Here is a 71,325-nt window from a genome sequence, read left to right on the forward strand (position 1 = left end):
AATATCACAAACACACAGTATGTCAAAGAGAGAAAGAGAGCGAGAGAGAGAGAGACTACAACAACAAGCATACTCAAAGGAAATGGATTTAGCCACCGTGCAAGTGAAAATGTATCACATGTGGCTCAGTCCAAACACACTTTATCTTTTCCATTTCATCAATCCCATCGTTTCTTCTGCCATTGTGCATTCTAACTAATTTCTCCTCCTCCCACCCATCCTTCCCTCCCTCTCTCCCTAATCCTTCATCCTCTTCCTCTTCTTCACATTTCTGCGTGTAATCCTATAGATTCTCTGATGTTATGCTACACTCTCACTCCTCTCTGGCTCTCCTCCTCCTCCTCCTCCTCCCCTCTCTCTCTCCCTCTCTGTCTCTCCCTCCCCCTCCTCTTCTCTCTCTCTCTCTCTCTCACTCTCTCTCTCTTTCCCTTCCTCTATCTCTTTCTCTTGCACCACCTGTTAGTGCAGACCCCTGTGCTTTGGAATTCACTTGTTTATGTGGGAGTCTTTCACACTCACACAATCAAAGGTAAGAGAAAATCCTGTTTATTTATATGTAACTTCCTAATACCTATTTTGTCATTGAATCTCCTGGCATTCCCTTGTTTATTTCTTTATTTGTTTGTCCCTCTCTCTTGACAAACCCCTCCCTCCGTTTCTGTCTCTCCGGTAATTAGTCAGTTCATTGTTAACCCCTTCTTGCTGTGTTAATGTGTTTAGTAATTTTAAATGAAATTACCATAAAGTTCCCTCTACCTGTTTACCACCGGTCCCTTTAACCTCTCCTTTTCTCCGTGTGCGTGAGCCTCCACAATCTGCACTCATTGTGTGTTAAGTATTAATATACTCATGTTTGCATGCATGGTAACCTTTTCGCACTCTCTTCCTGTTTCTCTCTCACCTCCCCTCCACCCCTCAACTCTCGTTTGCGGTTTTGTTTTTGCATAATCTTAACTTTGGATGTGGAGAATATATTTCATTCTGGCACAGAGCAAGAAAATATGTGAATAATCTGACACTTGGTGACACTGTGATAGGAGAAATTGTGCATGCATTGGTTTTTTTGAAGCTCTTGTGGAAAGCGTGTGATGTGAACCGTGCTCTCTCTTATGCTCACTCTAGTAATCCATCAGTGTCTGAGTGAAGTCTGAGTGCTTCTCATCAGGACCACTGATCTCGTGTGAATAAAAGAGAACATGATACCTCTGATGAGACACAAGTGAGAGTTTAGAGATAGATGGACAGACAGACAGACAGACAGACAGACAGATAAATAGATAGATAGCGAGTGAGCGAGCGAGCATATTGACAGCAGTCCAAATCCCATCTAGCCATTGTGTTTCATAATGTGAATTTAGCTTCAAGTGCCAACAATGTCATAATGTGCTGTGAAAACACACTTCCAAACATGTCAGTAGTTTACAGTACTGGAATATTTCTCTTCTTTACTTCCTTTCACACCCACATCCCACCCCCCACTCCGAGGCGTCTTCTCAACAGCCTCTTCATGTCTTGCTGTGATCTAATCTCAAGAGCTGACATTCATTCATTTTGTGACTGCACTCACAGAGTTAGCGTGCTAGTGCGCAATGCGCACAGTTTATAATGCAAGCAGTAGGCAAGAGGCAGCGTCCTTTCACAACACAGTGTTGTGCATGCAACTTACTGCAAGTTTGCTTTTCTTTTTTTACTGATGACATAAAACAACAGTGCTAACATGATAGCTAACTTATATATAATAATATTTAAGAATAGATTTCTTTAATGATTGTGCTAGGAATGAGGTCTATAGTTGCCTGCCAAGCAAAGCACATATAAAGTCTATGTAAATTGGATTACATTCTAATTCGCCGCTGGCTTTGTAGTTTCTGAAAGACATAAAATCACTTTTGAACTGAAATGAGCCCACACAGTGTCTCACCAGATGGAGAAAAAAATGATAATATACAATCACATTCAGTTGATAAGAATTATATTATTATTCAGATTTGTTCTAGTGTGCACATATAATTTCTTCCGAAATCTTATTTCGTCAAATAATGATTTTTGATGCAAATTTACATTTCCCTGATTCTGAGGGCCGACAAACAATCCTTAGATTTCAGTCCTCGCCACTGAATTGCAAATCATTGAAAATGTTTAAACAAACCGGCTTCATAAACCATCATGGAGACATATTATTATGTACTGCAGGTGGTGGGAAGAGATTTGATTTGAAGGCTGAAAAAAATTGTTTGCTTGGCGTGAGGAACTGTGCTAATCGCTAATCTTGTTGGTGTCCATGTGTCATGATCTCATTAGCCGCTCTGCGCCAATGCCATTGTGACAACTTACCTGCCACCACCGTGGCGACAGTCATGATGCCTGTCAAAACGCCATGATGGATTGGCAAGAACAAACCCCTGCAATGGCATGCAATTATGTCCTTTTGGCCAAATGGGCAAGAATTACTGTACCTTAAAGGTCAGCTATGTATGAGTATATGTCCTATTCCCCGCATTCGTCCTTCTCTTGAAACTACGGCTACGAATGTCTCTCTGATCCTTTCTCCCTCTCTGTCCAAATGTAGAATGTTTATTGGACATTAAATAATGAGAATAAACAAAAACTAAAATACTGTTAAATATAAATATTATTCAAATATTAATATAAAAGATATTCCTGTTTTATTTACACAATCATTCAAATCTTTGAGGTCAGCGTGAGTAAGTCAGTAGTATTTTGAAATTTTCTTATAATTTGAAATAACTGTTTTATACTTTGTTTTGTATTTTTTAAAATGCAATTTATTCCTGTGATGTTGATGTTGAGTTTTCAGCAGCCATTCCAGTCTCATATGTCACACGATCCTTTAGAAATCACTCTAATATAAGAAATATTTCTTATCATCATCATTGATGAAAATGTTGCGCGGCTTAATATTTTTGTGGGAACCATGGTACATAATATCAGGATTCTTTGATGTATAGGAAGTTATAACATAAATTATTTGTAACATTACAAACATGTTTACTGTTGCTTTCAATCAATTTAATCCTTGCTGAATTAAAGTATTGATATTTATGCGATATGTGATTTTCTTTTCATTGCTGAATATAAAGTTTAAAAATAACATTAATTTGAAATAACACTGACTTCACTGTCACCTTTGACCAATTCAATGCATCCTTGTTGAATAAAAGAATGAAACTTAAAAATATAGGCCTATATCTTACTCTTAAACTTAGTAGTGTATAATAAATAGGCTACATAAATAATTATAAGTACTATATATACAGTACAGACCAAAAGTTTGGACACAACTTCTCATTCAAAGAGTTTTCTTTATCTTCATGACTATAAAAATTGTAGAGTCACACTGAAGGCAATAAGGGCTATTTGAGCAAGAAGGAGAGTGATGGGGTGCTGCGCCAGATGACCTGGCCTCCACAGTCACCGGACCTGAACCCAATCGTGATGGTTTAGGGGTGAGCTGGACCGCAGACGGAAGGCAAAAGGGCCAACAAGTGCTAAGCATCTCTCGGGGAACTCCTTCAAGACTGTTGGAAGACCATTTCAGGTGACGACCTCTTGAAGCTCATCAAGAGAACGCCAAGAGTGTGCAAAGCAGTAATCAAAGCAAAAGGTGGTGTGACGAGTCAGCTGCCTCCTCCCTGATTGTCACCGGCACCCCGTCCTAAATCGCCGCCCTTCACCAGGCTCCCGACTGGAGTGGGTGTGTGAGAGGAGGGGCGCTGGACGAGTCAGGGCTGGCGGCGTGTGATGGGGCACACCTGAAGGAAGTGGAGCCTCATTACCGCCGCTGTTTAAAAGCCCAACGCGCCTCTCCTCAGGAGACCGGTCTCTTCCCCGTGCATGCACACTGGTGTCCTCGTGGGTCCAGGAAGGGTGCGTTGAGGGACTCCCGCGCCACCAAGACGTGAGCTGCCGGACCCGCGATCCGGAAGGGAACCGCACCCGTATACACGGCCGACGGGCCAGGATGCCGGGCCGTCCATCCCCTACCAGCGCCGCGGCCGACGAGAGAGATGTGGCCGCTAGATGAAGCCGCCGCCCCTCGCGCCCCGGACCAAGGAGGGGAGCGCGTGCGGCCGCCGGACTCCGCCCCTTACCTGGACCCTTCCTCGGTGAACACTGCCCGACCCACACAAACCCCGCAGCACAACGAGGACACCAGATTCCCTGTTATTTTGGACACTTTCCCCCTTTGGCCACTTTTATTCCCTTTGTTTTATGATTTCTGTTAATAAAAGCCTCTCTGAGGCCTGACGCCACGCCCACTGTGTCTGTCTTGTGCTCCTCCCGTGACACTGGTGAAGAATGCGGGCAGGCGGAGCCTAGACAGCGCAGTTGGGAAACGTCTGGTGACGTCACTCCCTCTCGCTTGCAAACGTTCGTGAGAACCCAGACTGGGACGGAGGAAAACTGGGGACAGCCTCCCAGCCACACAAGGGGTAAGTGACTTTTCCATTGTCATTTTGCCCGGTGGTTGGTTGAGGCTGTCACTAAAACCCGGTTTCTCTGTCCCTGTTCTGGTGCGCTGCGAGAGGGAGGACCGCCCGGAGAGGAAGCCCCGCCCACTCCGACCGTTTGGAGCCTGGTTGAGGATGGTAGCACTCCCGTGTGGGTGGCGCCCTGGGGACGGGGATGTCGCTTGGGAGGGGGAATGTGACGAGTCAGCTGCCTCCTCCCTGATTGTCACCGGCACCCCGTCCTAAATCGCCGCCCTTCACCAGGCTCCCGACTGGAGTGGGTGTGTGAGAGGAGGGGCGCTGGACGAGTCAGGGCTGGCGGCGTGTGATGGGGCACACCTGAAGGAAGTGGAGCCTCATTACCGCCGCTGTTTAAAAGCCCAACGCGCCTCTCCTCAGGAGACCGGTCTCTTCCCCGTGCATGCACACTGGTGTCCTCGTGGGTCCAGGAAGGGTGCGTTGAGGGACTCCCGCGCCACCAAGACGTGAGCTGCCGGACCCGCGATCCGGAAGGGAACCGCACCCGTATACACGGCCGACGGGCCAGGATGCCGGGCCGTCCATCCCCTACCAGCGCCGCGGCCGACGAGAGAGATGTGGCCGCTAGATGAAGCCGCCGCCCCTCGCGCCCCGGACCAAGGAGGGGAGCGCGTGCGGCCGCCGGACTCCGCCCCTTACCTGGACCCTTCCTCGGTGAACACTGCCCGACCCACACAAACCCCGCAGCACAACGAGGACACCAGATTCCCTGTTATTTTGGACACTTTCCCCCTTTGGCCACTTTTATTCCCTTTGTTTTATGATTTCTGTTAATAAAAGCCTCTCTGAGGCCTGACGCCACGCCCACTGTGTCTGTCTTGTGCTCCTCCCGTGACAGTGGCTACTTTGAAGAACCTACAATATGACATATTTTCAGTTGTTTCACACTTTTTTGTTATGTATATAATTCCACATGTGTTAATTCATAGTTTTGATGCCTTCAGTGTGAATATACAATTTTCACAGTCATGAAAATAAAGAAAACTCTTTGAATGAGAAGATGTGTCCAATCTTTTGGTCCGTACTGTATATATATATATATGAACAGTAATATAATTATGAAAATATTAATACACCAATATATTTTTATAAAGAAAACAATTAGACATGATAATATATATCTGCCCTTGTGTTTTAAGAAGCGGACCATCAAAATGTTTGAAATCCCCTTCAGTTGGGGACCCATCACAGGGTGCTGACTGTTCCCCAGTATCAGAACAGTACAAAATGATGCTCCCCGATTGAAATTCTTCATTATTTCTGCTGGGATTAATTGCAAACGCCCTGAAACGCAATTATACGAAATGTGCCCTCAGAAACAAGACCACTAATAAGTCAAACGTGCATCTGTATTTTTTCAGATTACACACTCATGTTCACCAGCCCTGCCATCCTCTCCTCGTTTTAGCTCAGCAACTCCTAAAAAGAATATTTTGTGGTTTACTCTGTGAAGCTGCTCCGTATGCGGTTCTCAGTGGTGCTTTAAACTTGACTAACCTTAACCGCCGCACTGTTTTGCAGCTCGCCTCACATTGGGGGCGTAAAGTGTTGGTCAGAATTGAAAGTGTGCTGTGGCACGCAGCTCCGACATCTCAGAAACAGTTTTGACAAGCCAGGTCAATTCATCTCAGTCTCTGGAGGTATTACAGATCAAATGCATATCTGACAGTCTGTCAAAACAAACAAGCCTGTTTAGAGCACAAGCCTCTTGAACAAGGTCTTTAATTTAGAAAGGACAGCACAAAGGCTTAACAGCAGTTCCAATTTACATGCAGGGAAGAGGAAATCGGCCAAGCACTGCTTCTGGCTTTATGGATAGATTTTTGCTCACGACTTCTAGATAAATCAGAGCAGGGCTTAGATGGCGAGTTCTTTAAGCTAGAGCTCAGCACAAACTTCTGAAGCCGCAGCATCCAAACGCCCACTCTCCTCCATCTCTGAAGCTCCAGACGCACTCGTTCCTCACTGCTCTGTACCTACTCATGCTCACAGCCTCTAGCCTATTGCCCTTATGCTGTAGTTTGCAGTTCCACTCTGCAACTAAGTAGCAATTCTTATGTTTATTTGTGTCTACTTATAAATAAAACATACAGCATATAAAGAAAAGAGCTCAACAAAGAGAACTTTGGTTCTGGTTTCTAACATAGGGCTCTAGATCCTGTAAAATGCCTTTATGATCTGTTTCCTTGATCTCTCAAGAAAAAATCACAATGGCCTTAAAGCTGCAGTAGGTAACTTTTGTAAATATATATTTTTTTTACATATTTGTTAAACCTGTCATTATGTCCTGACAGTAGAATATGAGACAGATAATCTGTGAAAAAATCAAGCTCCTCTGGTTCCTCCCAGTGGTCCTATTGCCATTTGCAGTTACAGCCCGCTCCCGGTAAAAAACAACCAATCAGAGCTGCGGTCCGTAACTTTGTTTGTGTTCAAAATGTAGAAAAATGAACATAATAAGCGAGTACACCATGAATCCATTTTCCAAACTGTGTTTTTAGCTTGTCCTGAATCACTAGGGTGCACCTATAATAAGTGTTTATATTCTGACTATTTTAGATTGCTTCGGGCGAACCGCGGCGGAGTAACCCAGTACCTTTGTGATTCTTCATAGACATAAACAGAGAGAAGTAGTTCCGGCTACGATGTTCTTCCGCAAGACGCAAGCAGTTCTGTTTATTAACCGCTAGAGCGTCAAAAGTTCCCTACCGCAGCTTTAACACACAATGGAGAATGTATGACTTAATGTATTTCTGTGATTGCAAGTGGCCTAATGATCTGCATAGTGAATTTGCTTGGGTGATCTATGTGAACGCCTGTGAAACTATGTTGAATTTGCTTTTGAACTATATATTAAGTGTGGGAAGTTTCATGGTCATGCCTTATATACAAACTGGGTTGAACAATGCCTAGTTGCAAAGAAAAGCATTTTCAGACATAGATATATACTTTTATTAGGTTTTGCATTTGCAAAGACTACTTTTTTTCCTCAAGGTTTTTAAGTCTTCTGGCTCAGCTTGTAAACAGTCTCAAAAACAACAAATTCTGTGCTTACTGGAGTCACTCCAAAGATTTGACACATTGGCAGTTCTCCAGTCACTTGGTTAACATGGAAGAAAGCTGCAAAGGTAGTCAATGGAGATACAGCCAGGTGTATTACGGAGACAGCTGTGTACAAGCAAAACCTGAGGGAAACTATAGTAGGAAAATGTCCTCCCTTTTGTCTGTGCAAAAATTCGATGGCTTCCACGGTTCATCATCTTAGAAATGAAGGTATAAAGACGGACTTCAGGAGCCTCCATGTTCACTTTCAAATGATATAGGGGTCAGTTAATTTAGACACCGTCATATCATTCCAGACCTGCATGACTTTCTTTCTTCTGTAGAACACAAAAGAAAATATTTTTTAAAAATGTGTGCGTTCAATGGAAGTCTTTGGGATCCAATGTTGTTTTGGACCCCACTGACTTTTAATTGTATGAAGATAAAAACAGTGTTCTTTTGAAGATTATTGGGTTTGGAACGTTCTGGCAGAATTGTCTGCGTACTGGAAGTAGTTTTGGATTATATGCTAGCTAATAAGTGTCAAAATAACACTCTTTTCTCTTCTTTAGCTCTATGACGGTGCGTAAGGGAAAAAAGCTCACCATCTCCATCCAGGAACACATGGCCATAGACGTCTGTCCCGGCCCCATACGACCAATTAGACAGATCTCTGCCTATTTCCCCCGACTCTCCCCGACTGCTGAGCCTATCTCTCCTAACCCTGCCTCTCTATTGGCTCTCAGCCCGGGGGTCGGGGCCTCTGGAGGAACGAGCAGAGGTCTCCTGTCCCCTCTGCAGGCAGAGGTCAGAGGAGGGGGTGGGACTCTGTCAGCAGCAAGCAGCATTGAGACATCGGTGGACATCTGCAGTTCAGACAGCGATGACAGTAGTAAGTTATGACATTGTGTGCTTAGCTCCCTACAGGATCACACACACACCATCCAAGGGAAACTCTTTAGTCATACATCAATACATAACTGTAACTGTAAGGTATATCATGAAAGTATAATCAGGTTACATAAGCTACAGTGCCCTCTTAGCTAGTGAGTCACATTTGAGTGCATAATGGTAGTTTTGAGAGACCATGCATTTTAGCGATGCCTAAAGTGGCAGTCCAACTGAACTTTGGACACTGTGACAGGGTGATATGACGTCAAGCCCTGCAGCGTCTTAAAAAAAATAAACATTCATTCATTCAAAAAAATTATGATAAAGAAAAAGGTAAAATATTCAATACTAAAAACATTATCAAACATTACATGCTTTTTGACGCTATTTAATTTGAGATTACAGAGTAATCTCTCTTTGTCTTCACTTTTATTTACATGACGATAAAACCATGACTGAACGTCCAAAGGTATGCTGAAACATACGATGAAACTTAATTTAATGTATAATTTTTCTAATAATTTCTGTGGAATTAAACCGTGGAAAGATTTTAATTACGGAGTCCCGCACATGATGTGTAAGAAAAAATAAATAAATTGTGCGCACGATTTACTCATCCGTTCCCTCAATGTACTAAAAGTGCACACGATTACTATTGCGTTCCCTCGATTTACTAATGCAAATTTACTAATGCGAATTAGAAAATTGTGCACACAATTTATAAATCGAGTGAACGAAATAGTAAATCAAGAATGCAATAGTAATCGTGTGCACGTTTTAGTACACTGAGGGAACGAATTAGTAAATCGTGCACACGATTTAGCCAACTAATTTTTCCTGCATGTCATGTGCGGGGCTCCGTAGTTAATAAAACGATCTCCTGATACATTTACATCAGGGAATGTCCATAGCTGCTTGTTAGTTAAGAATTTAGATAAAAACAAATAAATATAAATAAATATATATTATATAACTAGGCTATATTTACTATAGTAATTATATTACATTATATTATATTAATGAACTATATATAAACTATATTTTAAATGGTAATATTACTTAACCTGTTATCTGTAGTGTTTAAAATAAATCTCCAAGTTATGTAAGAATCTCAGAAAATGAATCTCCTGTCAAAAATGCCTGAAAAGGAATCTTAAGAGATCATTTTCTCACAAAAATAAAAAGGAACATTTTGGAAGTTATATGTATAGAATAGAATAGAATTAGGTATTTTATTGTTTTAAATATATTATCCATATGGTAACGTCAGTCCACAAATGAACACCCTACCTGGTCTAAGCCTTGCAGGAATACATAGCTATTGCGAGTATTTTGCTTGTCATATTACCTTATTTAAACTGTTGTTGGTTGCCAGTGCCTGGCAAAAATTAAATGTGAATAATGACGTTAATTGTGCAATATTAAGCCTGTACTTTGCATTGGCAATATAAATAGTACAGGCTTAATATTGCAATTTGCAATGTTGCAATCCATCTTACCATCTGTCAGAAATGCATGCCTTATAATTTTACTCCATAATGGATTGTTCAATCTGCTTTCTGTCAGGTTGTATGGTATAGATGTTATTAACATTTATACTATCATTCCTCTTCTTGTGTAGCTGCACTGGGGACATTAGAGTTTGAACTGAGGTATGAGACAGCAACCAGTTCACTCCACTGTACCATCATCAGAGCCAAGGTAACGTCAGTCTCACACCTATTCGTGACTCACACTACAAAACCTGCAGGTGATTTACTCTTTAGCAGTTTGCTCTAATTCAACAGGTCTCAATACCGTTGTTTCTCAAATTGTTTTGTTTTCGGTGTAGGGTCTGAAACCTATGGATTTTAATGGTCTGGCAGACCCTTATGTCAAACTTCATCTTCTACCAGGAGCATGTAAGGTGGGCAAGTTTAGACCCTGTTTGGAGCAATTAAACCTTCAATGCATGATGTTTACAGATTTTTTCATGATGTTTACACTTTATACACTATATGGCCAAAAATACATTGACACCCAAACATCAAGCACATATGTGCTTACTGAACATTTATCTCAAAACTATGGGAATTAATAGAGAGATGATATTGGGATGGGATGCTGGGATTTGCTCTCATTCAGACACAAGAGAATCAGGGAGGCATTGATGTTGGGAGATGGGCCTGACTGATCCAATTCATCCCAATAGTGTTCATTGGGAGCCGGGTCTGGGCTTTGTGCCTGTCACGTTTTTCTACACCATTTCATCATAGATCTTGCTTTGTGCACAGTATCATCATTCTGGAACAGAAAAGCACGCTCCCCAAACTCTCCCAAAAATCACCTTCTGTGACATTAAAGGGTCAAGCCAAAAATATACATTAAAAGCGAATTTCCACACATTTTTGGCCACATTGTGTTTTTTATTTATGAAAATATAATCAAAATGATGAATCATGACAAAGTGTTGACACAGTAAGCACCTCTGAAATAATACTCAAAATGTTTTATAGAATTTATATTATACTACCATTCAAAATTTTGGGGCTGGTAAAATTTGTAAATGTTTTTGACAGTCTTTTATCCTAAACAAGGTTGCATTTATTTGATTTAATATACTGTAATAACTGCATATTAAAATATTAAAATAACTGCATTACTTTTTTTTTTTTTTTTTTTTTTTTTTTTTTTACATATATTAAAATGTCATTTTATTTATTCCTGTGATGCAAAGCTGAATTTTCAGCATAATTACTCCAATCTTCAGTGATATCCTGATATGATGATCCTCCAGAAATCAGTCTAATATGCTGATTTGCTGCTCAAGGAAAAAAAAATCTTCGTTTTGATCTATTTAATATGTCCTTGCTGAAAATTATTATTTTTTTAATTCTGAAATCCTTCCGACCTCATATTTTTAACGAGGCTTGAGTATATTAGAGGATTAAGATATTAAGATATAACCTTTATCTTTATCCATTCATTTATTCAAACTGTTTTATACCAACAGGCTAATAAACTGAAAACCAGAACGATACGTAACTCTCTAAATCCTGTTTGGAATGAGACTCTTACTTACATTGGCATCACAGAGGAGGACATGCACAGAAAGACTCTGAGGTTAGTGAAGACATCTGTGCATTCTTTAATCTCTCTTTATGGGTGACTCCAAGTGGGCTGTGAATCTATTTTGGAGATTTCTTTCAAATTCTCCTCTCGGAGAGCAGTGATATGACAGTAGCCTGCACATCTTGCTTCGACAGTAGGTGTGTAGGTGTGAAACAGAGAGTGCATCTGCTAAGCAGACCTTCCCGTCGCTTATGAACCTTCAGGAATGATCAAGTTTCTGGGTACATTAACTATTGTGTGTATCTTGGAAAGTCTGAATATTTTTGCAATGCTGAAAAGCCCCAACACCTCAAAGGTTCCTCACAAGAGGTGAAGTGACTGTAGCACTCAGGTTTATGCTGCGATTATCCACAGAAAATGACCTCTGTGCTTGTGGTATAAATGAACAGTATCCCCTGGCAACCTGGGACTGGGACTGCTGGGGTTTTCAAACTTGCCCTTTTTTCAATGGCGGGGTGACAGCAGTCACACTGTTAAAAATCGCTGTAAAAAAACGGCCAAATTTCGACAGTAAAATACTGTTTTTCATTTAAACAGTGCATTCTGGGTAATATTAATCGTTTTCGAGAAGTAGCCTGCTGCTATATATCGTAAAATAACAAAGTTCAAATTCGACACTCAGCGGCTGTGTTTCAAATCACACCCTACACCCTCATTCACTATTCCCTACATGAGTTTACTAATATAGTCCACCTGACAGAGAGAATGAACACTAATGAGTGAATTCAGACACTGATCAACAGCTGCTGTTAATGAGTAGAATCACTGAAGAAAAAAAAAAACATAACAAGACAAACACATGAAATACAACTGACTTCAGCCACAGCCTTAGATGAAATCAACTGAAGATTTAAACAATCAACAAACAGCTTCACCAACTTCACACATTACTAACCGGACTGACTTTATTTCTATCAGATCAGAGATCAGAGATCAAAAAATCTTATTGAGAATTACAGAGATTTAGATGATAATGTTACTGTTTCGTCTGACGTCACCATTGTGGAGATCAGTGTTTGCTTTAGTTGGGCTCCTGACCCTTGACTTTTGTACTTCAACTTTTGTTTCATTGTTATATTTGTATCTTTATGATACATCTGTTACAGCAATATTAATCTTCATGGTCAAGTGACTATGACGGTTTCTGTCAGGCATGATCTACTAGACTGACTTATTGCTATAATAGTCAATTCATAATTTGGTGTTGAAATATATGAGTGAATAACACTTTTCTTTTGTTTGTTTTTTCAATTTTATAAGATTGAACGGTAATGTGATTATCTGGATATGGATTTAATGAAATTTTGAGCTTTAAATATTTTGGGCAGCAGTCCTCACAACACTGAAAGAGAGACATCAACAATCAGCATATTAATCTCAACAATGGTGACAATCAAAATGTTTATGATGCAATGCATGCTGGGTACCAGCACAGGATAAAACTCATCCATGACTCCCAGCATGCATTGGGGCATGAATAAATTATGCCCCTGAATTGTTCACTTATTTTCTTGAATTCTTATGTGCTTATAATTTTGCATTTGTTTTAAGTTTTAGTAGCATGTGTTGTGATGTTCAGAACTGATCTGTTCATTTATTTTGTGGATTGTCACCATTGTTGTGATTCATACGCTGATTCTTGATGTTTCTGTCTAAATTTCAGCAAAGGTTTTTTTTTTTTTTTTTATTATGAGTGAAATTTTCTTAACAGTCTTTTATAACTTATGGTTTAGAAGTGTTCATTCTTATGCTGTAATATCAATATTCGATAAGAGAAGAGACACGGGATTAGATCAGAAATAATAGTGTTTGTTCTTGTCAATATATAAACAACAATATCAGATTTTTTTTTCTTCTGTGTACTTTGTTTTGCTATAACAAGTTCCAAAGACGCATTGTTAAAGCATGTTAAAAAAAAACTTAGTTGTTGAAAAGTCATGTTCAAGAGCCCAACTAAAGTAAACACTGATCTCCATCATGGTAGTGAAAAAAACACCTAAACCTATTTAACTCTCCATAAGTTCTTCTGTAGACATCTGACAGAAATAAAGTCAGTCTGGTTAGTAATGTGAATCTGGTGAAGCTGTTTTAATAGTTGTTTAATCAGATCTTGAGAGATTTGATGTATTCTTTTATTCAGTTGATTTCATCTAAGCCTGTGGCTGAAGTCATTTGTAGATCTTGTGTTTCTCTTTCCTTCAGTGATTCTGCAGGTGTTTATACTAATGCTCAATCATCAATTAATCACCGAATTATCTCATTAACTTCACTGATTCAGTGTTACTCTAACACTCTGTAGTGTGCACACATTATAAGTGTTCATTTAAAACTGAGGATTTTCTTGTGGGGTTTAAAGGGTTAAAGATTTAAGATGAAGAAAAAACAGCATGAAACATAATTTAACAGTAATAAACTGTAATTAATTTACAGGAAACAAACTGTAGAAAAACAGTTATTTACTGGCGCCCCTGCTGCCAGTAAAAAACTGTTTTTCAACTGTTTCTTGCCGTAAATTAATGGTTGCCAGCAAAAAAAGTGTTTTTCTACAGTTTGTTGCCGTTAAGTCAAGGAAAAACAGTAATATACTGTAAAATGTAAACGTCAGATTTACCAAATGAAAAAAAAGTTAATTTAACTAAAATATTTGTGAACATCCATAGAAAAAAAACTAGGCAAAGTCATACACTGATAATGAGAGTAGATACTGAACTTGGCTGTATTAATGTGTGTTTGCGCAAGAGAAATCGTTTAATGTAGTTTTGTTGTTCACCATTGTGCTGGAGAGTAGAGCCTTTGCTTCAGTCAATGATGAGCCACAATTTCTGATTTTCTGCTGCTTTATGTAAAGGCAGTAAATGTGGAGTCGCTGATACAGTGGTGATCTCTGTGTTAAGTACTTCAGCATATACATGTGTGCTATAGCTGACAATGAGCTGCAGTGATTTGAGTAAAAGTCATGTATTTAGTTACTTTATTACTGCACATTAAGTGTTTGCATCGTTATATTAAGAAATATTCCTTCTCAGTGGACTCAAATGAAATAAGTTCATAGTACTAACATCGTAGGAATGCTAGTTTTAAAAACTCGAACTGTTTGAAGCAGTGGGAGTGGAGTTAATTTCTATGGTAGAACTTACGGTAAAATACTGTTAAAAAATAAAAGTGGTAAATTAATGGTTAAGAGCTGTAAATTAACAGTACTTTACTGGCGCCCCTGCTGCCAGAAAATTACTGTTATTTAACGGCAATTTTTTTTACAGTGCAGAGAAAAGTCATTTAGCTGTTTATCTCCGAGGGACAGCACAGGAGCAGAGGAGAGAGTCAGTTCCGCAAACACACAAGCAAACCATTGAAAAAAAGAGCAGGCGCTTACTTCCGACCAAACTGTCAGAGCCGGAAATATCATCCTAATCCCATTCATAAATATACATTTCTGTCTGAGCCATCTCCAGCTCTTACTGCTCTGCGAAAGGCATTTTTCTTGCACTTAAAAAAAAAAAATCAATTTCACCTATACTACATTTCCAGCTTTCGTGTTTATCTTTGCTCTCCTATCAGTATAATTGAATAACTCTCTCACTTTCTTTTTAATGCTGTTGTTGGTGTTTTTCTCAGGTTATCGGTGTGCGATGAGGATAAACTGACTCATAATGAGTTTATTGGAGAGTCTCGTGTGGCCCTGCGACGTGTGAAACCAGACCAGACGAAACGTTTCTACACCTGTTTAGAACATCCTCCACCTGTAAGAGACACATACACACATAATCTGTTTGAGTCTGTGAGAACAGAGCCTGACGGTAATGCTACACCATTGTGATCAATGAATCATATGAAGCTAATTCATATAAGATTGTTGTTCTAGCTAATCTCCACCAATTAGTGCTATAGATAGATAGATAGATAGCGTATTGCGAGTTGATGAAAGATTATTTTCTAAAATGCATTACCTGTATTGCTTTTCTTTCATTTAAATTCAAATGAAATGAATTCAAATGGAACCAATTCTTCACTCTTGAATTTCGCTAAGCCCTGCTGAAAAGATAAAGAAAGGGAAATGTTTAATTTGACTATTTTTTAGCTTTGTGATATGTAATTTAAAAGACACAACTTAACATACTTTTATGATTAAGGTAAATATAAAAGTCATAAAATAAATCGTGTTTAAAAGCTGGACGAGAGGGATTTTCCTTGAGCCTAAAGTTTGGGGGTGTGTTAGAGGGAAAACATGGCAGAGACAATGAATAAACTGTTTGTATTGATTATAAATTTGCTGAAATGTAAGACATTATTTATTTATTTTTTCTTTCATTTAAAATAAAACTAAGTTGCGTGGACAAATACAATAATATAAGTTGCGTGCATTGCACAATCTTATCCATCAACATTTGTCTTTCAAGAGAGCTGCTTTTATACATTTTGTAGTTTGGGTATGGTAATATAGCTAAAAATAAAATGCATTCCAAGTTGCTGTTGGTTCATTTAGAACTGATTGATGAACTTGCACCTCGACTGGACATGTTTATTAAGTAACAAGGCAATTGTGACAAGACCTTCTCCAGGTATGAATGCTGCCATCTTTATTGTTTACTTTAATCAAAGGAAATCACAGCTTTTGTGAGATCAGAAAAGGAGCTTGATTTTGGTTATTCACTTATCTTAGGGGTAGTGCCCTCAAAAAAATGGATGAGAAAATAATCCACAGTACAAAAATAAAACAACACAAATATTATGATTTTCTTTTGAAGTGACACTGAAAATCAGTGCCTCCATCGTGCTGTGTTTGGCCTATTGTGCTGTTCACATGATAACCCCCCTCCTAATTTTTACGTACCTTCCCCATCTGCAAAAACATGAATTAAAATAAAATGTTGTCAAATGAAGTATTAATTGAACAATAAGTAAACTAAGTAATTCACTCACTGTTTAAATTAAAATAAAATGGTGTTAACAAAAATATTAATTGAGAAATACTACCTATTTAACTACTTGTGGTGTGTCAAAATTAAACCTGAAATTACTTGATTACTAGTGAGCAATCTGTTGAAATTAATGGTACATCTTCTTTTCTGTCATGATAAATATCAGAGTTATTTGCATGGTAATGTACATGACAATGTTAATGTATTTGGTCTTGGCGGAATAGATCTGCTACACTGCTGCTGCTGCTGCTGTGGCAGAGCAAGTAAAGTGGCTTGCTACTGTCAATACATCCACAACATGCTGCTGTGAGCATGTAAGAAATATTGCTGCTGCAAATATAACATACATGAAATAACCCCATAGGATTAAATGAATCACATTATAGCAGATCTAGACAGGTGGAGCTGGGGAAGGTGGAGGGTTTCTGAAGCAAGCTGCAACTTCTAAGGCAAGCACTAGTCATATTTGAATGCTGAGCAGCGAGCTTATTGGCTACCAATACAGGAGAGAACCAATCAGCTGTGCCATGTGATAATGATGCCATTAAGTCAGATTGAGTTAGACCTATTGGGCTGCGCCATTTAAAGTTTCATGCCATGAACTCTGCATATGTCTGTGACCATCATGACACCCGCAGTGTTTGATGACTGATGGTCCAAAAATGAACAGCTGAAGATTTGTTAACAAATAAAATATACATAAAATATGAAATCTTTTACTGTTCTTATAGTAATTACCTAGGAATAAATAAAAAAAATGCTTAAAAAGCACTAACTTGTTGATAAATGTACTTTGTTTTATTAAACAGGACATTTGTTAACTGAAGTAATGTTTATTTATTTAACCTGAAAAATGTGAAATTTAAGTGTAACATGAATTGACATCATAAAAGCAGACTTTTCCTCCTCATTTCAGAACAGCCTGGTTCTTACAGGCATTCAGTCAGCTCTTATCTGCTGTTGTATGAACAAGGCAATTTGAGAGTCACATCTGTTATTATTGCAAACCACTGACTGTGTGAATGTCGCCAGTGACATACAGAGACTCCGCTAACTTCATCTCTGTCTTCTTTCTCTGTATCTGCCAGCTTCCTTCTCCTACAGCCATGGGAGCAGCACTGCGAGGGATTTCCTGTTACCTACGAGAGGTACTCTACTGTCTCACAGCAAAACAGACAATTAACAAAGCACTGACTTTACCGGATGCAAGTAAGCAGTGACGTTTTAAATATATCAAACTGATAACTGCCTGCTGATTAATGATCTCTCACTAAAATGTTTTCACATTGGGAGCTAAACTCATTTGCATTTCAATAAGAACATTGAGCATATTATGATAAGTGGGATGGAATAAAATCGATTAGCATTTTCATTTCAATACAAAATTGTTCTCAACATGCTAGGCGCCCCCTGATGAGAAATACTGGAAAGTAAAAAGGACATGAGGAGGATTAAAAGTTGAGGATGGAGTCGGCTAAGCAAAGGGCAGGCGTGTGAATGTACTATTTGCGCATTTCCACATTTAAAGCAAATCCCTGCTCTGTCTGTCAGCAAGAATGAATGTGGCATCCATAAAAGACGGATAAGATTAGCTGAACAGCACTGTGGCCTCCAGAGAGATGAGATACAATTTGTTCTATTTAACATAGTGTTGTACAGCGCTTACGCTGCCAATGCCCAGTGTTGACAATTTCATTAGAGAAGCTGCTGAACAGTGAGCCAGAGAGAGAGAGAGAATTCAGATCCATTTCTTCTGAGACATAGAAAGAATCTGGAAACTGGGGGGAAACACATTATAGAGCTTATCAGCCTGGCTCATGAATATTAATTAGGTGACATAACAGTATTGAAAAGCACATAAATGGACATTAGACACATTAGGATTACCACTTACAGACTGTGGTTGCAGGTTCATTCCTTTGATTATTGGTCGAAATGCATGTTTTATATTCCCTTCTCATTTCTTTCATTAATAAACCGATAAATGGTAAATTCGAAAGGACAGAGGCGGCAGAACACTTTGCCACCCACCTGAAAGCAACAAAGATTTCTGGAGACTGAAGACAGAATAATAACATTTTCAAAGGAAGTGGAGAGATTATGGGGGGGGGGGGGGGGGGGGTTGGACAAGGAGAAGGCCACAGACAGATGAAGATGGAGAAAAATGGAGTGAGAGGTTACAGGGTTATGAATGGACAGAGGGTACCGGGTGAGTGACAGACAACACACTGGAGGAAGAGAACGAGAACTGACAGGGGAAAACTGCTGAACTGCTTCGAGGGATCACAGAGACAGTGATGGTTCAGACAGTGGTTTGAAATGAAATTATGTTAAAGGGACACCTCACCCAAAAATGTAATCATTTTATAGCAAATAAATGACAAAATTTATGGCAACCTCATGCCATTCCAAATCAAACTCGTTTTCTTCTGGAAAGAATAAAAAGGGATGTTAGTCAAGATTTTAATGCAGGTGAAGTCGTCTGAAACCATTGAATAACTTTGAGGAACAGACTGAAACTCAAGCCATTATTTCTGAAAATCTTCAGTGTGACAAGCCTTGAGAAAGAAGTACACTTTAGCATAATTGTATAAAAATTACTTACTGTGAAATTGATCAACTTAGAATATACTTAAGTGTGACCTGAATGTAATGTTTTCAGGCACTTGATTGCATGTTAATTGCAATGCAATTAGTTGAGTTTTAGAGTGCTTTTTCATCTAATAATCTCATAATTAGTTATGTTGTTGCTGAAGTATGGTTAAAGTGCACTGCAAAATGTAAACTTTCAATCTAAAATGTACTTTAATGTAACTTCTATTGAAACCTGTGTGCTTTGATATATAGTCGTAATTCCTTATTTGTAATGATGAAGTTTCAGTTTAGAAACATTTAAAATATGTTTACTTCAAATTTAGTTTTGAATGAACACACACCAGTTAAAATGACAATCAAAGACTTTGCATTTCATTTAGCATGCTAATTAACATATGAAAATAAGTGTATTTTTTTAAATTATGACAACGTTTATTAAAACATAATTATTTAAAATGTACTTTAAAACTTGTAATTTGACACTATTACAAAACACACTTTTTTTTTTTAAGTATACTCCCTTTAAGCGCCTAAGTGGCCTTTTATGTTAAATTTAATAAACCTATACGACAAAGTACACTACAAGCACATTCAATACAATATTACTGAGAAGAACAGCTTGGACATTCTGCTAAATATTTTCCTCTTGTGCTCTATAGAAACAAGATACAGGTTTGTAAAGTCATGAGGAAAAGTATGACAAACGTCTTTTATTTTTCAAAAGGACTAGTTTTCTAAAAATGTAATCTTGAATACAACTGAGAGTTGGAAATGTAATAAAAGTAAAAAGGTGGAGGAAGAATATGGAAAGCATGCCCCAGAGACGAAGTAAGGATCACAAAGTCACAGACGGTGTTTATGGTGCAATAGTCACTGTGTTTATTTAAAGCTTTTGATTTGGTGTCATGACTGGCATACATACAGATTCTGGTGGAGGCTGATGACTGGTGCCATGCCATCTGCCTGCTAATCACGCAAATCTGAATATGAAAGCTGTGCTAGCGCTGACATGTGTGTGTGTGTGTGTGTGTGTGTTCCCAGCCTCACTGTGCACCTGGTTACCTGCTGGATACACCCCTCATTATCATTAGTGAGTCTGCATGATGGGGGTCATTAGTTTGAAACCTCGCGGAGCACAGCAGCCAAAAGCCAGAGAAATTCAAGCTACAACATTTAAACCACGCTAAATTAATTCATCCCATTCAGAAATGCCACTGGCATTTTAATTAGCTGCAGAAACTTGCACTGTCAGAAGGAAAGCCACTGCTAGGCCACCATCTGTTTATTTTCTAGCAAAAACCTCTAATTTTATTGCATGATATTTGCATATTATTGGAGTTATTGAGCCACTATAGATTTGATTAAACGTAAGGGGTGTAGATTCAGTAGGGATTCGACATGTCCCTTCCGACATCCCTAGCAATAATTTTGATCAAGTAACTAAAATATACTTATACGTGAGCACTTTTGTAATTTTGGCTGCATCTAAAATGGGTCACACCATTGACATTACTTGAGAGCATAAATGTACCTTCTTCAACTTTAAATGAATGTTGTTAAAATTAGTGTACAGAGCGAACTGAAATATTACGTTAATATTAAAAACCTTAATGTCGGTACCTGAATAACATTTGTTTTTGTGAATGTATGTCTATCATGAAGTATATAAAACGTATTTGAAATTTTATGGATTTCCATAAAATTGTGTAATTTTGAACATACTGACATAAAAACTCTGTTTATCACTTATGAGTGTTTTGGCTATAAATAAATGCTTTACATGACATGAAATTGTTTTCAAAAGTCAACCATAAATTCAAAAATGGGAGGGGGCTGCTATTACGTCCCCAACAATGTCCAAATCAAACCTACGCCTTTGATTATACAGAAAAATCTTTATCAGACCTAACATTTAGTTTTTATGCAAATACTGGAAACAAAATCCATTCTCCTCCCCTGAAGTATGCATTTTTCTCTTAACATTGCATATTTATGTGCCCTCCTGCAAATGTACAAGTACATGAGTGGGAAACCTCAACAAGTGGCGGTTCTTAGAGTAGTTGACCTCATGCGGAAGGGAATTATATTTGTGGCTATTTCGTCTGTCTCCTGAGCATTAGACAGCTGGGCTGCTCTCCTCGCTGTTTGCATTTTGAGTTGTCTGTTTATAACGCAGGGGTCACTCCTCTGTCTGCCCACTATCTGTGTGTGTCTCCTCACTGTTAAATTAATGAAGGTCTGTCAATGCAACTTTCACTCACTCCAGTTCTGTTTCAATCTCTCACACACACACACACACACACACACTCTCTCTCTCTCTGTATCTGTCCCCAAACAATTACGTTAATGAAACATCACACTTGCCAGCAAACAGGTTTGGCTTGGCATGCTTCTCACTAATGGGCAAACACACTCACAACCCCGGCACAAACACAAACCCGTGCACACACACAATGTGGCAGACGTGGCTGTAAGGGGAATTTCAAAGTGCAAGGTAAATAACTAGAAATAACAAGGCTCTTTTTAGAAAAACAAGAGGGAAAGAGACACTGTGATGATTACACTATTGATCCTGTCTTTTTGCTGGTTACTGAGGGTGCGGCTGGGAGAGAGAGAGAGAGAGAGAGAGAGAGAGACAGAGACGGCTTAAAATGAAGGAAGGCAGGAAAAGAGTATGAAAGATACAGCTGACTGATCTTTGAATTCTCATATTACACTTTCCTCATAAATGCCCGAGAAATAATTTCCAATGTTATCAATTAAAATGTTAAATGTGAAATCCTGTTAGATTAAACATATATATATATATATATATATATATATATATATATATATATATATATATATATATATATATATATATATATATATATATATATATATATATATATATATATATATATATATATATATGTATGCCTTTTGGCGTTACATTTTAAGCTCTTTTAAGCAACTTTTATAAAAATGTATATAACTATATTTAAAGAATTATTTCTGTGAAAGGATATAACTTTATTGATTTCACCAACAGTAGCAAAGAAACAAATCTTACTTAACTGGAAAGACAAAACAGATTTTTCAATAAACATCTGACTTAAATTATTATAAGTACTTTTAAACTTGCAATGAACAGCATTCGCACAAAAAACATTGATCCCTCCAAACAAACTTATTACAAAAATATACTTTTTTCTTCTTCTTCTTCTCATTCTTTCTTTTCCTTTTCCAGTGTGATAAGTTACTCTTTAAAGGATATAATTCAAGCCTTTATTTTCTCTTTCTTTTCTTTAACATTTAATTTACATTAATTAATAAAATGTGTTTTAATTTCTACACCTCCATTGTTGCTATGGCTGTTATCATAGCCGTTATAATTTTTCCCAATATGTTATTAATTTACCATTTCATCTCTAGTTAATTCAAAGGAAAAAAAAATCTTTATTTCTTGTTCCTTCTTTTTTTCCTTTCTCTTGTCCCATCTCTCCTCCCTTGCTCTTTCACTGCTCTCTCTCTCTCTCTCTCTCTCATCCTTCTGGATTAAAGTAATAATTATATATTTTTTTTACTTGAAAAGAAGAAAGACTTGTACAAAGAACTGCGACTGGGTCAACCGACTGAGGCACAGACGTCAGGATCATTGTGAACATCCTGTACTAGGGTCTATTAAGTAGAGACCGTGACTAGGTCATACGCAGATGCCCTAGAAGAGGCTTCCCTAAAACCTATGATTCAAAGGAAATGGGTTCACATTTTATCTCGCTGTCTTCTCACATCATCACTTTGAAATAAATCAATCTCCCTCAGTTTCTCTTTTCCTCTCTTCCTCTTCCTTTCTCTCCTCATTTTCCTGTCTATCTTTCGTTTTTCATTTTCTCTCCCTCCTCATTTTTTCCCCTATTAAAGATAGGAAATTTCATTTGTATTATTATTATTAATATATAATTTTTTTGGATGAGCTATGTTCTCCAAACAGCGGTGGGGATAGCAATGCTAACAGAAGTGTGTGTGTGTGAATATACATATATTCAAATTGGGAAAAATGTATTTCTCTCTCCTTTTTCTTTACATATATTTTCATTTTTATTATCATCAGTAATAGCAATGTGTACATGGATCTTCATAATATATTATTAATATCACTACTATACTATACTATACTACTACTACTACTACTACTACTACTATTATCATTATTATTACCACTTCTACTACTGTTATTATTATTATTTGTTTATACAAACTTTTTATTCCCTCATGTTTTAGAAGGCTTGGGAGTGTTGCTGCTTATTTCTGTCCAAATATTTGTCTCTGGTTTTGGTGTAATTCTTTTGTTTTTCTACTGTCATCTGTTATGTTTAAGAAACTCACTTAAAGTGTATAATTATACATTGATGACTTAGAAAAGAAAAACAATAGGATGGAACCTGGCAGATTGCATATGTGTAAATTAATAAGGGGTTAGTTCTTATTAGTGAGGGATTGAGTTGTATTGTTGGTAATTTCAATATTTTGATTGGTGATATTAGGCTGGTTAGTGCCATTTTATCTGACAATATTGAATATTCCTGTGTTAGATAAAGCAACTACCTATTACAAACTATAAAAATAAAATTCCAGAAATCATCAAATCATTGTTAGTATTTACGTAACTTTGTGCTGTTGTCCCTGATGTCACATCCCGGAGATGATGTCATTAAGGATATGGCTGTAAGGGATAAGAGATTAAACTAACTGGAAAGTTAAACTGAGGATGCAAGAAAATCCAACATGATTTTAATTAGAAAAAAAAATATGGAGAAACACTTGAAATATGTCTTAATAAATTTCCAGTTTTTCTTTCATTAGTGCAAGACCACACAGGGACCTGACAAAAATAGCAGCATCTATACAAATCAAAGTGTATTTAAAAATGTATCTGTGTGTTCACTTAGTTGGGAAATTATGAGAAGATAAAGTTGTGAGTTTAATATTTTATCTAATATATAGACTTGCAGGCATGAACTGTATAAATAATACTTTATAAAAGAAATGGCACACGTGGCTATGCTCTTTATTGTCCTTCCTCTCTATCTGTGCATCAGTCTAAACTTTGATCTTGTCCATTACACTCTTTTATATCTCCAGACGGAGAAAACTAATAAAAACAAATGTTTGTTATCCGTACAGATGGATAATCGAATGTTCATGTAAATATTGTTGCTCTCGCGGTGTAAGCATTGAATATTCACACTTGAGCATTCTCTGCATGCATTATTAATGTGCTTTCAAATAAGAGTCTCTCAAGCCTTACTAATGTGTGTTGTGTGTGTTTGTGTGTAAACATTGCACCAAATCAGACAATTATGTCTCTTTAAGCCTCCTATCCACACAAAATCCTGAAGAGGCTGTGCTCAGATCTGCCCGCTTCCCCCTTTGAAAGCCACTGAAGCTGATCTAAGCATGAACAGACCAGGAAGACAGAATGATAAATGACTGTCTGTGTGTTAGAAGATGAGTCTGAATCATACAAGTTATCATAGAGCATTTGCAGAAGACTACAAGAGTTTAAATAGAGACTTTCCATTTTAAGACTACGCTTCGGCTATGCTTATACTAGTGCAATTTCACTTTAAAACACATAGGTTCGACAGAATGATTTAGGCACATAAGGAATGCTGATTGGCTCACTGACTTTGATGAGATTAACTACCTTAGGTATCAAAATTTGGTACGGAATGACAAGACATTTTTTGATACTCGATGGTCAGTGTCTAAAAAGTACTCGGTAACCAGCACCACTGTTTATAATTATTCTATATGTATACAAATAATTTAACATGATTTACCCAGAGGGAGTCCTTGTCATTGGTTCAGCTGTATGCTGTGTACTGAGTCTCCTACACAGTCACTTTTAATAAAGATGATTTATCACAATGCTTGCAAGACAGGACTGTATTGATATTCTTTGTTAGGGTTTTTTCTAAACCTCTAACCTTAAACTTGATTTAGCATGAACCAATCTTAGGTGAGCTATTATTTTAGTTTAGTTTTTATTTCTGTTTTCACTTTATACTATAGGAAATTTGGGGTATGACTCAATCAGCTCCCTAATGTAGTAGTAAGTGCACTTCCACATGTAGTCTAGAGCTGTCCTATTCATCCCATACTGCAGTCGAAACATTCCAAAGCACCAAAATTCACAAAATTCTAAATTCCTACAAAATTAATTAGTGACAAAACACATCATGCCAAAAACATGTAAGTCCAGTACACATTTGTTGTCCATAAATATCTTTAACATTTGAAACCATGTTAACATACCCCCAATGTTGATCAAAGCCATTTTGTGCCCAAATTCGTTCATGATATTCTGATTCACAAATCACAAGTTTGCTAGTCCGCCTTTGAGCTCAAGATTAAAGTTTTCTGATTTCAAATGCAGTGCCCTCCATAAGTATTGGAACAGTAAAGACAAAATTGTTCTGTTTGCTGTGGAGTCAAGAAATCTGTAAATATGATTAAAGGATGAACATGAGACAAACTACAGAATGTCACATTTTATTATTGGGTGATTCAACACAAAGATGTTTTACCATCTAAGAAGATCAGCACTTTTAGAGTTTCATCTCCCTGTCTGATGTGAGCATAAGTATTTTAACAGTTGCCTCTAACTGGAACGGTCTTTCTACGTGTTCAGCTTTGTCCTGTTGCATTAATTTTTCAAATATTAAAAGCAGGGGATGTGTCTTATCAGTTATATTCATTGCGTCTGCATTCTTAGTCTTGCATTCGATGATGACACACACAAACCAGGATGAAGACGAGGAAGCTGACTCTGAAACAAAAGCAAGCAATTTGGATGCTAAAAGAAAAGAGGAAGTCAATTAGAACTATAGGAAAAACAAAGGGCATGGAGAAACTACCGTTTCGGCTGAGAAAAACAACAGTAGTTGATGACAGACAAATCATAAAAGCTGTGAAAATGAACCCTAAAATACATGACTCTAAAATCACATATTTATATAAGCTCATCTGTAAAGCTTGGTGGAGGTGGAGTCATGGCATGGGCATGCACGGCTGTCTCTAGAACAGGACCTCTTCATTTTAATGATGACTTCATGTATGATGAAGTGTAAAAATCATCTTGGCTACCAATATTCAAGAAAATGCCACCAAACTCATTAGAGAGCACTTCATATTGGATCAGGACAATGACCCAAAACACCCTGCCAGTTCAGTCAAGGACTTTATCAGGGCAAAGAAATGTCAATCTCCAGATTTAAATCCGATTGAACATTAAATTCACCAGCTGAAGAGGAGACTAAAGACAGAAACTCCCCAAAACAAACAACAGTTGGAATTGGGTGCATTAAATGCTGGAGAAAAGCATTTCAAAGCATAAGAGCAAGAGTCTGGTGATGTCTATGGGATGCAAACATACTGCTCTGATTGCATGTAAGGGATCTGCAAATAAATAGCTTTTTATCTTTTAAATCTGCCTTAAATTCAACTGTTCCAATACTTATCCTCACATCAAATAGTGGGATGAACTCTAAAAGTGCGGCCCTTTTTATTTGGTAAAACATGTGTCAGAAAAGTATGTGTCAAAAGATAATAAAATGTGACATTCTGTAGTTTTGTCGCATATTCATCTTTTAATCATATTTGCAAATGTCTTGAATCCACAGCAGAGAAAGCTATTTTGTCTTTACTGTTCCAATACTTATGGAGGGCACTGTATAGCTGCCTTCCTGCCACACAGTGTTATTGTGTGTGTGTTGATTCTTGTGTAACTGACTGTAAACAAGGAGTGATTCAGCATTTCACATACGCATCATTTAAGCCTTGAACCTAAGCCTACCAAAACCTCAACATTATTCTTTTGCTACCTTGCAACAGCTGGTATTTTCTTCTATAAAACACTTTATATTTTAAGAAATTAAAGGGTGTCTCTCAATCTGCTCTCTAGCCCAGTAGTAAGTGCACTACCCCAGGCAGTCTCACTGTTAAAATCACTCCAAGGCAAATAATAATAATAATAATAATAATAATAATAATACAAATGTATAATAATAATCATAATTTGAATTTTAAGAACATTAGAGTTATTCTGTCCCTAAATATCTTTACATCTGAAACCCTATAAACATGTTCCAAATTTGTGTTCTTGATATTCTGATTCATAATGAGCAAGATGAGACACAGCTCAAGACTAAAGTTTGAAAATTTTCCATTGACTTACAGTACACTGATAGAATGTTAAAATGTAACCAACAGCGATGGTGTCATCAAAATATTTGCATATCGAGATGTGATTCCTCTTCTTTCTTACAACTATTTGCATGCAAAATTCTGATTGGGTTCGTGTTCCATCTATATATGCATCCATAAATAGCTGCCTTTTTTCTACCACACAGTGACTGTGTTGATTCTTGTGTAACCGATTGTAAACAAGGCATGATTCGGCATTTCATATGCGCATAATTTTTCCTTGAACCTAAGCCTACCTAAAACCTCAACATTATTCCATGCAACCACTGGTACTTCCTTCAGGGAAACGCCTAATCTAGTTGCATTTTTGGACCTAACATTCATTTGTTCTTTCTTGCAGTGGGAAAACGAACAGTTGACCAGTTTGGAAGAGAGGGGCCGCCTGTTGCTCTCGCTGCAGCTCCTGCCACCTCCTGCAGAGGGCGAAGCAGAGGGCCGGCGAGGGGGCTTGTACGTCGGAGTGCACCGCTGTGCCCATCTGGCAGCCATGGATGTCAACGGCTTCTCAGATCCCTATGTGAAAATGTGAGGTTGCTGCAACAATACTGAGAAAGCACAGACATGCAAAAAAATACAAATACAAATAAACAAAGAGCAAAGGAAAAAGAACACTGGTTTTGAAGGGTGGTGCCATACGCAGTTCTCAAAGGTGGAGAGTGAGTAGGAGAAACTGTAAAACGAGAGAGAAAAGAAAGATGGATAGTATAATAAGGCTAAAAAAAAACATGGAATGTCCTACGTCTTTCCTCTGATGTGTCTCTGCTTCTCTCATTTGTGCCCCCCTCTAATCTCTCATTATTTTTCTCACATCATGTATTAAAATAAACGCTCCCAAACAGTTCTTCCTCCCCAGGCAAAATGGCATAAGAACAGACAGGACCCCCACCCACGCTCACGTCCTTTCCAGTTACTCTCTCTCTCTTTCTCTTCCATTCCTTTCACAAACGCACACATACACATTCTCTCTTTTCCTCAGGATCAAAGCCATATTCTATCCGTGTGTCTTGAGGGAGGGTGGGTGAGAGTTAACAGCAGTACACAAAGCAAATCAAATTTTTATGGAAGCCTATGGGACGTCATTGCATAAGCTGAAAAGCAAACAGCTTGGTACGAATGTGTCTGGAGTCTGTTTCGTATGCTTGCGACAGCGCTGCCGCTTGTTTTAATCTCCTGCTCTCCCACTGTCCTGCTCTTCCTACAGCCCTCACTTTGTTCTTCCATCTGCCTTTCTCTTTTCCAGATATCTGAAGCCAGATGTGAAGAAGAAATCCAAACACAAAACGGCAGTGATTAAAAAGACCCTTAACCCAGAATTCAATGAGGTATGGATGTATTTGACAAACTGCCGGTGCCGGGGAGTGTGACACACTCATTTCATTACACATGCGCATGTGTGTCATGCACCTCACGAGCGTTTTGAGTGTTAATGAGATGTCTGGTGCAATATTTCTTTGCGCTGCGTCCTTGCTCACTTCACATTCCCAGAAGACCTCCACCTAAACGCACTTTTGTCTTGCATCACCACGTTGCACATTTATCATTTCAGGCATGTCCTCCGTTTCTCTTTCTTCTCCCTCTCCTCCTCCCCGTCTGTCTCACACTCTCTCTGTCATGTGGGTGGCGGGCGATCGCCAGTAAGGCTAAGTGTTTCCATTCACACCCAGATTGGCCATATAATTACTCCTTGGCTCAGACTGAAGGCTGCTCGCTCCAATCTCACACGCCACTATCTGCTTAAAAGCAGGTCTGCCCCCTTATCAACAGGAGCCACGCTAAGCAAAAACCGTGCTATCATATCATATCAAAACCGTTCATGAAGGTGCATGAAGGAATAAGGAGACAGGAGCAACAGCGCTCCTCAATGTATTATATTTAGAACATGCTCCAGTTTCTTTTTTATGAACTGTTTGAACATGTGTGGCTGTCTTTGGCTCTGGGGAGAGGTCAGAAGTGGAAGGTCCAATGGTTTGATACCTGCGATGCCAGCATGATTTAACTCGGATATCCCAAAAAGCAGCGTCTGTTTAAAATGTATTGCCTTCTACTGCATAAATGTTTCTCCCCTTTATTCAGGAACATGCCAAGCTTCAGTCAGTGGGTGTGAAAGTCTCAGATGGGAACATCTGTTTGACTGAACTACCAAATGCCATTTGTTTCTGGAAGTTTGTTTTTGAAGCAACTTTTCATGGGGTTTAGTATTTTGATCATTCCCCAGGTAGCTCCGGAGCTGTCAGGATGATGCACATGAGATATTTCTATGTTTAATTTTGTCCTTTGAAATGAATAATGGGGAAATCAAATGTGACGTTGAATAAATTACATTTTGGGCTTTGGCCAAAGGGTTGATCACTTGAGAACCTGAGGCATCGTCCTTCAAACTCTGAAAATTTAATTAAACTATTGCTAACTGCTGCAATAATCCATGTCATATTTTACCACCCACAGGAGTTCTTCTATGAGATCTCTCTATCTGAACTGGTCCATAAGACACTGGAGGTCACAGTATGGGACTATGATCTGGGAAGATCTAACGATTTCATAGGTGAGAGCATGCGAGTATGATCTGTTATAATGAGCTGTTTTTTGCAACCAACTGGGGCTGTTTACACACAACATGTTTTTGTGTTCCATTGCGTTGCGTTTCCATTGTTTACCTTTACACAGGCACTAGACAGTCGTCTATTAATTTGTAGTGTGCATCAGCATATTGTGCTGCTCAAGTTAAAATAACATCTCAAGACCTAGTGTTTTTCTATTCTCCTAACCTCAGTCTCACACTTTAAACGCAAAATGTGAGACAGATGTGAGACATGTTTGACCCTTGCGCTGAAGTCTCGTTTCCCTTTCTGTGTCTTGCCCATGAATGCTGTGTTTTTTGAATTCAGTGTTGTCACGTTCGACTTAAAAAACAAACTGAAAAACTAAAAAAACTGTGCATTATTCCATGAATTGCATGGTTATTCACCAAATAAATAAGTATTTGGGCATATAATACTGATCCGAAATTATTTGATCTGTGTTAAACAATCTAATACAATGTACAAATAAATTGGTCTAGCAAAGTGACCGTTAATTTTAAGCAGCAGTCTGACACACAACACTATCGTGTACAATAAGGATAATGGTAAATATTTGAATGCGGCAACTGAAACAGAATCAAAAATTCCAAAGAGTTGTGTAATAATAGAAATTTCCTTGATTGGTGGCAATAAATGAAAATGTGATTAATCATGCTTAAAAATTAGGCATGATAAAAATTCTTCATTGGCATACATCTAGAAATAGTTTAGATTACCCTACCAAACTAAATTTATTATCTTTATTATATGTGTTTTTGAGGAATAAGGACTGTGCCAACATGGGCTGTGTTTGTGATAGCATACTATTATATCATACATATCAGGACATGTACTTACACAACTCAAAATATACTCTTGAATGGCAGGTGGTGTGTGCCTGAGCTGTCACGTCCAAGGAGATGCACTTCGTCACTGGATGGACTGCTTGAGGAACAAGGGTCAAAGGGTGGAGCGCTGGCACATTCTGACCAATGAGCTGCCTCAGACCACCTGCCATGATTGAGGAAGAATCCTACCAGGAACCAGGAAATCGGTCATGATAGGTTAATGAATATGATTGATATGAGGTGGTAATTATATGAGCTAACTAGGGGCCAATATATTGGAAGTAAATTACACACTTAGTGCTGTTTAAAAGGAAAGTGGAGGACGGCCCACCAATTGCCTTCTGACTTGGTGTCACTCAAAGTGAGTCCCCGCCCCTTTCACCCACTTCTCTCTCTCTCACGCTCATTGCTGCACGTTTTCTACACATTTTGTAACGTTGAAGTGTATTTTACTCTTATGGAATCTTGTGTAGCACAACTCTCTTTTTTGACTAACTGACTACAATGTATTTCAATGTTCAGTGCTTTCGTAATGCTTGCAGACAGGGCATCTTTAACAAAATACAGGGGTGCATGCAAACTGCCTGCCATGGACGCATCAAAATGATATACATATGGTATCGCCATAACAACATGGGAAGGTCCTTAAGCAATGTTGTCGGTCATATTTAAAACGAATACAATTTCATCAGGAGCAGGTTTATATGTGCTGCTAACAAATAGACTATCCATTTTGTAGCATGATGCAATGTTTACATTTTTTACTTTGCACCAACTGTGTTTTCCAAGTTCTCAAATTTGGCGGTTTTCAATTTCCAGTTGTTACTTTTCTTTAAAAAGGGGTTTTATGGACATGCTACAGTTTGATATCGCATATGTTAATTACTTGATATATTTTTGGAATCAAATGTTTATATGTGCCATATACTTGGACTAACTGGAGTGCGTCTGCATGCGTACGCATGTGTGTCGTCTGGTTGTTTTGTACCAAAAAAGTGCTGTATTCTTGAGAGTTTGTGGTTTACATTTATATGAAGTGATTATGTACAAATTGGAAATACATTTGAAATGCATTGCTCTTTAAGATGTGTGTCATTTCTTTGCATCCTCTTAAAGTAAGCTTAGAAACCTCTTAAGAAATACGATTTGTAATCGTTCCGGCAAGCAGAGTGTCTTTCATGGCACACCACCAACATATAAGCACACTTCATCTAATGATCTCATTCGCAAAGGCTTTATTCTGGGAGTTATGGTGGCATTGTTCTAGCAATTGTGGATTTAGGTATCTTTATAACAATAAGCAATAATATATTCTCTAAATGGAATTCCAAACCAAGACAATATCAGCCTTTTCTTCTGTGAAAAACCACTGCACTGATTCTGTGGTTCTTCAAGATGCATCAAGTTGATCATGTGTTCAATGAGTAAATGGTAATTAGACGGCCACTTAACAGCACACCACAGTGAGGTAAATGTGTCTATGTCACTGTATCTAGCCCGGGGCATTGCCACTATCATCATGCATCCCAGCAGTAAACTTTTAAAGAGTTAGTTCACATAATCGTCAGCATTCCTAAATTCTTAAATCATTTACTCAGCCACAAACCTGTATGAAGTTCTTTCTGATATTTAGCAGAATGTCTAAGCTGCTCTCATCCATACAGTGAAAGTGGATGGGTGTCAGGCAATGTCAGGCTCCAAAAAAGATGAACGTGATAAAAGGATCATATACATCTCAGTTGCTATATTGCGAGCCTTTCTGTGCCATATGATTGTTTTGAGTAAAGAACAGTCCAAAACATTCACTGGAAATTTTACCTTACCGCAGAAGAAAGTCAGTCACACAGATTTGGAACAACATAAGTGATGTGAATGATGACAGAATTTATATTTATAAGCATATTGAGTGAAACAAGCCCTTCAAGCAGTGGTACTCAACCAGTGTTTTCTATAAACTATTTAGCCATTGTTCTAGACAGTGGGGGGCCTTAGAGTAAAAAGTTTGAGAAACACTGCCTTAAACTTTCGTCATGGATACAACTTTATTCATATCATCTCTTATGTGAAAATTTTCAGCAAAAAATACAAATAAAAACTAAGGGTGAACATAAGCCTCCGGCTCAGTTCAATAAATCAGATGACACAGTTTGGAAGCAACTACACTAAACTTGAAATGGTTTGTCTCATTCTAAAAGTGCTCAAAATCGCCACCTAGTGGGATCTAGTAGAAACCATTAGAACTTACATTTTTAAACATTACACAGTATATAAACTTTAAGCATGTATACTGATCATCCCCCTCCTTTAGGGTTTAGTTAAACACTGCCTTGATTCACTTGTTCAGATGTTGAAATTGAAAAATTAACATTATTTCACATCAAACTTATGACTTTCTTTTGTTGAATGTAAAGGAAGATATTGTGGAGAATGTTGGTAAACAAGCAGCTTCAGTTAACATTGACTTTCATTTTATGTGTAAAAAAAAAACATGGAAGTCATTGGGAGTGGAAACTGTTTGATTACCAAAAATCTTCAAAATTCTTGTTCTTCCTGTTGCACAAAAGAAAGAACATCATACAGATTTGGAACACCATGATGATGTGTAAATGATGACAACATTCTAATTCTCTGGGGGGGGGGGGGGGGACTAGAGTTGGAACAACTTTTTTAGAAGGTTGGACTTCATTCAAATATGATGTTTTTGGACATTGTTTAAAAGCTCTTATAGACTTTTATAGAGAGGAAGCCAAAAGAGTAAACACTTTGTCTCTAATCAAACAATTTCATTGAGCATTCTAAAAGCAGCAGTAAACAGCTGGCGGTACTGGCACTCGTTTGTTGCATCCTACTGGTGTGATGGCAGGGGACACGACAGGAACGCGAAAGGAATTTCAACAACATCATCAAACACTATACTCAAAATGTGTGGAAGATCAACATGTGACTTCTTATATTGTTCGGTGTCTCTCATTCCTTCTCACGGGGGTCTCTCAACATGGCACATTTTAAATGTCTCCATTATCTAGCACTGCTGATAGCAATCAGGAGCAGGAAAACAGCGACTGCACGTGTCACGGTCACCAGAGAAGCTTTCCCATGAGTATTTCCTCTATCTTAAGTTCTGTTTAATTTGGCCGCTGAGGCAGAAACACCATTGCCTCACCTATTATGAACACGCATGTGATTTCGACAGGTGTAGGCATCCTTAAAGCTGCGTGCACACACAGGACAGTCAAACAGACGAAGCTGCAGATGCACGCGGCTGTGGTTCCTCAGAGTGCCGTCGTTGTTGAAGCGTTTCCCACACTGAGCACAAGCGTATGGCTTCTCTCCTGTATGAATGAGCATGTGCACCTTTAGCCGTGAATGATGCGGGAATAGTTTTCCACACTGTGGGCATATGTGCGTCCCAGGACCTTTGACTCCTCCTCCTCCTCCTCCTCCTCCTCCTCCTCCTCCTCCTCCTCCTCCCCGTCCCCTTCCCCTACCCCTACCCTGCCTGACCTCTCTGCTGAACGCCGTGTGACGTAGAGGGTTGACCACAACATTAGCTATACGGAGATGACTGTTGCCGCTATTAGTGTCATTCCTGACTGATCTTGAGTCTGTGTTTTGATGAGCGGTGTTGTAGTTGACATGAGCTACGCCTGATTCAGGGCAAGTGGTCTTTAACACAGTTTGGCTTATTTTACTGTGGGATAATCGAAAGGATTTAGGCTTTGGCTTCGTACATTTAGCTGATTCTAGATCAGTGTAATTCGATAAACTGAACACTTTAGGATCAGGCATGTGGTTAATATCAGTAGTAGCTGGTAACTGAGCAGTGCAATGAGGTACTGGACCATAGATGGATATGTTAGCATCGGTAGACTGTGAATCAAGGCTTTCATCAGGCTCTGTTTTTACACCACAAGGAAATTCATTTAAAGTGGATGGTTCAAAGTCCGTATCTGTGAGAACCAGTGTGTTTGGTAACTGGGGACAAGGTATATCGATGTCTGATTCAGTCACCAGTAGAGCATGGTTGGAGAACTCTTCTGCTTTCGTTGAGGTGAGCTGTTCATTTTGTACCTGGTTCTGATTCTGATAGATCTCTGTAGCCATTGTTTCAGTTTCAATGCTAGAAGTCCATTTTAGATGTGGTGGTGGTGGTGGTGATGGTGCAAGGTTTGAAATGGCCGGACCTGAAAAAGACGAAAGGTGTGATGAGATCAGCTGAAAAAAAAAAGACTGGAATACACTACACAAGTTTTGGCAAGATTTTTGTTGCCGAATGTCAGACTTCACAGAAAATTGTATAAAGTATTTTGTTCACAGACTCCCTTTTTTTTCCAATTCAGACTTTGATTACATACAGCCAGAGGATTTTAAGGCTGGAATACACTAAATGACTTTTCAAATCTGAATAGATTTAAAAGCCCTAGTCATTATACACTTAACGACTTTGTAAATATTCATAAAGGAAAAATTGGCCTTCATACACTAAACTTCCAGACTTTCAAGTTCTTCCAATCACAACAAACTCAGGCAGAAACGTGTGCCTTGTTGCTAGGAGGTGCGTGAAAAATTAAAACAACGTGTTCTTAAATCGGCTGAAAATATCAAACATGTTTGATATCCTCCAACTGGATGGAATCACAGTCTGAAGCGAAAAGAATCGTATGTGACCATCATACATTACGCAGTTTTCTGTGGAATCGGTCAACTCTAAACTCTATACTGTAAATCGGGGGGAAAGTCATGTCGTGTATTCCAGCGTTTAGGCTCATTTTACAACACATAGTTTTCATTTCTTAAAGTTTCTCTGTGAGTTTATTCTGTTCGAAAAGACCTGAAAGTAGTTTAAGTGTATTATGCCTACTTTTAAATCATCAATCTGTTTCTAACCAATTGTAAAAGTTAGTGTAGTGTATTCCAGCCTTACAGCCAATGGTTTAGGGTTCAAATATTTTCATAACTGGCCCTTTAAGTAAAACATTTATGGACATGGGTTGGCTTGGGGTCTTAATTACACCCAGATAAAAAAGTATTCCATTATAAGCAGTGAGTGTCTTATTTTATAGGAGATTGCTATCAAATTCCGGTATTGCTGTAATTAAAAATGTAAAGCATGGCCTAAAATTAACATTAACATATTGGCTACCCAGGAGAATCCTGAAAAGTGGCTTATGAAAAGTGACTTATCATTTTTAAAGGATAAGTTGGACCAGACAGTGAAGGAAAACAGTCAACAATTGGCCGACATTCATGGAAACCTGGTACTGTTTAAGTAAGGTTTTTTTTCTCTCATTCTTATCAGTACATAATTTTCATATTTTCCTTTGTGTTCATTCATAGTTTTGAACACTTCACTGTTATTCTGACAAAGGAAAGAATGAGAAGTTGTGTCTAATTTGACCATTTATACTGACTGTGTGTCAAATTGATTTATACATAGGTGATTAATTTAACAAGTTATTGATTTAGACATATAACTTTATAAAAATTACAAAATATAGTAAACATGACTTATATTAAAGATTTGTTTATTGTTTAGAACATGTAGAACTTCCCTTACCTATTAAATACCTGCCCTAGAAATTGCCCTAACTAACGTAAGTTACATCGTTACCACTACTGTAAAACCATTATACATTTATCGCCTTCAAAAAGCGTTTATAATTTTTCTGCCATTGTGTTTGACTTTTTCGTAACAGAAGAGCTGTATTTTTAATGTTTAAACTATGTTAATTCGTGGTTTCCATAGTAATAATCGTAAATCAAGTAAATAAGGGCTCATTGAACACATTATTTTCTATTAAGGGCCGGTGTACCGTTCGACTCGACGATTTTCTCGATCTCCTTCAGTCTCTTCTTCAGATACTCGTTGTCCTTCTGCACGCTGTCCAGCTCTTTCTCGTACTGCAGGACCGTTCCGCCGATCATGTCCATGATTTCATTGAGCGTCGCCATTAAGCGCTCCGTCAGAAACGTGTTGATGACCTGCAGCTTCGTCATTGTGCTGTTAGCTCACAGTAAATTCAGTTATTTTATTTTCCTCATACAGTAAGGCGGAATGTAAACACTCGTCCCTGTGGTCATATGACCATTTGTATGTTCCTCTTTAACGGGGTTGCCAGGTTTTTACAACAAACCCCTCCCAACTGCTACTCAAAACTAGCACAATCGCTTTCCTAGGGGTAGAATACTCGTTGTTGTTGTTGATATTGTTTTTTGACCGGGTTTCACTGGTAAAATGCGAATTCAGGGGCTAAATATCACGTTTTGGGTCACTTCAAACCGCGGACATGTAAAAAAAAAAATGCAACAGTAGCCAAATTATTCCGCGGTAAAACCAGGGACCTGGCAACACTGCTCTTTCACCACATTAATAAACCGATTCAGCGCCTACCAACGGAGAGGAGTAGATTAGAAGCTACGGAAAGAACTGTTCTCACTTCTTCTTCTGCTCCTCCTGGCCGGTTACAAACTAACTAACTTGAACAGAAATAGTATTTATGACTATGCATAACACCAAAGTCATTATCGCCATTATTGTTCTACCAGTTTCTGGCCCAATATTTACAAATACAGCACAAAGTGAATTCTGTAATTCCCAAAGCTTATAATTCTTTTATGAGATTAATTCCTTCCTTGTCCATATTTGGCACATCTAATTAAGTAATTTATTTTTCTAATAAATATTAAATAGACCTGTATTGTGTTTGCCTATAATGTGAAGTCTGGCTTTTACTTATACTTACTTAATCTTGTAAATATAATAAAGCGTTATTTCTTGCTATTTACTTTATGCCTCATTTTAATTAGCTTATTATGTATTCTTTGGAAATGTCTACCTGTCTGACACATGTCCCAGTACTTCTGCCATTTATTACAACATGCTTGTTGACTCATACACTTTCCTTATACCTTGCTTAAACTATCTGTAAAAGGGATAGTTCACGTTTTGTTTATATTATGGAAGTCAATGGGGACAAGCACCTGAATGTGAATTGTACCTTTACGTTAACATTATTCAATTAGGGGCTTCCTTAGCCATTTTGTCTGCTTTTTCATTTCCTTTTCCTACTGAAAGTTTACTTGAACTCGCTTAGTCTGTAAAAAAAAAATATATATATATATATCTGACAATATATCAATACTACATGATTGAAATTTTTTAAAGCTTTAAGGTGATGCAACTGAATCTAAGCAAATGAAACTACGATGGCTATGGCAATTATTTTTATTATCATTTGTAAGTTTGATTTGACTGCCTAAAGGTAGAATCCTTGACAATAATGTAGAGAATCATTTCCATCTCAGTTGATTCTATGATTTGGTAAGTCATAATAATGAGAAACATGATGTATAATAATGTATGTACACATTCATAATTAACATATTATTATTAGTCATTATTATAAGGTTTATTTTTTTATTTAATATTTTTGCCTGTTTTTTCAGTTGTGTGAAAACAACATTATTTTGTTAGTCATAATGAGAATTTTGACTTAACGTCATATTGAGAGAAATTCTCATAAAAATGATTTAGCATATCATAATGGGAAACTTCTCATAATAATTGCCTAGTATAATTATGAATTATGATGACTGTCTCATACTTAAGTAATTGTTGTAAGATTTAGAAAAAAAAAGTATAATTATGACCTAGTATAATCTCATAACAAGAAACTTTCTCATAACAACTTCACATTTCATAATAAGAAACTAAATCTTTATAACGACAAAGTGTCTCATTACTATAACTTACAGATTTTTTTTTCTAAACTCAACTCTGGGTAGAACGGGGCACAAATACAATGCATGAGCTTTGTTTACACATACATAAACCTCCTTTATTCATGTTCCAATGTCTATAAATACAAGATTTGTAAGCTGAAAAAACTTTTCGGTGGCTCACACTAAAACGATGACAACAAACAAAATTCTCAACACGCTGTTCAACCAGGATTCATTTATTGCAAAAATGATTATAAAAGACAAATCAAGTGAAAAACCTCAAACATTTTAGATTTCAGTGGGGTGGTAAAATATTCTGTAAATGTCTGTAAAATGATTAAATCTCTTTTTTTATTAGTTTTCTTAGATATTATTCATGCCCTAGCTAGTTTTTACATCCTGTTATTTTTTTAAGACAATACGATGATGAAATGTGCTCCTCAGTTACTTACAAATTAAAGATTGTGACTTTTTTTCCAAGCAAAGCGATTCTACTCTTTGTCTGTAAACATAATCAAAAAGCTTGGATGGATATTGTATGCATGAATTTCTGACTGCCCTATCTCATCCCACTCTATATGATGTAGGTATTTCAATTCATTTGAAAACACTCAAAGGTTGGCCATGATGTACACACCGGCTGAGAGTGGTTTAGTGGTTTTCACACAGTCTTTCTCGTTATCTCTTTCATTCGTCTCTTCTTAGCACTGCCAAAGATTAGTGCATTTCCTGCAGGAATAACACAAAGATAATATCTGGCTTTCCTCATATGTATCCTATTATTTAAGCATCATAAAAGTACCTGAATAGAAAATACCGTACAACAGTACATATATATATATATATATATATATATAAAATCAGAGAACAAATAACATCAACATTTACCATGTTTCATCCGTAGGTGCTTTAGAAGGGCAGACGTTGTGTATTCTTTGCGACCACGAGATATGACGGCCCTACACATAAGGCACACTGCTTTGCTACAGTCTCCCTCTTTTAGAGAGAAATACTTCCACACAGGGCTTGATTTTGCTATTGTTCTCTTTTGCATTTCACAGCATTTACTGCTACAGTAAGCTCTGTTTGTACACAATATGTTGTGATATGAAACGTGATTGGCATCATGAGATGAACTGTTATGCTGTGATACTGTGAATGTTGGCTGGTTTGGGTGCTGTGCTCTGTAGATGTCCGATGTCCCTAAAGGCAAATCTGGGCTGTGTGGCGACCAGCTCTGATATGCATCTTCAGTGCTTCCCAATGCATCGCCTGAACACAAGCTGGAGTTGATGAATTCAACTTTGATTTTAGATGAGAAACGACAGTTTGTCATTTCATCCTCAATAGGATCTGGGTTGGTGTGATCAGCGCACATGTGTGAGCCCTCGTCATTGGTGGCTTGTGATGGGAAAGCTATGGATTCCCTGTAAGCATCGACAGTGTACTCAGGCTTTTCCGGTTTTATGAATGGGTGTTGTTCACCGAGTCTATGGCTTTGGTCCTGCTGGATCTCTTCAACGGGTTCTAGCTCCTCATTCTGGCTGCAGATCCATCCGGACTGCCCAGGAGAGATGGGTTGATAAGACTGCACAGGAACTGAAACCCCCCCCAAAAAAACATGATTACATGTTCTTCATGCAGATAAAAAGATATAGTAGAATTGACAATTCATGTGAATCTGTAATGTTCCCTATGCTACAATATGGATATAGTATTGAACATTCCTTGATGACATTAGACCTGAAGATGCATAGTTTTTTGTTTCTTTGTGTATTAATAAAATACAAAAGGTACAACAGAATATATTAAAAGGGCTCCTCTTCACTTTTTTAATATAAGAACCAATAGTCTTAGATGTGATGAAACCGTTCAGTGTTGACAAGTCCAATTGGGTTACTTTAACACTGTTGCTGTATATTGGACTAGTTTTGAGTAGCGATTGGGTGGGTTTTGTTGTGAAAACCTGGCAACACTGAAACAGAGGTAGTGACAGATCTTTTTTTCTGTAATTTAATGTACATTCAAGATAAACATAAACAAAATTCTGAGGCAGGGACTGAATTCTATTCATTGTCTGTTGATTGGGGCATTGCACTGTATAATGCAAGCAGGTGAATTCTAGCATGCAGTGGCATGGTTTAAGGGACTAAATGACCGGGGAAGACGTGTATTAGTCTCCAGAGAAAAGTAATTTCACCAGAAGAACGATTTAAGATATTTTGATTATTATGAAGTCAAAAAACAAAACAAAAAACATATGCATAGATTAATGGCTCACAGTAGTAATGCATTAAATAGATGTTAAAATATAGATGGGGCGGATTTTCATTTCAAGTCAAGTTTTAATTATCACAGCAGTGAGCCATCATTTGCTACTATTTGTTGTGAAAATTAGATTCTGGAAAGCATTTTGTTTGGACAAAAATTGGACATGCCCATATGAAAGCCACCTCCTGCCATAGTTGAGAAATAACATGATTCTGTAAATCATAATAATGAGAAACTTTCTCATAATTATGACTTAGTATCTCGTTATATTGAAAAACTTTAGCATAATAATGAGTCCGTTTCTCGTAATAATGACTTGGTTTCTCATAATGAGAAACTTTCTCTTAATAATGAAAGTTTCACTTTATTTCGAGAAAATTTGTCATCATTTAGAGAAAGTCACTCATTATCATGAGAAAATAAGTCATTATTTTGAGAAAGTTTCTCATTATTAAGAGGTGTTAAGTCATTATTATGAGAAAGTTTCTCATTATCATGAGAAAATAAGTCATTATTTTGAAAGTTTCTCATTATTTTGAGAAAGTTTCTCATTATTTTTAGAAGGTTTCTCATTATTATGAGATGTTAAGTCATTATCATGAGAAAATAAGTCATTATTTTGAGAAAGTTTCTCATTGTTTTGAGGTTTCTCAATATTACGAGATGTTAAGTCATTATCATGAGAAAGTAAATATTTTCAGAAAATAAGCCATTATTTAGAGAACGTTTCTCATTATTTCAAGAAAGTTTCTCGTTACTACGACATGTTAAGTCATTATTATGAGAAAGTTTTTCATTATAATAAGAAACTAAGTCATAATTATGAGAAAGTATATCAGAATATCAGAATTATTTTTTTTTTCTTAAAGTGGCGCGAACGGGCTTCCATACGCCCACAAGTGCATGATGAGTCAATCATGTTTTTGGTCCTTTTCCTGAGAACGTAAAAATGAGTAACGTATATTTAATAAAAGTTCTGTCAACTTTTAAGAGTAGGCTACATTAGATAAAACTGGATAACACTGAATTAAAAGCCACACAACTCCTTTTTTATTGCTTAAATCGTGCAATATATATTTTTTTCTGCATAATATATATATAATCTCTGATGTTTTCCCACATAAACATCATGCAATAAAAAAATACATTTATTAATTACACGCGAAAAAAACTGACATTTTATATATATATATAAAATTCCAGATTAAAATGTTATGCCTTACAAACATGGTATAACAGAAACATTTACCCTGATATTTTATAGAGTTTATCATTTAATAGTCTTACCAGCATTTGCTTGTTCAATGAAGCACCTGGAGTCTCGTAACATGTCTTTCAGTCGCTTGTTTTCGCTCCGGATTCGCTCCGATTCCTCCTCATACATCCGAACCGTTCTACCGACCGTGACGATGATCTCCTTCACAGCAGCCATCAAGCGCTCGGTCATGAAATTGTTCAAACGATCCAGTTCAGTCATTTTACTACTCTATTTCAGGTCTCTGTATTTAAACAATAAATACATACAGTACAGGTACCGATAACAACACAGAGACGAGCGACAGACACAAGCGCGTCAAAGTTCCCCCTTTAAAATCAAACCCCAGCACATTAGATCTCTGTGCTAGCTGAAGTGACTCTAGCACCCTCCACAAGACAGGAGGAACTACAGCTTTTACTGTAAACCTTTTGGCCAAATGACTTTATCATTCATATGAGCTATGTTCAGTCATAGCTTCACACTCATGCGCATCACTTGTGATGATAAACACAGAATCTAGTAAACATACTTTTATGAGAGGTCATAATGACTCTCAGTGAGACTGGAGCCAGATATCTACTTTATCAAGAACACTTTTCTCCTGGTACCCGAATTAGAATAAAAATAAAATCTGAAACAAGAAAAGCAGTTCCCTGTGGGGCAATCTGGCAGCTGAAATGCAATTCATAGATAAATGAAACACCATCAGCGCTTCAGCGGTGTAAAATTTATATTTAAATCATTTTGATTTTCAAGTATGGATTCTGAGAAAAAGGTCAAACTATCTAGCCAAATGCATACACAAATGAAAGTAAAAATGCTACCAATGTACTTAAATATTTAAAGTAAAAAAAAGGTTTGACAAATGAAATCATGGCAGGAGATTTAGTCATTAAGTCACAAACTCCATAAACCTATTTTATCACCCAGATGTTTTACAGAAATCAGTATCCTGAAACTTGTTACCAGCAATTAAAACTTTTGTTTATACTCAATTATCAAAAGCAAAGACATTTATGATTTTACATTTGTGTATGTATTTTTTGTGGAATGAGTAACTGAAAGCTGCCTTAACTTAAGTCACATAACAGATACCAAAAAAGACCAATATACTTTTAGATTCCTCTAAAGATTTTTATTCTCAGTCTGGAGTTGATAGAAAAAAAAAAAACATATGCTATGGTCTGTACAGTACAGCAAGATGAAATTAATTATTCTGTAAAAGTATTGAACCCATTAAGACTGAGACAATATTATAAAACATATTTAAAAAACAAATGTGAGATGTAAGCAATGTCTTCTCGCAATCCTTCTCATAGTCTTTGCTGTCCTGCTTCTTCAAATTGGATCTCTCTCACCTCTGTGTCTAAAACAAAAGCATATTCAGTCCCAAAAAAAGTTACAAGCTTTAAAACTATGGATAAGAAATACTTATCATGTCTTTTGATGCTTTTTAGGGTTGCATGACCAGCAGTAACTTTACCTTGCTTAATGGCTACAACTTGTCCCCCTGTGCCATCTGTAACAGCATTTGGTAAATCCTCAGGACTCTTTGTTGATGGCTGTCAATAAAAGAAGAATGTTAATTCCCGTTCTCTTATAACAAAGCATTTTTGAGGCAAAAACTCTTTTTACCTCTATACTAGCTTCATCCATCATTGAAGTTTCTACATCTTGAATTAATCTCTTTGCCCTTTTCAGTTTTTCCTGGTCTGCACTAGATGATGTGTCCCCTTGAAGACAACAAAAAACACGATCATGATCCTGGCCCCTGTCACTGTGACTATTTTACTTTGACTTGCAATATGTGATCAACGTGTGTATTAAAAACGGGTTTTGCACACACTGACCTGTGTGAGTGTGTTCATGTCTGTGCAGCATGTATGGACTGCCGAAAGTTGCCTTGCAGTGCTGGCAGACATGTAGTTTTGAGATGGACATCTCTCCTTCACCCACCAAGTCATCATCCTTGATCAGTGGCTACAAATGAAAAGAGAAAACACCACCAGTTTATCCTTTGCTAATTGAAAATACTGGCTGTACACTGGATACTGGAACAATTCTGCTCATGCGTTAATATAATAATAATATATATATATAGAGAGAGAGAGAGAGAGAGGTTCAAAAGATCTTTAAATGTAAAGAACCTTCTAATAGAGAGTGAAGAACAAAGTTCAGAATGTGTAGTTTAACAATGATATTTACCTGATTATCGACATGTGAGCACCTCTTCCTCCTCTTCTTCCCTGTTTCACAAGTTTGGGCTTTCACACTACTCTTTTGTGTGTCATAAGACACAGTTGGGGCATTTTTAGGTGGACTGAAATCATCATATGGATTTCTGAGAACATCATATTCTGGATGAGGACTGGTGTCTGATGTTGGTGTCATTGCCCTTTCTTGATCAACATCACACTTTGGCAGACTTACTCCTTCGTTCTTACAGTCTGTTGATTCTTGACCCGTGCTTGGATTGGGAGAATTATCAGACTTCAATTCGTAACCTACTTCATTTTCAGGAGAATGCCTGAATTGTAAAAAGTCACCCTCTGCCTGTCTACCATTTCTAACTTCATCATTTGGACTTGAGATGTCTGGTTGCTCTACATTGCAGCTGAGGTCTGGATTGGAAGAACTTCCTTGCTCATTTTCAAAATCTGTTTCATAGATGGTATTTAGGCAATGAAAACCTGATGGTTCTATTTTGGCATCAATCTCCTCTGGACTAGAGGGGGAAATAAGTGTAGGAGCTGGAGGAATGGGCCCAGCAATAGGAAGCATTTCACCACAGCTATCTTCAGCATTTTGAGTAGATTTGTCCTTCCCAAATGGTTCTAAATCTTGTTTACTACTTTGAACCACATTTGTGTTGTGTAGAACATTTCCCCTAGTTTGTAGAAGGTTCAAAAGTTGTTCCCTTTCTTGTGAGCTCTTGTCAAAGGTAAGGGCTTTTGCCACCTCTGGTTCATTAGGATGAACTGACTGAAGATGATCCATCATTCTGTTATGTGGCTGATTGCAGTAAAAGCAGTGATGTATCTTGAATTCGCTAGAGTTGTCATCAGTGGAATTGGTTTGGCATCCAGGACCCTGTTTTTTGCAAAGAAGTAACAATAACAAATAATAAATCCATCCACATTTTAAAAGAGTATAATAAATTACATAAATCAAATAATATAATAATTCAAAATTTTTTGTATGGTCAGTTTTTGCATATTAGCACTAAAAGATCAGCACTTTTCATTTTATGTAAAATACTACAGCAGAAGTCTATCAAATGTAAGCACTAAAAGCTTGCGTCACAAAAAAATAAAATAAATTAAAATAAAAATTAACCTGAGAATGAGAACTTGGACAACTTTTCTTTGACTCCTCTTTCATACGGCTGATCTGGTTGACTCTTTTTCTCTTTTGCTTGCTTGTCAATGTTATGCTTGTGTCATGTTGAACTTCAACAGCACAATCATTTCCATTCTCATCAGTGATTTTCTCAGGGTCTTCTTGAAAATCACACTCTTTAAATTTAAGGTAAGACATGTGTCCTACGGCTCTGGATTTGATTTCTTGAACAGAAGGAACTGACTTTAATTCTAGATCAGCTGTTGGCTGATTCCTACTCCTGTCAGAATCTGGATTTTCAAGACTTTCAGACTGCCGACACTGGCTTTGTTCAACATAATAGCTCTTAGGATCTGGAGTATGGTGACTTTCAGGTCCTAGATGCACATCAGAGCTGCCTGAGACTATGAAGATGTTCCTTTCTACATATAAATCTTGGGTTTGCTTTGTCTCATTAGTGCCCAAATATGTATCATCAAACACAGCTAGCTTAAGAGTACACTTTGAATCTGTATTGCATTCAGAAGAAGTCTTTAAGGGTGCGGGACTTGAAGGAACCTTTGGTTTTGAAGAAAGCTGAAGGCTGTCCCAACGCCCAGAATCAAAAGAAGAAGAATAATCAGCTTCTAAATCACAAGACACCTCTGGATATGAAGAAAATGTTTGATTCACAAGTTGGGGATGATATGTTTGTTTTATAAGGGATTGCTGAAGAACACTGCAACCAGTGTTGGAAATGGGAATGGTTGGAACTGTAGATTCTAGGACTAGTATTGTTTGACAGGAATCTAGTATGGGAGGTTCAAGTATCTCCACATCAGGGTTCCGTGATGTACTAAATGAAGATTCCATATACGGAGGATTTATTGCAGAACACTGGCAAGAATCTAGAACAGATGGCCTTAATGATTGTGCATAAAGATCAATTTGAGCTATGCTGCTGTCAATGTTAGAAACAGTTGACTCCTTCACTTCTGGATAATAGGTTTTTGGAGTAGCACTCTGGCAAGAGTCAAGATTAGGAGGGCTTGAGGATTTAAGATCAAAAACCTTCTGTGCTGGGCTGTCACCAGTGCATAGAATTTGGGGATGATCTAGCACTAAAGTATGGTTCCTCTTCACCTCACATATCCTAATTTCTGGAATAGGGCGATCGAGTATATCTGAGAGATTTGACACAGGAGCATTAGTTGGCTCTAAAGGTCTGGAGATGCTGATAGTGTCTGGAGTAAGATGCATCAAACATTTCCTTAGTTTTGCTGGATGCAGCTGGATTCATGTTGTGCTTACATATAAAAGCATGCTCCCGAAATTTGTTCCATTGAAACGACTCATGGCAAAAAATGCAATGAACAATATCTTCATCACAATCGATTCTAGAAGCACTAGGTTGGTTGAAGTTCTTTTTAATAGCAAAACTGCTCAATAACGGTTTCCTTTCTTTACAGTCTGTGGCAAGATTTAAAGCTTTTACCACTTCAGGTTCTTCTGCGTGATCAAACTTTAGGTGCAGTTCTATATTTCTACATGCCTTCTCACATGTTTTCACATTTTGTACAGGAGGTTCATTTGTCCCCAAGATTAAAAAGTTGTCAGTTGAATCATCCAGAAATGATTCTGACATCTGACATTAAGAAAATTAAAAAGAAAACAGTATAAATATAAATTGAGATTTCTCTGTTCATGTATTTACATGTCTTTACACCATGTCTACACCAGACGCGACAGTTGTCATGTCTCGACGCAACATTTATATTATGTCTACACTGGACGTGACAAAGAGACAGTTAATAATAATTTGTAACGTGTCACAACGTCATAAATAGAACGCAGCAGCAGTTTAACTTTGGTAATTTGTCATATTGTGCCACACCGTGTTGCATCCAGTGTAGACAGCGTAATAGGTTCTATTGTAATTTGTAGTGTTGCGCCTCATGGATGGTGTTCGGTGTAGAAACAGTGTTACATTACGATAGATCGATCAAGATTACATTTACTTTTGAGTCCGTATTGTACTTTTAGATCTGCTACTATTTCATACCTGGTTGTTCAGACCCAGTTTCTTATTTTTTCTCTCATCGCCATTGGTAATCTCCATGTCTAGCAGTTTCTTGTCAGCGTGAACTTCCGACAGAGATTCTTGACCAGCAAACACCATATCAGATGTTTGACATGATATTCTCTCCTTTGGACTCATGGGCCTCTCCTCTGTTTGTCTAATGGAGGTAAAGGCCATCTGGTTTCTGGGGGGGTCATTTGAGATACTCTCATCTTCAGTAAGTTGTGAGGCACCATCAGTAGATTTGGTGGGCTCAGTTGCATCTAGAGCTGGTAAGTTGGAGTTGCTGAAGGGATTTTTGCCAGATTTGTTCTCCACCTCTAATTGTTCATTTTGAATGCTAGGAACAAAGGCTGTTTTCTTTTTATCTAAACCTTTGGAGGAACTCAACACATCTTCATTAACATTGTCTTCAACATCTGAGAAGACAACACAAACTAATTTAGAGTCAATGTTCTTCTGAATGGTGCCAAAAATAGTTTCCTTTAACGAAGATTGTAAAACGCTACTCTGTGGCATGACACAGGTTAATTTCATAGCAGAACTGTTTTTACATTCACACTTCCAATCACACTTCGTTCTTCCACATTCAGACAGAGCATTTTCAGCAACAGTTCTTGCATTTGACTGCTCTACTTCATCATCTGTAACTATAAGTGATACCTGGTTTCTGGCTGTTTTTTCTGAAACACCACGAAAATTATAGTTGCTGTCATCTTTTTGTTGATTCTCCATATCTTTTCCCTCAGGAGATTCAATGCCCAGTGGCCCCCCAATGTTGTCAGGCTCTTCTTCCGAATCATGCTGTGGAGATCCAACCTCCACAAAGACTACTTCTGTTTCAGGATTACCATTGTGGCATATTTCAGATTTGTTCTGGATGCCATGACTAGAGAATTCTAATGGCAATGTACAAAAATTGGAAACCACAGTTTTATCTTCCACAGCATTCACCATTTCATCATCAACCAATACTGGGTATGATGTTTGTTTGTGATCAAAGCCACTACTTATTTCAAAGCAACCTGATTTAAAGTCAGCTACCCGAGGCACTGAGCTCCAATACTTGTATTCAGTCATAATTGGTTGGAGAACAATCCTGGGCTGCAAATTGAAGTGACTCTTGATGTCACTGACCAGTTCAGGTTTGGTTGTTTGATTACTCTTGTAAGAAGTGGTAGGCTGCTCAATAGCTCTCTGAGGTAAAAGGTCAGGGCTGCCAGTGTAGTTCTCAGGTACAGTGGTCTCAATACTGCTTGCGAGAGCTCCAGACACTGCATGGGTTGCAATGCTGCTCAGATGTGTAGATCTGTCCTTATTCACAATCTCTTCACACTCAGATTCCTCAGACTCACCACTTTTGTCCCCCAAAGGCTGCATTGGGGCGACAATCAACCATTCTTATAATGACTTAAACAATAGTCTTTAGGGTTAAAATGACCTATGATTCATTGCACAAACAATTCTTTTTTCCTAAAGATATGAAACTGGATGAAACTAATTAGGGGTGCTCCGATCACGATCGGCCGATCGTTGTGGGCATCTTGTCAGTAAAGCAGGTTTTCTAATCAGCGGTTAATTCCATCAGGTGCATGATTTCACATAGAGCAGCTGTTACTACACAGAGCCATTGTTAATAGAGAAGATGCGCAAATCCACTTCATTTTCAGCGTTTATTGGCGCACCTTCTCAGTTAACAACGGCTCTGTGTAGTAACAGCTGCTCTATGTGAAATCACGCACCTGATGGAATTAACCGCTGATTAGAGAACCGGCTTTACTGACGAGATGCGCATTAATGATCGGCCGATCGTGATCGGAGCACCCCTAAAACTAATAGTCAAAATAAATCAATCACATAATCTTTCCTACCTCCTGACTATGGATTTTCGGAAGCTGGCCCCTTTTCAGGTCACCATAAAAACGTCTCGTGCGCTGCCGATAGGCGTAAGGTTTCTCACCACAATGAATCTGCATATGCATTAATAGGCGCATTTCCCAAGCAAAAACTTTGCCACAAAATGGGCAGGGTAGTGGCCCTTGACCTCTGGTTTTGCTTTTTTGTAATGGCTCTTTTTTGGGGGATCCTTGAGGCATCTGCTGAAGGTGAATAAAAAAAAATTATTTGAATAAATATTTGTGCATGAGATAATCTATAAAATGGAGACCTTAAAAAAAAATATACAATATACAAATACACATTCTTCAATGAACAAAAGTAAACATAATAAAGTTATATGATTCTTGCTTAAAAATATTATCTAGTACAGCGGTATTATCTAGTAAATTTGGAATCTTAGTAAATTTGAACTTTCTTAATGATATTAATAATTTTCTTAAATCTGGTTCCACTGATTTCTAAAGATTTTAAAGGCCTTTATTAAAACAAATCAAGCTCATCATGCTTATTTGTTTTCATGAATCAAAGCTATGAAAAGTGATGGTATATTCAGATCATTCTTCAGGTTTTTGTAAACAACACATACCGCAGTACTTGGGTTGTGATTACTTGACATCTTATCATCAAGCCTCTCTTTTTCCTCCGATCTCCTTTCTTGTTCCTCAAGTTCCATTTCCATTAGAGCTCTTTTCCTTTTCTTTTCATTCTGCAACTTATGTCCAACATGAGTCCTTGAGTGCTTCTTTAGCCTCTTCTCCACAACAAACTCTTTGCCACATGTTTTGCATGGAAACATCCTCTTCAGATTTGATTGCTCAGAAGGGCTCTCTGACTCATCCGTGCCCGTTTTAGGAAGATCTGCACTTTTTTGTCCCTCATTTGTGCCCGTTTTCAGAAGATCTTCACTTTTTTCAGTCTCATTTGTGCCCGTTTTCAGAAGATCTTTACACTGTTCAGCCTCATCTGTGCCTGGTTTCAAAAGATCTTCAGTTTGTTCAGCCTCATCTGTGCCTGGTTTCAAAAGATCTTCACTTTGTTCAGCCTCATCTGTGCCTGGTTTCAAAAGATCTTCACTTTGTTCAGCCTCATCTGTGCCTGGTTTCAAAAGATCTTCACTTTGTTCAGCCTCAGCTGTGCCTGGTTTCAAAAGATCTTCACTTTGTTCAGCCTCATCTGTGCTCATTGTAGGAGGATCTGCACTTTGTTCAGCCTCATCATTTGTGACTGTGGAAACATCAACAACCAGGATGGACTCATCACTTGTCTGAAGTAGTTTAGCTTTGCTCCTTCTTGATTCTTTAGTTTTCTGTTTTTTCAGTCTCAGGTCCTTAGTGTCTTCTCCCCACTTCGTAGTTGTGCGCTTACGAAATTGCTTAACGATCATTAAAAAGGAATATGAATTATTACAGAGTAATGAAAGTAAAAAATGATCAGTGTCTCAGCAAGTATACATAAATATATGCATATTCATAAAAAATCTGAAAACTAACCATGGTGAAAGGCTGTTGCGATCTAGTAAGTCTACTGGCAAACATGTCAACGTAATCACTCCTGTTCTTTACTTCCTTGTGCTGAGAGCGAATGTGCGGTAACAGCCATCCTTCACGAGTAAACAATTTATCACAATGTGGGCATGCATATGTTTTCTTTAGCACGGCCACAGTTGTGTCTTCTTTAGTCACCTATGAGGAATACAAATATCCAAACTTAATAAGAAACACATTAATGGAAATAATCATACATCCACATCACATTTATGTATTGTGTGAGCAGGTACCTCAGCCTTGATTGGCAAAGTTTTGAGTAATAAAGCCTTTTTGGAATTATGGGACTTCATGTGGAAACGCAACCGACTTGCATAAGAGAAGACTCTGTCACAGTCTGGACAATGGTGCTCATGATTGTCAGCAACTTTGGGCTTCTTCTCCACATTTTTTTTTCTTTGCCTCTGAAAGAAAAGCAAGTCCATTTGACAATGAGAGAAGCATGGAAAGGCATGTGCAATGAGCTCCAAATGTATTAAAACCTGTATATGAAAGTGAATGAATAATGTCTGTCTGTCTATTTTTTTTTTTTAACAGAAGTCATTCCAGGAAAACGGCATAATTAAATACTCACTCTAACAGTGAACTTAAGCTGAAAAATTAATTGCACTGATACTGTAGGACAATGAGTGGCATTTCAAATCTACAGTACATTTGTCCAAAGATGTCATGACATTACAAACATTTGAAATATATTACTATAATGAAGTAAACTACCCGTAGAAAAGACTAAAATTCATGAATTCATGTCAAACTAATTTTATTAATACAACTTCATTATAATTGCATTGAATATATAAACAAATGCTTTCTACAAAAAAAAAAAAAAATTACAAAAGGTTGTTAATTTCTAATCTGTATATACATATATAAACCGATTGTTTTTATGTCCAGATTGTTTACAAAGTTCCACTGGATGGTTCTCCTGGTATCAAAACCGGTTTTATTTCACCACCTCCCTCTACAGTGTGTTCTTCTGGTTCAAAATGCTCTAATTTAATCGGAGTTGTGTCCAAAGTGTTGATCAGCATATTGACTGGTCGGCTGAACCCTTTTGCCTCTATATAGGCACGTCGATGGTTTATTTTAAGATGAGACCATAAATTAGAGGTGTTCTTCTGAGCAGCCTTGTTGGACCCCTGGCTAACTCTGGCTGAACATTCATGGCAGAAGACTTCACCATATGCATCTTTTGAAAAGTAGTCCCAAACTTTGCTAAAACAGCGGTTTGAACCAAATGCCACCTGTGAAGCAATAAGAAAAACATTTGCATAAGCTTTGTGTTTTTCTTTAGTGATACTTATTTGCATTAAAAATATTATTAAATATTATAAAACACTGAATGCATTCAGATAACTGTATGGATTTGACCTAAATACAGTGGTGAAAGCAGACCTATAAAATCAACTTCAAATTAGCAAACAGTTAATAATAGCTGACTTAATGTGAACAACAAGAACATAATAGTCAAACAATCCAACATTTTTTTGCTCACTGGGAATACTGGACTTATTATTTAAATGCAGGGTTTTCAACCATGGTCCAAGAATACATTGAATATTCTTTGATATTTCTTAACTATTTTCTAACAAACCACCTTTTAGAAATTGCATGTTGTAATAGTGGTATGTGATAAATAAAAAGTTACTTTAACATGTTATCATAAAAATTTAGCTTTTTTTATACTAGAGGTACTTGGGTTGGCTGGGGATCTCTGGGTCCATAAAGGTTGAAAACCCCTCATTTAAAATCCCAAAAACCCATGGATTAGTCAATGAAAAACAAACACCAGCTAAATAAATTGGCATACATTGGTCAAATCTACTGCTCGCAGTCCGAGACTTCAGATAAACGTAATAATTGATCTACCTTTTCTACAAATTACAAACACAGGATAGCCTGTACTGACAAAAAAAAAAAAACATTTCAGTTAAATATTAATAATGACAACAAGAAGAAAATCCCTGGTTGGTTTTCATGCCGTAGACACTACTAGCAATTAATTAGTAGCAGTTGATAAAGTTTTATGATTATTGAACATTATCTTTGTTCATCAATTCAGCTTTATGTAAACGCTTGATCTACTCATCTAGCTAGCTACATAAAACACATTATCTGACAAAAAAAAAGGTGACATAGTTAATTCAGACGTTTATTTGAATGAACAGAATGTGTTCCAAGACACATATCAACTCTTGTTTTCAAAACTGTCATTTTCGGCCCCAGACTCACCGTTGAAACTGCATCCGCTTCAGTGGTTGCGTTCTTGCTCTCTTCGTAGATTGGCTGTTGCTGTATGAGCGTGTTTGGTTCTTCCTAAGATACATGCTTACTATCTTAGGATTCACTGAACTACCATGGCGAGGTCATTATTCATGCACTTTGGTGAAAAGACCAGTGAATCTGACAGTATTTTCGTATTTTGAGATTACAACCATCAGCCAATAACCATTTAGTGTTTCTCTCCCCACAACCTCTACTCGCCATTTCGTCAAAGTATAGCTACAACTTGTTTTTCTTTTATTTGTTTTAGTGTATTTGGAGTAAACATGTTCTCATTTAATTTCTGAAGGTTTATGTACATTTGCAATAATTGAATATCAGCCACCCTACTCTCTAGATATCAGCATAATTTTGTCAACCACTACTTCAAAATGTGCATCTTGCAATATCTTTCTTTGCCTGGGAGTCTCTTATTGCATCAGATAACATTATCTGTTGTTGCATATCACACCAAATATTCAGAATAATGATTTATTTATACGGCTTTTTCAATGACTGGTTTACTTCCTTAAGAAGGATATTGTGTGAACTGTGAAGAAAATACAATCTTGATGTATGCATATCTACACACACTACTTATGACACTAGAGAACGTGCAGTACCTTGGGTAAATTCCTGTTCACATCCACTATCTCCCGAGTTCCTGACTGTGCTTGGGTGGGTCGGTTGACATGAGTTGTGACCGTGTGGGTCTTCATGTGCATGGCTAATTGACAGGGCCGAGCGAACACCCGATGAGGGCAATGAGGGCAGTGACACATCTGGTTTACAACTTTTTTTTCGTGCTGATTCCGCACAGAGGTGGTAATTCTCTTTTCTGGTTCTTTATCACTGCTGGTATGGTCACTCTCAGGCTCTTCTTCTAGACCTGGTGCAGTGGTTTCTAGTTGTTCAGGCGATGCACTACTCCTGTTCGTCTGCTCGGAGCCATCTGACAGATCATCCACAATTTCTCTTGAGAGCTGCATGTGAGAGAATAACAAGCATTTATAATATTATTTGCTAAAAACTTGATCATTTTACATTTATAAAAGTTAATTACTAGTTTGATATATCATTTTAATACTTAAAACGACAAATTTCAATGTTAATCAGTATATTAAATGTGAAAACGAAGTGTGGGCTTTGATTTTTAATACCAGAATAAGACAAAAATGTGTATTAAAAAGTAAAAATGGGTCAATTTTAATGTCAGATTGCCTTTAGTTAATAACGGTGCTGGTGTTTACCTGAGAGAGCCTGTGCAGTTTCCTCTTTTTCCTATTGTCACCGTAGAAGCACGCCTTGCGCCGGCGGTATGCATAAGGCCTCTCAGTGGAATGAATCCGCATATGAACCATCAGCCTCTGTTCCCTCCCAAAGACTTTACCACAGTCTGGACAGGCAAAGGACATCCTCTGCCTTCTGTTGCGTCCTCTCCAGCGCCGGACCCTGGAGGGACCTGGAGTTGGATCAAAGTCCAGAGGGGCCATGTAACTTTGGCCAGAGTCCCAGGTCATACTGTCTGTCAGGCCATAGGCAATGCCAGCGCCTGTCCCGGCATTGTCAGATCCCTGATCGATGCTTTGAGGAAATGTGGTGACACTGCTTTCAGGTCTAATGCACAGTGGGAGATCAGTCGACTCTGTTTTGATTTCAAGAGCTTCTGATTGCTGTCCAAATCCGATGTTGGCAGCACCCTCATCTTGCCGGGATGGACTGGCCTCGTCCATTGTGGAAAGCATAACAGGTTCTGATGGGCCTGAGAATTTAGAGAAACCAAAGTGTGATAATTTGATAAAGTGTGTTTTGTGAGATTTCCGTTTCCAACCTATGAAACTAAGTAGCTAAAAGCAAGGCCCTGCAAAGCCCCTCTTTCCTCACTGGCTGAGGTGTCCCTCTTGAACCCCACTGAATGTGATTTTTTACCACGCCAATAAAGTTGTCAATCGATGACAGAGATGTGGAGTTTATGAATATCACCCTGGTCACACTGAGTCAATATATTACTCCGATTACTTTCATGTGACTGATCAAGTTATTAAATGTAGCCTACCAAGTATGAATAACAAAATGTGTTCCCTGTGTCCAGATTTGACTGTAATAATAATGCAAGAACTGACAAATCAAATTAAAATGTCAGCTTTTAAAAAAAGTAGTCTTTAATAGTCAAAATACTGTATTTATCCAAATACTTAATCTAACACAAGCAAGTAATTATGTTTGAAAACGATGTTCCCCAGCAACTAGGGAATACACAGCCCTGTTTATAGGGCTATACAGTCATGTAGTGGTTACTCCATGGTGCATAATTTTGAATAAATATTAAGTAAACATTTAGTACGGGAAAAATCCCATTAAAATACAAAATGTAAAAGACAAAAATATGACTGAAATAATAAACATGCACATATTTAATAACTGCCCACCCCCAGTGATTTCTGCCATTGCCCCTCTGTCTGTGCACGGGCCTGGCTGGCTGTAGGTAAAGTGTGCTGATTGAAACCACAAGGAAATGGAAGTCAATGGCCTTCGGTCTCGTGTAGAGCGTTTATGCGACTAAATGTTTCTTGCTGTGGACTCTAGAGGGGGCAGCTCTGCTATGCGTGACCCACGGAACGTTTTTGAGTGTAAACATCGGGCAGACACTTGACATATCGATGTTTACCTCGGCCTAATGCAGCTGCACGTATAGTTCTTATAATAAACGTTTATTACTTCCTTAACAAGGAAGAGCAAAGTCTGAATGCACGCGGATGGTCCACGGCCGTGCATTGGATGCAGATCACAAAACTATGCAGGAACGAAATAAATGTTTTAAAAAAAAAACTATTATCAAGTCATGCTATCTGTCCTGCACCGTATTTTGCATTAAAAGCTACATTAAAGTCGATCTGTCGTGCTACCTGGCCAGTCGGCTCGATTTGCCCCCTCCATCCACCGGAGCCTCCGTCTCAGAAGCTCGTTTTCTTTCCGGGCACGGATCGTCTCTTCTTCATACTCCAGCACCGTGTCGCCGACCATCTCCATGATCTGCTCCACCGCCGCCATCAGACGCTCGTTCAGCGCGCGGTGCAGCAGCTGCAGTTTGGTCATTGTGTATGTTTTATCTCTGCAATTCAGCAGCAAAGAAAAACCACTGAAAGAGCTGGCTATACTCTTCTTCTTATTTTTATTGTTTTATGGCGGGTGGCATCTAACGTCAAGGTGCATTACCGCCACCTACTATACTGGAGTGTGCACCAGTGACAAACAGAACTTTATAAATAAAAAAAATAAAAAATGGTAAGAAAAATAAAAAATAAAAAAGTGGTTGTTCTTTTATGTACAAGAATAAACAGGGTTTTCAAAGTATTTAAGTAATGAGAAGAAATTATATTTCAACAAGGCACTTTTGGGAGGCGGTAAGGTCCAACAACAGTACTCTTCTAGAGCTTTGTATTTTCATTACGCATCTTTCTTTTCTTTGATAAATTTATATATCACAAAAAAAAAAACTTAAGTGTTTTGTTTTAAAGTAGTTTAGATAACCAAGTTAGCTGCAGCAGTGCAACACTGCACTGATTAGCTTTACAATGAATGATTTAGCAGACATTTATAATTCTTTAAAAGGTAAAAGATTTATATTCTTTTGAGAATATTCTTTAAAAATCACAGCTCCTGCTAAAATGAGTAAGGTATACAATTGAAAGTCTTGCAGGGCCCCATCATCACAGGACTCAAGATAACATTTCTGGTTTTCACTCCTAACACAAAAATGTGCCATCACGATAACCACCAGAAAGAATCAAATTATATTTAATAATTTATAACTGTGGTAACTTCGTCTTATTGACTAGAAAGCTATTATAAAAACCAGAAATATTCTGAATGCTTCTTACACTGTTTGAAAAACATTAATTTAATAAAGGTTTACACTAGTAACAATTACTCTAGAGTCTAGACTAGGGTAGTTTTATATGTGATTTACATTAGTGGTCCATTTGCATAAATTAGTTGTGAAACGATAGAACCCCAGTAAACCTGGACGAAATCTGGGGTCTTCTACACAGGGTCAGAAAAACCAGACTGTTGAAGTTGGAGACAAATGAACAGCTTGAAGATTATAGAATGACATGATAATTATGGCATAATTATCATTCTGTTACATCCAGTAACAGAATCAATACAAATGCATTTAATACCGTGGTTTAACACTGGTGGTTCAGGGCTTCTGGGTAAACAATAATATGCACTAAATAACAAGGTTGTAAATATTTCCAATATAAAGCAAAACTGAGCTTTTCTAAGTGTGCATATTACACAAGTACACACACATACAGTAACTACACAATGGCCACATAAACATTTTCCTCGGATAAATACAATAAATGATCTCAAATTAAATTGAATCTAGTTTATTCAGGTGTTTGTTCTTACATATGTTAAAGGACCTCAGTCATAAGATACATCTTCTCGAATTTCATGATTTTCTGTTAAGTAAATTTTGCCATTCAGTCTACTACATTGATTCATATCCTAATATACTACTTTTAGATTTTCTCTGTAATTCCCACAGAAAAACACACACACACAAAAACTGTGTAATGTGTAGTCCTGGGAATATAATGGCAATTAATAAAAAGTAATTAAAGTTATTCCTTCCTATAGTGTATATACATGTTTTCTTTTTTTTTTGTTAGACACTGCCTAAAACATATCATTGGCTAGATACTGCTCTCTGTGGAGTATTTATAATATTAAACATCAATCTGGAAGTGTGGGAAGTCATGGTACTCCGTATGGAACGCACATTGGTCTTCCTCAAAGGGGCAAACATTCATTCTCATGATATTTTTTGGCTTACTGGGGACATTTGTCCACACATACTGCCTGAAAAGGACATAGAAATGTTGTTCAAACAACATATCAGCCCTCTGTATAATCTGAAACATGGAAACTTCTAATATACTTGATTAAAATTATGAATATCCCATTATATGTCATGAAAATTGAATTTCAGCTCTCTGTCACAATTACAGGTTTTTTCTTGAGTTGTTCCTGCATGTGACGCACTGGTCACTCGGCGGGCAGCTGTTGATCTTCTAGTGCGTGCGATGCTGGTTCTTCATTGAAACTCCGGCACGTGCGCTCGTGTCTCCTCATGTTTCCGCTCTGGCTGAAGGTCTTTGAGCACCAGTTGCAGCGGTAAGGCCGTTCTCCGGTGTGTGTGCGCATATGCATCCTAAGGTAGTCAAACTTCAAGAAGTTTCTGCCGCACCAGTGACAGATGAAGGATCTTTCATGTAATCTATTGTGCAGCTGCAGCTTTGCCAAGTCCTTTAGCAGCCTTCCACATTTGTTACACTTATATGGCCCTTCGTGATCGTGATCTTTTGCGGATGCTCTCCTAGGCATGGTGTATCGTGTGTGATGGCGCTCCTTTCGCTGCGGTCTCCTCGACGTGGTTGAAGTGTCACTGGCTGTTCTCGGTTCTGAGTCCTGACGCGGACCTGCATGGGCAGGGGTGGTAGTTACTGAAGACGTTATTGTGATGATGGTGTCCTCGGGCTCAATCTTGATCCTTGGTGTTGCTGCAGTGGGCACGTTCCTGTCCGAAGTCTCACCCGTACTCGAGCTGTCGAACTGAGGGAAGAGCCGTTCTTCACTTGCAGATGAGGCATCTTTTAGATGCACGAGTTCTCTATCCTCGGTCTCCGTCTTGCAGACTGAAATGACATCTAGTATGCGAGGCTTCAGTTCACCAGGTGTATCTTGACTCTGGGCATTGCCCTCCATTTGCTGGTCTTCTGGTTCAACTAGGGACCCATATCCACATGCTGGTAATTCTGTGGGTGAGACTTTATCAGGAGGGACATAGTGGACTCCTGGATAGTCAAAGCATGAAAACAGCATTCACTTACTTACTTATCATTATTAGTATCAGTGCTGGCCGTTTTATACATCAAATGTGTACGTATGACAGTTTTAATCAACATAAGGATGGGCACTGTGACCAGAAAAGGACAATACCAGTGATTTGAGACAGAAACTTAGTGGGGGAAAAAATGCCATTTACGCTCCTGTGACATTCAGTGCCACTATTAAATTGTTGTTTACGGAAAATGCAGCCAACCCTCAACTGCCCCAAAGACACCAAACAGCGTCTGTGTGTGTTTAAGTGTGAATTTACCGTTTAAATGCGCCTTATTCCTGCTCAGCACATCCTCGAGCTGTTGTTTCAGTCTCGCGTTTTCTGATCGTGTCTGGGCTGCTTCCTTCTGATAGTCCTTCACCGTCGCTTCCACCTCCACCCAAATATCACGAATGACGATCGACATTCGCTTCATCAAGTTGGAATGTAACTTGTCTAATCTTGACATTTTACCGAAGTATAAAACGAAAACAAATCCGATGAAACACGAATAAAAGCGACTCACTTCACTTGCTTATTCTCCTGTTTTAACGGCTATCTACAGAATCTAGATGTATATTACTGCCACCTACTGGACTGTATGAACATCCTGGATATCAAATATACAAATGTTTGCAGTACCAGACTAATCTATTACTACTTTTCTTTTACTGAAAATCTTTGAGTGAAGTTTAGCTACTTTATTGTTTTGAGATATACACGTAACGTTGCTGCAGATTGAGTCATAGACATCATATCTGTTCGATGGAGCGTCTACCTTTATGATGTCTATGGATTGAGTGGCTGACTGCACATCACGAGGTCACGTAACTTAACGTAAATCCATACACCGTTACCTAGCAACAACATTAAACCATTCTAGATATGGTTAGCTAACCATGTTCAGTTTTCGCAGCTGACAGACATTGCTAGGTGAGTTTATGTCTAAAAAGTAAGATTTGAGACCATATTTTAGTACATTTTCACGGTGTACGCTCGAGACTCAAATCACTGAAGTCTAATTTGGTCAAGCTTTATCCGCAATCACGCGCGAAAACTGAATTTACAACAGTCATTAAATACATCCACTAAAGCTTTATTAGTTAAGGGGCTATTTTTTATGTAAGTTACATGATTGTATTTCCCTTACATTGCTCAAAGAGAAAGGTAAATATGCTATAACATTTTTGGCTTAAGTAATGTTTTATGACAACCATAGGGAGGTGCTGTTTTTTATATCATGTTTAGCAGCAACCAATGCCATTTTAATCAAGCTGATTAAATTGCTCTAAGTATGCATATTTAATTTTGGGTTTAAAATTTTGTGGCTTTCAAGGTTGCAAAACTTAATTTGGATACAATTATGTCTGAACAGTTTACACTCTAATTCCCTGCAGTTAAACCTTTGATAAATACATTAGGTCATTTCCTGTTACAGGCAAGGTTATTCTTTCTCAGAGGAACTGAGCTTTATATCTATTAAACGGCTTAGCCTTTAATCATAAGATGGTTGACTTCACTGCATGTAATCACAGCTTTCTATCTCAGGTCTTAATTCAGTTTGGAACACAGTTGCTCCTATCTAGAACATGTCTAACTCTGTCAGCCACTGAAAGAGTTATGTAGTCTGGCACATGGTGGCAGACACAAGTCTTTGTCCTTTTTGTATTAATTCCAGAGGTCCATCACATTCAGTAAAAGAAACAGTTTAACAAAAACAGAAGTGGCAAATAACAAAGATTAAATCACAGGTTAAAAATTAATCGCATTTTCATAATTTTACAGTTACACTTCTGACCTTGGCAAAATAGTCTGGTGCATCATCTGAGATATATTTTATGTTAAATAATACATCAGTCAAACTAAAAGAGGTTGTGTGCATGCAACATCACAGTTGTCTTTTAAAAACCGGTCCAATAATGAACACGCATTAGAAGGTTTAATGTGAGCTTGGTATTTGTGTATTACTCCCACCCTTACAGAGTTCTCAACTGCTATTACCATCACAGTCAAACAAGAGGCCAGAGCTTGCCAAGCAGACAGAGATACAACCTCTCCCGCTTAGATCAGATTTAGCAATCATGTTATTTGATTAGACTGTGTAATTAAATCCCACAAGGTTAAGTGTGCACTCCGTCTCGTCGTCTCCACTACTTTTGTTCTGTTTTCTTAGTGACATTCTTCCAGTTTCTCTCAGATCTGTTCAGAGCATGTATAAGGACATACTTAGAAGTTAGGAACTGTATTTAGGCACTGTAATTTTTCATCATTATTACTCCAGTCTTCAGTGTCACATGCTCCTTCAGAAATCATTCTGATATGCTGATTTGGTTCTCAAGAAACATTTATGATTATTAGTAGTTTTTAAAGCAGTTGTGCCGTTTAATATTTTTGAAATATTTTGTACAATTATAAATGTCTTTAATGTCACTTTTGATCAATTTACTGCATCCTTGCTGAATTAAAGTATTGTTTTCTTCGCCCCAAAACAAATCTAACTGACCCCAAACTTTTGAATGGTAGTATATTTCGGGCAATATAATACATATTAGAGAAGAAGTGAACAGAAAAATGAAAACACCTGTTGTACAAGTCTGCATGTAATATGTGAATTAGACCTATTTATAAAAACAGGTAACAAATTAAATAAAGTTACCCTTTTTCTGCTACTTCATCCATCCATCTTTCCCAGTGTGTTTTGGATGATTTTTTTGTTATTTGTCTTTATCTCCCTTGAACCCAAGACGTGTCACTCATATAGTTTTGAATGGGCAAAAATTCAACGCTCAATATGACTACTCTATCGAAGGAAGCTTTGCCTTCTGAGTAAAAGAGCCTATCGATAATCAGTAGCTGCATCTCAAATAACACACTATAGACTATGCCAGTGGTTCCCAACCTTTTTCAACTCGCGGCCCACACAACCAAACACATATGTTTGCGCGGCCCACTTCAAAAAAATTGACTGACCCCGCTATTGTTGGGTTAATAACTTAGTACTCAGAAGCTAGATTTTAAACTGTATTTATTGAATAAACATGGACAAAAAAAAAAAACTATCGCGATTTTTTTGATCAATTTTGCAATTGTGACACACACCGATATGCTTTTACAGTCATAAATGCATTCAGGATTAATTTTAAACATATTTCCAAAAGAAAACCAATCAGAGCTTTATCAAAAAGTTGTAACATCTCTAGAACAGACATAAGTCAAAATTATCACTATAGTGAAGATGTAAAAAAATGTATAGACTTGTGGCAAAAAAAAAAAAAAAAAAAAAATCCTGTATACAGGGACTTTTTTTTCTTTTTTGCCATGCATTCTTCATAGAGCTCATTAATTGTAGCTGTGCCTCAGGTGTTTGCAGTGTGTATACAGTAGGCTATGTGTTTGCAGTCAGCAGTGAGAGCGCATAAATATAACGCGAAAGCACATTAAAATAATGCACGAGTGCGAATCTCTCTGTTCGCACGCAGATTTCCTTTGCTCGTTCACACTTAAAACGTGTCTCCTCTCACTTAAACTGCATCCTGTTCACTAACAAATTCACTCTATGCTCATGTGTTGGACATGAATTATTTTCGCACATTTTTATTTCTAGCCTTTTACCGCAGTGAGAACGCTCTGATCCGTCAACATTGGCTCAGAAAAAAGGCGCATCACAGACAGTGTGTGAACCTGGAGTTAGGCATATGCCCAGTCTCTGTTCTCGCGCTAGGCGCAATGCATTCTGATTGGATCAGATAGCATACTACGGGAGGTCAGGGCCACGGAAAACTGTGCTATAAAGCGATTTAGAAATCGCGCACGCTCAAATCGTGATTTTAGGACGTTTCCTTTTAATCGCACAGCCCTAGAATGGACTGCAAATGAACAGAAAATAATTGGCGGCCCACCTGCAATACCACCGCGGCCCACTAGGGGGCCGCGGCCCACAGGTTGAAAACCACTGGACTATGCACTTACACTATGTACTTATACACTATATACTCAACCATGAATTATATAAGGTTATTTTGTCATTCATAATCAGTCTTTTAGCCCCTTCTCCTCCACTACGTAATTAAAGCTGTGACAGCTGAGTTCAAGAAGTGTCCAATGCTGTGTTTGAAATCACATTCTTCCCTACTATATAGTATTTGAAAAACAGTATTTGAGGCGAGTAGTATGTCTGAGTTCATATATTCAGCAGCAAATGTTGCAGTCAGAAATCTTTCTCTGTTGTGTTTGACTGCAGAGCTTATACATTTTTAGTGTCTGTGCCATTTCTTTTTTTCCTTTTCAGCCCCTCCTCTTCCCGTTTGTTGCACAAAAATATCAAATTTTCACCGTCTCCATTTCAAAGCCTTACCAGTCTGTCTCTGCAGCTTCCATTAACCTGACTCGCTCACACTTTCTCTTGCCGTCTCCAATCCTCCAGTGTATTTTAATAATGCATGCTGCTATAAAATTCAAATATGATGGAGTTTTTTTAAGTCTGAGCGCACAGTCTTGTTTCCCCTATCCTGCTGCAATCCAGTTCCTCACTGTCCTCCTCACCTACCAACCGTTGCCCTGGAAACTGTAAAGTCCTAGAGATATGTGCGGTATTGAGGGGTGAGCGTGATTTCCCCAAGTGCAACATGTTCCTGGATCAATATCCATGTTGATCCTGGAACAACTTTCCAATTAACCAATCAGAAATTGAGGGAAAAGTTTACAGGAATTGTCTATTTTAACCTTACAACCACTGTTATGCTTCTATATCATTGTTATTCAACCATCATTACCCTCTGATGTTAGGGATGAATTGTGGGTAGAGTTAGGTTTTGGGTTACCATTAGGGAAAAATAAGTTTATTCAAGTGTGTGTTACAGTTATGGACTTCTGTTCTTACTGAGTTTCCTTATTTGATCATGTACCTTTTTTTGTTTAGTTAATTAATTAGCCCCACACCTGTTTCTGTTTCCCACTAATTAGTTCCCAGTATTTATACTGTGTTCTCCTTTTTTGCTTTGTCCCCTATTGATGTTAGATCATTTGGATTTGTGTTTGGATGTGCCCCGCCCCCCCCCCCCCCGCCCGTGGATCATTAAAATAACTATTTTAATATCTCCTTCGTTGTGCACTTGTTTTACACACCAACATGTGTGAGAGTGTGCTATTAGTATTCTTCTTTTAAACTAAACATAGGAAAGTATGCTTTTAGTTTACTTTTTATGTAATTCTCAGAAATGGGCTTTATGTACTCCTCAGAAATATACTTTAAATTACATTTAAAGGGTTAGTTCATTGAAAAATGAAAATTATGTCATTAATAACCTCATGATTTTCCAAACCCGTAAGACCTCTGCTTATCTTCGGAACATAGTTAAAGATATTTTAGATTTAGTACACTTACAAGTATACTACTAGAAAATTGACATTTGTATACTTGCTACATAAAGTATACTTAAAATATACTTTACTTATAAAAACATTACTTTACTTAAGTAAACTTAATAAAATAAACATGAGGAATACTACTTTTTGGTAAAGGTAGATATAGGGTTAGGTCTATATTTTGAAATATAATGTTGATCCAGAATCAAAAAAAGATTGTCAAAACGTCTTACTTGGCAAAATCACAGTGACCTTTTCACACCTGAAATAGTTAACTTTACAAAGGTGATAATTAAGCAGTGAATGAACACACCATTTCACATTTTCCCCTAAAACATAGGCTTTATTATTAAATAAAATAATAATAAAAAAAAAAAGGTGAAAGAAATTCTTTTTCTCATTCTAGTTGGGAAGTAATCATTTAGAATTATGAATTTTGAAATTTGAGAAAAAAGCTGAGTAGATGGCATTACTGGATATAACTGCCTGTTGTTTTACATTTTTGTTGTAAAACAGTTGTCAAATATAACGTTCTGCTACTTTCATCTTACCTCGGCTGGGGCCGTCCGGGATTGTTTCAATGGGTTTTTTTAAAGTAGCATTTATAAGCACAGTGCTACTTAGTGTGCAGACTTTTAATTTAATATATAATAATTTATACTTCTGAATCATCCCTTTTCTTAAAAACTTGTTTAAAGGCTGAAATGTTACGTTAAAGGGGGGGTGAAATGCTCGTTTTCACTCAATATCCTGTTAATCTTGAGTACCTATAGAGTAGTACTGCATCCTTCATAACTCCAAAAAGTCTTTAGTTTTATTATATTCATAAGAGAAAGATAGTCTGTACCGATTTTTCCCGGAAAAACACCAGGGCCTGGAGGCGTGACGTGTGGGCGGAGCTAAAGAATCACGAGCGCGAGTAAGCTTTGTTGAGCGCGTTTGTAAGCTGTGACATTACCGTGAGGAAAAAACATCCAAAACAAACCATGGCTAACAGTCAGATTCAGCGTATATTTATGATCCAGAATCAGCTCCAGAGGCTGAAATTTAACAAGAGCAGCATCAGCAACAACGTCTCTATGTGGTATGTACTGAAACTGTATATATTTGCTTAGCGGTTTTGGAAAATGACTAAGTTCCACTTTATGTCGTCTTTTTTTTTTAAGCTGTAAATTTGGAAAGTGCAGTTTGATGACAACATTGCATGTTGTTTACTTGATGTGCTTATGCGCCGATAGCTAAGTTAACAACACAGAGATATTTGAAGCAGTTTTACTCACCGCCTGTGGTTCCAACACACGATCGTGACCCTTTTTCGTTGGGATTGCATCATCCTTAAGAAATAAACTATACGCAAATCCGTCGTCAAACTGGGCCTTGTTTGTAAAACAAGCATCTTCGAAATGCAGGGAACAAACACAAACACTTGCACAACTCCGTTGATGCTCTGTAAAAATAAACTCCATCCACTGGTCCCTTAATGCTGTTTTTTTTTTTTTTTTTTTTTTGGTAATCTGTGCAGGGTTGTCTTGCCCTGGCAACGAAAAACACACTTCTTTTGTGACAATTCGGTCTCTCGCTCTGATCAGTGAAGTCTGTTGTGCTCTCAGTGCTCTGCTATACGGGAGCGCGCGCTCTTCCGGCAGACGTGCCCTCAGGACCCATATAAGGAAATTCCACTCCATCTAACATCACACAGACCCATACTCGAAAAAAACTTTCCGAAACTTGTGACAAACCGGAAGAGGTATTTTTGGAACAAAAATACTCCTTCAAACATACAACTTAATTTTTGAAACTTTGTCCATGTTTAGCATGGGAATCCAACTCTTTAACAGTGTAAAAAACTCAGTATGCATGAAATTGCATTTCACCCACCCTTTAATGATTTAGTTATATTTAATTTTTTATTGTTGTGAAACAAATATAAAAAAATTACTTTCATTTTATGGCACCCTATGCATCAATCTACCCTGCTCATAACTTTTATATTTAAATACATTTTTGCAGGTCTTGCAAAAGATCTTAAACAGTCTTAAATTTGATTTTAAAAGTCCTGCAGACAGATGTAGCTTTGCAGACTGCCAGCATCTAGAATGATTTCGATCAGCATCATAGTAGAGAACTCTTTCAAAGATTTTGTAGGCTTTGCAGACACATGTACACCCCTCAAAAGCCTGAAATCAAAGAGCCTATCCCAATTTAACCCATGGGAATGACAGTAACCCTGGGTTAAAAATGTAAAACACTCTTACTTGTGATACAAATGCCATAAAAGAGCCTCAAATGTGTATTTAATGCCAGAGAAGGAACACACAGGAGTGGCATAATAAGAGAGTTTATTCACTGGAATCACTGATGCATACTCGGTGTTTGTACAGAGCAGAAGGATCAATACTGTGAGATATATCAAACCCTTCGGTTCAGATACTGTGTACATCACATATTATTGTTCCAAAACAATTCATTAAGGCATGCACAGGCAGATCTGCATGAAATCAGGATTATATTAGCGACATGAGTTATCATAATGCCTCTCAAATAATTTCATGTCACAGAGGAAACTAGTACTAAGTAGTCTTGACTAGCACGAGTGCTTTTAGCAAAACGCAGTTGAATTTGTAACAGAATGTTTGATAAACACAAAAACAGAATTTTTCTTCACATCAATAAATAGATACTTTGAATAGCAGGTAGAGCTTGTATCCCAGAGAACTGGACTCGGCTGGTGTCTTTGAAACTTTTCTTTATAGAATTGCACTTTGCAGCATAGGCGATTGGTAATCAATGTGTAAACATGCTTGTATGGTCAACGTTTCAGCAAAGCACAAACGGCATACAAAACAAAAGGCCGATTTCAAATTACATACCAATAAAGTAGTGATAAAAGGGTGATCAAATTTGTGAAAGCATTGCGGTGTTAACAGTCAAGATTTGCATTACGAACACTGTTCTGGTCCATCAAAGAGATTCAGATTTCATAATGTGATTGGAAGCGGTACAAATTGCCACCTTGGAATTATAGAACTCTATTTGCATTCTGAAGAGTCTTGAGATACTGAGCTTCAAAGATTTTGCATTCCATATACTTTATAGATAGAACCTTTTTTTTGTTATCTAAATAAAAAGTCGCAAAATGAAGGTAAAAATGTATCACATAATGTAAATTAGATAGAACCTTATAATTGCAAAGTGACAAAATATGTACAGACACGTATATACATACATATGAATATACAAGCATGAATTTGCAAGCAGTTTAAATACAAATATTACTGAGCAGAACAATTCAAGAGAACAAAAGTCAAGCTGGCATTCACTGACTGCACGCGGTTGGATTAAATGTGCATGCTATGTGGTGGGGAAGTAGAGCAATTGCAAAATGAGATCAAGGAAACGATTGTAGCCCCACGTTCATGCAAGCCAAACCCAAAGCGAGCCCCCAAAAATGGGGGCCTCTCACTGCCCAAGCTGAGTCAGCATGCTCATCCACATCATACTGTTTGTGGTACAGAAACTGTGTTAGATACAGAATAATATAAAAATAAGAATACTTGATTTCAGAGTTAACAAGTGCTCCCGTCGCTGTCAAAAAGCTGTAAACATCAATGAAACAAAGTCAAATTCTGCATGCAAGAGGCCCGAAGCCGTGACAATGAGGGATTCATGATATTATCTATAAAAGAACTCTATGTAGGGATGCACAATTAGATAGATGTTTCAAATGAATAGTTTGGTAGTATTTAAATTTATGTTTGATCAATATTGTATTTTGTGTGTGTGTGTGTGTCTAATTTCCTATATTTTTACAGTTAAATTACCTTTGTCCTCTCACTTAATCTTTAAACACATTCAATAACACTGAAATGTAATCTTTAATAATTCTAATAAGTTTCTAATTCTAATTTTTTAAAGCCTAAATTACATTTTTTGTGTTTTACCCGGCTATTGGCCATAACATGAAACAATTAATGGCTTATCAGTATGGGCTAATATGTTAATATCAGTGCATCCCTATATATATTCCTCCTTAAAAACGCATCCATGCTCTCCTTTCCTGTTTCAGTCACAAGCATGCCCACCTCAGCTGGAGTCTTGGCAGAGTCTGAGTTTTGGCACAGTCGGTGTGGCCTGACCAGGAATGTTTCAGGTATCATTCTGTTGAGCAATACAAATCATTCCACCAAACAAACAGTTTGGAGCGGTGTAAAATGATTTGTGATGGCCAAAACATTGTAAACATTGTGGTATAAAATATGACTGTTTGTATCATCCCTTTGCCTGCTAAAACAATATTAAATTAATGGTTTTCTTTACGTTTGCCTTGAAGGATCTGGCCGAGGATTGCTGTAAGGAAGAGGGGAGGGCATGTTGGTGAGCATTACGATATTGGCTACCTCTCTCTCTCTCTCTCTCTCTCTCTCTCTCTCTCTCTCTCTCTCTCTCTCTCTCACACACACACACACACACACACACACCCTCAACACTACTGAAGTCCCTACATCTCGCCATGTCTGGGGTATCTCTGGTTTATGTTTTCATCTGAAGGTACTGCCCCCCTCCTTTCTTCTCTTATTCTTCTCTCTCCATCCCTCCATCTGTGTGAAACAAAAGACTACAGCTTGGTCTCCATCCCTCCCACTTTCTCCTTAGCTCTCCCTCCTTTTCTTTCTGTAGGATTCTCTGATACGTGATTTTTTTGTTTATGTGTGTTAACCTGAAACTTAGTCTCTGTACAGTCTGTGAGAGAGAAAGAGAGAGAGAGAGAGAGAGAGAGAGAGGCTTTAGAGCAGCTCTTAAGGTAATCGGACTCATCTGTGGACAGATGCCAAAACGGAAGCCATCTGCTGTTTTATATAATCGATTAAATTTTAATCTGAGCTTTTTTTATGGACTCACATCTCTGAGAAAACAGGGCTAGTAAGATGAGCTTGTGCATCTTTGTCAAGAACCAAATCCCTTCCCATTCTCTCTCATTCTTTTCCTCCCTCACATCCTCAAGGGGTGCATGACGAATGAAATGAGATCATGTTTGTGGTCTCCTCACTGACATCATCTCAGTGGTGAGTCCTTTGTTGGGAGAGAAAAAAAAAACCTAGCATCCACGGCTTGCTGCTTTGTTCGTGATTCCAGGCATTCGAAGAGCTGAAGAGTCCATGTTGTTTTTGATCGTTCTGGCATGATAGAAGAGGTAACATCCAGCTTTAGAGTCTTCAGAGAGAGTATAAAACAAATGAAAAAGCATTCAGGAGCATTCAGATGTCGAGAGATGAGTGACACATTGGAAGAAGAAAATTATCATCATGGATTGGTTGTTGATTGTGAATTTTACTTCACCCTGAGTGTCGTGACGGCCATCAGGTCTTAAGTATTACTGAAAGAGAAAAAGAGGTGTTGAAATAATGAAGCATACTGAATTTTGATCAAAACACCTACTTCAAACATGGTACAAATACAAACAATTCAATAGAAAATAATTAAAATATAATATAATTAAAACTGTTTTCAACATTAATGATAATAAGAAATGTTTATTGAGCAGCAAATCAGCATATCAGATAATCAGCATATTTTTATAATATTTTATATAAACAGGTTACCTGTAAAAAAACACTACTTCTACAAACTATAAAAAAACAAACTTAGATCCATTAAATACAGGCCACGATCAATCTCACCTGTAATCAGACCTAATTCAATTCCTGACCATGAGCTTAAGGTCTTCCACATGACATTGACCCAAATCACAAAGTCAGCTCTAGCTCATGCTCTGGCCTCAAGGGAAGGATACTCACCACCCCAGTTGATGACGATAGTGATAACAATGATGACGATCCCACCCACCAATGACACGATGGACATGATTTTTGCATTCTGGCCAAGACGACGTGCACCATCCACATTGCCCTGCTGCAGACTGTTTCGAGACTGACAGTAAAAAGAGAAGTTGAATGAAAAGGGGAAAAAATATACATGGAGAATATATTAAACAAAATTCCATCATCACAAGGAAGGAATTATGCAAAATACAGTTTCTTGGATTTTATCATCAGAAACTTTATCCAGCAATCACCACCCCCCCCCCACGCCACCCCACGTGGACACACGAGCACACACCATGACTGAGAAGGTCAAGCCGACGGCGTTAATGGGCCAGACAGGACAGAGGCAGGCCAGAATAGCCCATATTAGATAATCGTTGGGTTTGGATCCGTCTCCGACGTCAGTGGCCGCGCTGGGCTGTCTGGTGAGTGACGGTCGAGGTGACCCCGCGTGACTCACTGACCCGGAGCGGCTGCTCAGCCTGGCTCGCCCATTTGCCTGCTGCTGACGAGGAGGAGAAGAAGCTGTCGGAGACATCTCGATAGGACCAGGGCAAACACCATTACCTGGAGTGATGTGAAAGAGAGAAACACGTGAGAGAGTGAGACAATAGGTGGATGCATAAGTCTACCTTTCAGACTGTCTGTTTTTAAAAGAAGTGATTATTATTTTTGTTCTAAAGCAGCCCCCCCCCCCCAATAAAATGGTTAAATTGTCCTCCCAACATTTGAAATTATTGCACTTCTCCGCTTCTCCATTGTGCAGTGCTCTGTTTGTTACAGGATGCCTAAAAGGTTTAAAAGATGCATTTTTAGGTTGGTCTTTCACAGTGGTCAAAATCAAATCAAAGCTGGCATGTAGCATCAGTTTTCACATAAGAGTGTACGATAAATCATTTAATATTTGACAGCTGTTTTACAGCAGAAATGTTAAACGACCAACAGTAATATCCAGCAATGCAAACTACAATCAAACTTTTTTTTTCTTAAATATTGCTGCTTTGATTTGAAGATATGGTATAATTTACATGATTCAAGTAATTCCTAACTGAATGTAATGAGACAAAAAAAAGTTTAGCATTTTCAACATATTGGGCGTACAAAAAAAAGAGTGAATGTGGGTATATTTTAAAATACTATTTACAAATAGTTCAAAATGATTACTTG

General features: G+C 37.8%; 6 protein-coding genes across 11 annotated transcripts in view; 1 reads left to right on the top strand and 5 right to left on the bottom strand.

Moving 5' to 3' along the window:
* The first annotated feature begins 359 nt into the window (after window positions 1-359).
* LOC127947386 (double C2-like domain-containing protein alpha) lies at window positions 360-31,804 on the top strand. The gene is made up of 11 exons (XM_052544480.1): window positions 360-529; window positions 8,126-8,445; window positions 10,066-10,145; window positions 10,276-10,350; window positions 11,437-11,546; window positions 15,171-15,297; window positions 17,563-17,622; window positions 27,660-27,844; window positions 28,560-28,641; window positions 29,765-29,861; window positions 30,765-31,804. Exons 2-11 carry the CDS (start codon window positions 8,130-8,132, stop codon window positions 30,899-30,901), a joined length of 1,269 nt encoding a protein of 422 aa, XP_052400440.1. The 5' UTR covers window positions 360-529; window positions 8,126-8,129; the 3' UTR covers window positions 30,902-31,804.
* Window positions 31,805-31,943: 139 nt separating this feature from the next.
* On the bottom strand, window positions 31,944-36,853 carry LOC127947376 (Krueppel-like factor 7). The gene is made up of 2 exons (XM_052544470.1): window positions 36,539-36,853; window positions 31,944-34,909 (listed from the first exon to the last, which is right to left on the bottom strand). Exons 1-2 carry the CDS (start codon window positions 36,720-36,722, stop codon window positions 33,885-33,887), a joined length of 1,209 nt encoding a protein of 402 aa, XP_052400430.1. The 5' UTR covers window positions 36,723-36,853; the 3' UTR covers window positions 31,944-33,884.
* Window positions 36,854-38,667: 1,814 nt separating this feature from the next.
* LOC127942876 (uncharacterized) lies at window positions 38,668-42,599 on the bottom strand. Its single transcript, XM_052538890.1, has 3 exons — window positions 42,006-42,599; window positions 39,336-40,046; window positions 38,668-39,176 (listed from the first exon to the last, which is right to left on the bottom strand). The coding sequence occupies exons 1-3, from the start codon at window positions 42,193-42,195 to the stop codon at window positions 39,109-39,111; spliced, it is 969 nt and encodes a 322-aa protein (XP_052394850.1). The 5' UTR covers window positions 42,196-42,599; the 3' UTR covers window positions 38,668-39,108.
* A 127-nt stretch (window positions 42,600-42,726) lies between these two features.
* On the bottom strand, window positions 42,727-56,269 carry LOC127947391 (zinc finger protein 236). 5 transcript variants are annotated; one of them, XM_052544497.1, is made up of 13 exons: window positions 55,986-56,265; window positions 54,330-54,841; window positions 53,703-54,062; window positions 51,051-51,221; window positions 50,764-50,955; window positions 49,860-50,645; window positions 49,246-49,473; window positions 47,357-48,748; window positions 44,182-45,066; window positions 43,827-43,956; window positions 43,612-43,709; window positions 43,460-43,526; window positions 42,727-43,342 (listed from the first exon to the last, which is right to left on the bottom strand). In XM_052544497.1, exons 1-13 carry the CDS (start codon window positions 56,173-56,175, stop codon window positions 43,290-43,292), a joined length of 5,064 nt encoding a protein of 1,687 aa, XP_052400457.1. In that variant the 5' UTR covers window positions 56,176-56,265; the 3' UTR covers window positions 42,727-43,289. The 5 variants fall into 5 exon arrangements, with proteins under 5 accessions (XP_052400457.1, XP_052400447.1, XP_052400451.1 ...); XM_052544487.1 differs by having other exon boundaries at window positions 42,729-43,342; window positions 43,460-43,538; XM_052544491.1 differs by having other exon boundaries at window positions 42,730-43,342; window positions 43,460-43,538; window positions 49,246-49,470; window positions 55,986-56,264.
* A 1,191-nt stretch (window positions 56,270-57,460) lies between these two features.
* LOC127947408 (zinc finger protein 397) lies at window positions 57,461-59,540 on the bottom strand. Of its 2 annotated transcripts, none has more exons than XM_052544527.1 (2): window positions 59,252-59,540; window positions 57,461-58,907 (listed from the first exon to the last, which is right to left on the bottom strand). In XM_052544527.1, the coding sequence occupies exons 1-2, from the start codon at window positions 59,439-59,441 to the stop codon at window positions 58,138-58,140; spliced, it is 960 nt and encodes a 319-aa protein (XP_052400487.1). In that variant the 5' UTR covers window positions 59,442-59,540; the 3' UTR covers window positions 57,461-58,137. The 2 variants fall into 2 exon arrangements, with proteins under 2 accessions (XP_052400487.1, XP_052400482.1); XM_052544522.1 differs by having other exon boundaries at window positions 57,461-58,946; window positions 59,252-59,536.
* Window positions 59,541-66,658: 7,118 nt separating this feature from the next.
* LOC127947422 (trafficking regulator of GLUT4 1-like) overlaps window positions 66,659-71,325 on the bottom strand; it is a 7,646-nt gene continuing 2,979 nt past the window's right edge. The window contains exons 3-5 of the mRNA XM_052544535.1: window positions 70,454-70,725; window positions 70,132-70,264; window positions 66,659-69,710 (exon numbers count right to left, since the gene is read on the bottom strand). Coding sequence (XP_052400495.1) covers window positions 69,694-69,710; window positions 70,132-70,264; window positions 70,454-70,725 — 422 coding nt within the window. The 3' untranslated portion in view covers window positions 66,659-69,693. The remainder of the gene's footprint in view (window positions 69,711-70,131; window positions 70,265-70,453; window positions 70,726-71,325) is intronic.

This window comes from Carassius gibelio, chromosome A3 (genome assembly GCF_023724105.1).
Source record: "Carassius gibelio isolate Cgi1373 ecotype wild population from Czech Republic chromosome A3, carGib1.2-hapl.c, whole genome shotgun sequence".
Classification (NCBI taxonomy): Eukaryota; Metazoa; Chordata; class Actinopteri; order Cypriniformes; family Cyprinidae; genus Carassius; species Carassius gibelio.

Excerpts from the sequence above, each read along its gene's own strand:
- LOC127947386 (XM_052544480.1), top strand. The coding sequence starts at position 8,130 with ATGACGGTGCGTAAGGGAAAAAAGCTCACCATCTCCATCCAGGAACAC. Across the intron at positions 8,446-10,065 it reads TTCAGACAGCGATGACAGTA|CTGCACTGGGGACATTAGAG; the intron begins GTAAGTTATGAC and ends CTTCTTGTGTAG. Across the intron at positions 10,146-10,275 it reads GTACCATCATCAGAGCCAAG|GGTCTGAAACCTATGGATTT; the intron begins GTAACGTCAGTC and ends TTTTCGGTGTAG.
- LOC127947376 (XM_052544470.1), bottom strand. The coding sequence starts at position 36,722 with ATGACGAAGCTGCAGGTCATCAACACGTTTCTGACGGAGCGCTTAATG. Across the intron at positions 34,910-36,538 it reads GAAAATCGTCGAGTCGAACG|GTCCGGCCATTTCAAACCTT; the intron begins GTACACCGGCCC and ends CGTCTTTTTCAG.
- LOC127942876 (XM_052538890.1), bottom strand. The coding sequence starts at position 42,195 with ATGACTGAACTGGATCGTTTGAACAATTTCATGACCGAGCGCTTGATG. Across the intron at positions 40,047-42,005 it reads CATTGAACAAGCAAATGCTG|TTCCTGTGCAGTCTTATCAA; the intron begins GTAAGACTATTA and ends GGGGGGTTTCAG. Across the intron at positions 39,177-39,335 it reads GCACCTACGGATGAAACATG|GAAATGCACTAATCTTTGGC; the intron begins GTAAATGTTGAT and ends TTATTCCTGCAG.
- LOC127947391 (XM_052544487.1), bottom strand. The coding sequence starts at position 56,175 with ATGACCAAACTGCAGCTGCTGCACCGCGCGCTGAACGAGCGTCTGATG. Across the intron at positions 54,842-55,985 it reads AAATCGAGCCGACTGGCCAG|GCCCATCAGAACCTGTTATG; the intron begins GTAGCACGACAG and ends CTAAATTCTCAG. Across the intron at positions 43,343-43,459 it reads AGTTGTAGCCATTAAGCAAG|ACACAGAGGTGAGAGAGATC; the intron begins GTAAAGTTACTG and ends CTTTTGTTTTAG.
- LOC127947408 (XM_052544522.1), bottom strand. The coding sequence starts at position 59,441 with ATGTCAAGATTAGACAAGTTACATTCCAACTTGATGAAGCGAATGTCG. Across the intron at positions 58,947-59,251 it reads GAATAAGGCGCATTTAAACG|GAGTCCACTATGTCCCTCCT; the intron begins GTAAATTCACAC and ends TTGACTATCCAG.